Below are 72089 nucleotides of genomic sequence, written 5' to 3'. Positions count from 1 at the left end.
ATAAAAGAGGAAGAGGGGGATATGGGAAGCTTGATTAGATGTGCATCTCCAGGTGTTTTCCCTCCTTAAATGGGTTTCCTTATATATATATGACTAAAAGGACTTTATAGGGATGGTGGGGAGGAAAGACAGAGATACACAGTATCTGTGCCCCTGCAACTTAAATTAGTTCATCAGTAATTGACTCTAACCTAAGTTCCTTTATCCTTTGATCTGACTTAAAGTAAAAAGACCTCAAAACTGGCTATGAAAATTTGCAGAATTCCAGACTTACAGGCAAAGAAAATTACATGAAAGCAACCTCCTCCACTCCCACCCTGGCTCTGGCCCAGTTCTAAGACCCACCTTGTGCATGGCTGGCCCCATCTCCTCACCAGTCAATCCCTCAGAAACTTAGCCTCAGCCAACTGTGGCTTCAGCCACTCCATGTTTGTTTTTTCTAAGAGAGGTGTTTGGGAAAGGCAAATTACCCACCTCCAAAGCCAGAATACAGTGCTGTAGGCCACCCTCTTCTAATAACCATTTGATGATGTTCACCTAATGGCAAGAGTTTTTGCAAAGTCTTCTCTACTTATGTTTCTTCCTAGAAATAAAATAAGTGTGTAAATGCTATTGCTGTGCTCTTACAAAGCTACAATTTGTGGCCTTCCTTCTCTATTGTTGTCAATTCAATCTGTCAAGAACCCTGTGCCTAAAATGTTTCCTACCTGGTCAAGGAGATAACCCAATAGGAATAAAACCATCTTAGGGGAGTGCGTGTAAGGCCGTAGGATCCCAGTGCGAAGGCCATCCATGTGGGCTGAAATAACCAGTGGGTGCTTCATAATGGGGATAATATGGGATTTGTAGCATGAAAGGTGAAATGTGGCTGAGAGTATTTTCATCAGAAAAAAATTACATATACAGGTAGGGAAGTATTTGTGGCATGTGCGGGGGTAAGGAGACTGACCTCCCTGGATGCCCGAGTTTTGCTTTGAAGGAAACCCAGGTAGTATTTCTGGAACCCCCACCCAAGGATCTCTATGCCTCACAGAGAACTTTCCTTGTGGAGAAAATAACTCATGTGGCCCTCTGCCCATCACTGCCATCATCATAAAGCAATCAAAGACAGAAACTAGGAGAAAACAGCTCGTTTCCTTGTCCTTTGCAGAAAGCACGAGTTTTCCAAGGGCAATTTTGTAAATTAAGAATTTTCCTGTGTTAAGGGGTAGGCAAGTTTCTTTAATAAACAAAAGGCCTCCAAGTTGAAGGAAATAATCACAAAGTCATGCACTTAAAGAGGTCATATCCAATTCCACAGTGTTCCGTGGCATCCTTCATGGATCAGAATGGAAAAGCAGAGTTCTTCTAACGGCCACAGCCGCATGTTACCTGTCTCCAGTGAAAAACTGCCAAGAACTTAAGCCAAGACAGACCATAAATGGTACATTTCTCTTTCAAGGTGACGCAGTATGTACAAAGCTGTTCTGTCTGAGATTTGTGAAGCTGCTTGTGCACGAGGTGGATTGTGAATTTGACTGGCAGCCAATTGTAAGCCAGCAGTGCTGAAAACCAATTCTGTATGTCCATGCCAACATGTACGCATGGCATCATTGTGGACAAAGCTGGTAATCAAGAGCATGCTGTGTGAGGACAACTGCATATGGGATACCCAGCTCCAATACCACCTCCATCCAAGACTTTTCCAAAGAAAGTTCTCAACATACATTATCATGAGCATGAGACAGTGCTCTATTTGTGCAGCCTGAAGTTTTCTCTTCCCCATAGGTACAAGGAAGTCTTCTATGGTTAAATATAGTGAATTCCAAGGTTCTCGAAGCCTTAGATTCATTTTTCCTTCATGCAGTAAGAAAGAAGAGCAAACAAAAGGGACAAATCTCCAGGGGCTCTTCCGATCTAGCCCCACCCTACAAAAGAAGGGACAGTATATGCCTGTCACTGTTCCTGTGTCTCAAAAATAAAAAAATTCCCTTTTATCTCCTTCTAAACCTCTATCTCACTACTTCCCAAAGCACATCCTCCTCGGCAAACTAGTCAAATCACACTTCCCAAGATGTGCTAGAGCATTCTGGCCTCTGCACCTTTATGCCTAGCATTCTTTCTGCCCTGGAGTTTCCTTTCCTATTCTCTTTGGTAATCTAAATCAAATTTATCTCAAATGGCTCTTCCATAGAAACTTCCCCAGTCACTGCAGTGTAATTGAAAGGTTCCTGTCCCTTAGCTGCCATAGCTTCATTGAGCAGCATTTAAGTAGTACCTTTCAGCACCGTGTGTGACATGCCACCTTCTGCGGTCATGAATCTGAGTCAACTCCCTAACTAACCCAAAGCTTATAGAGAGCATGGATCATTTCTAGTTCATTTTTTAAACCCTAAAATCCAAATGTGTGTTTAATCTTTAGATACATACCTACTGGGTCTCCCAGTCAATGTAGATACAATTTAAGGGGCAAGTTATTTGCTGTTTGGAGGATTCATTAATGAAATAAAGTATAATGACAATAAGACTGCCCCAGACAGCAAGAAAACTAAACTTTATGCATGCAATATTTTTCTATTTCTTACAAGGTATGTTTAGTTGGTGACTCAGAGGCAGTGCACTGAACACCTGAAGCCTCAAAGGATTCTGCCAATGGCTGACGTGGTAGTAGATGCACACTGGGAAAGAGCAGAAGGAAACATATTCCCAGCTGGGGTGAGGGATGAGGACATCACAGGCTAATGTGGGAGTGGCTGGCCTGGACATTGATCCAGCTTCTGTCCAGTTCTAGCCTCACACCACTGAGATGTCTTTGGTCATCACGAGGAAGAGAGGAGCTACCATCTGCTTCAATCTAAACTTCTTTTCTTGCAGCCTCTGCTAATCCTCCTCTAGGTAACTCTTGCTGTTCAGTCATGCCATCTACACTGGATCTGATCCCTTCCTCGTTTGGGTTTTTGTTTTTTTGTTTTTTTTTTTTTTGAGACAGAGTCTCACTCTGTCGCCCAGGCTGTAGTGCTGTGGTGCGATCTTGACTCACTGCAAGCTCCACCTCCCAGGTTCACGCCATTCTCCTGCCTCAGCCTCCCAAGTAGCTGGGACTACAGGCACCTGCCACCATGACCGGCTAATTTTTTGTATTTTTAGTAGAGACGGGGTTTCACCGTGTTAGCCAGGATGGTCTCAATCTCCTGACCTCGTGATCCACCTGCCTTGGCCTCCCAAAGTGCTGGGATTACAGGCATGAGCCACTGCGCCTGGCCTGTTTGGAGGTCTTTACATGGTAGCAACTTAAAATTACTTTTTATATTGAGATATAATTCACATGGCATGAAATTCATCCTTTTCAAAAGGTAGGAGTTGGTAGCTTCTAGTATGTCCATGAAGTTGTGGGACAATTACCATTATTTCCAGAATATTTTCATCACCCCAAAAAGAAATGCCAGATCCCTAAGTGGTCATACCCTATCATCCCCTTCCCCCAATTCCTGAAAATCACTAATCTACTTTGTCTCTACTGATTTGCCTGATCTGGAAGTTTCATTTAAATGAAATCATACAATATGTGGCCTTTTGTGTCGTCTGCTTCTTTCACCTAGCATCATCTTCTAAGGTATGTCTACCTAGTGACATTTCCTTTTATGGATGATTGATATTCCATTGTATGAATAGACCACCTTTTGTTTATCCATTCGCCAGTTGATGGACATTCAGGTTGTGTCACTTTCTGGCTACTATGAGTAATGGTGCTATGAAAATTCAGGTATAAGTTTTAGGGTACATATGTTCTAAATTCTCTTGGGTATACACTAGAAGTGGAATTGCTGGGTCATATAGAAACCAGGCAGCAAAGCCAGGAAGACTGCACCCCTGCCCACAACTCTGGAGGGAGAATCTGAGCTTCTCATTTCACACAGAACCTCCAGCAAGGATATTTCACTAGCACAGAATCATCTGTGAAAACAGGTCATCAGCAGAGGGCCTCTCAGGTCATTACAAAGACTGATCATTAATAAATACATTAACCATTCATGCATGCGTATGTTCATTGCAGCACTATTCACAATAGCAAAGATATGGAATGAACCTAAATGCCCATCAGCAGTAGACTGGATAAAGGAAATGTACGTATATACCATGGAATACTATGGAGCCATAAAAAAGCATGAGATCACGTCCTTTGCAGGAACATGGATGGAGCTGGAGGCTGTTATCTTTAGGACACTAACACAGGAACAGAAAACCAAGCACTATGTTCTCATTTATAAGTGGGAGCAAATGACGAGAACACATGGACACATAAAGGGGAACAAGATACACTGGGGCCTGCTGGAGAATCGAGGGTGGGAGGAGGGAGAGGATCAGAGAAAATAACTAGGGTTACCAGGCTTAACACCTAGGAAATGAAATATTCTGTACAACAAACCCCCGTGACGCAAGTTTACCTATATAACAAACCTGCACATGTACCTCTGAACTTAAATACATAACCAAAGAGAATAAAGCAGTCTAAAACACTAAGAGAACACCTTACATATCCATATCATAAGCTGCCTTTTGTCAGAGTGACTCATGACTCAAACTGCACCAAAGCAGCTCCTGTTCTGAACATACTAGTACACAAGGCATCAAACCATTCCTCTGCTATATTATTAAAAGTCAATTATGTATCAGGCACTGTGCTATGTAGTGGTAAAAAGTGTTACAATGTCAGTAACATTTCAGTGGGGGAAGACAATGAAGAAACAAAGATAAATATCACAGGTAACTCTGGGTGTCCGTCTCAAACATCACAGGTGTTATGTCAAGAATTAGTCAAGATGGTGAAGACTGGCACCCAAAGTTACATCTTTGTTGAAGAAAAAATAAACACATGTAAATCTGTCAAGGGCCATAGAGCCTTTAATCACGGGAGTAGAAACACTGAGAAGTAAATTAATTGAGGAAAAATTAAATGGCAGGTGGAGCAGCCTGCAGGTGGAGCTGAATTCAACCAGGCCCTTGTGCACCTTTATGCCCTTCACAATCCCAGTTTCCACCCATTCTCATCTTGCTCCTGACCATACCTCGGTTCAAATAGCTGCCAGTCCCCAGAGTGAAACCATGGAGACTTCTTAGCTCCCATACTCTTCCCAGCCAACCACCCATCCAGGAGCCCAGATAGCTTAGCTCTACTCATTCCTCTTTTGACCGGTCCTGGGTGTGGACTCTGACAGTACAGGGGTGATTTCATGGACAATGGGCCACCTGGGACTAACCCTGTTGGATAGCTCACTTTTTGCCCCATGGAGACCCAAAAGCTTTCTACCAGGTAGGCTATACTAATTGGGACCTATAGAAGCAGAACTGGGCTTTCAGCCATCAGCAGGAGTTGCCTTGACCTTGAACTTTAGACATCCCCACCCAAACAACCAGAGCTAAGAGCTGGTTATGCACACACTCACTAGCAAGCACAAAACTGAGCTTGAGGCTTTCTTTCACTATTCAGCACAATTCTCTTTATCTCTTACTTCACTTCCACATGTTACTGTATTGTCTACCCTTATTCAGACCCCATTGGCTTACTTTTTGTTTCGGGGCCTTTGAAATTGACATCAGGTTTTGGCATCCTGGAGATTAACTTTATCTCTTTCTCTTCCTCCTTCAGACTCAACACAACACAGCTCCAGCCCTTGGGAGCTCATTCTAGGATGGTCTAGCCCCCAGCCATGATCCAGGATGGGCTTCCCAGGTTATCACAAGAGAGTGGGGATGGGAGGCAGGAAGCTGAGAGATTCTATTCCAGTTGTCTTCCTCTGACACTTGAGTCAAGGGCCAGGCCTACCTAGGTCGTGACTTCAAAGTGTGGGCCTTAAAGCCAGGCTTCCCAGAAACAGCATCTCCAGCTGCATCCTCAAGCTCCTCATCAGTAATTAGATCTAGGAGCTCTTTAGCCCCATTAGTCCAGGTGAGGTCACCCATGGGGAGATCAAATAGCTTAGGTCAACTCCAAACTCCACACAGCAGCTCTGCTGCCTCTTGCTCTCCATCACCACATCGCAGACCACCCAGGCCCCAGCCCACTCCCCACAACCCCATTCTGCATGCCAAGTCCTGAGTTGTTAACAAGCTCCTCAGGTGGTCGTCATCTACTACACCCTATAGAGAACTACTGTGATTAAAGGAAGATAGATCTGAAAACAACCCCAAAGAATTACACGGTTTTCTGTTGCAGTGAGAAGCTGTCCATCAGTTACATGGCTTACATATCCTATTTCAGCTTATATTTTTTAAATGATTCCTCTTGATAATCAATTTTGAGGATAAAACAAGTTCCTGGGAATCCACACTGCTATTCTTGTACCTTAAATGATTTTGGTCAGAGTTATAAGACGTTGATTTCGGGCCTAGCTTTTCAAATTGAAAAGCTGCTCAAAACAAGATAGTGAATGTTTAGGGAAACTAGGCCTGTGACAGGGGTCTTTGACTCCACTATAATAAGGAAAGGAGTGGAGGGCTCTGTTTTTCTTCACAATTCCTCAAGCTGAAGGAATCATCAACACAAAGCACTTCATGGGGTCTCATGTAGGACTTTCCAAAACAGAGCAATTTCCAGAGTGAGAAACATGTGAGTTGTTTTGGAAAATGGGAATCTCTGGTCATCATCAGTTTGTAATTGTTAAAATTTTACAAGTGAGGTTTAAAGGAAGGTTTTTGGTAACAAATTTCTCAAATCAAAACAATGACAAAATTATTCCAAATTTGTTACTCTGTATGACATAAATAGGAAATGTTTGTTCTTTGACAGAAATTGTTTTTCATGCTCTTCTTCCAAAGAAAAGTCTGGATGCTCTTTGATACATTTTGTTTTTTAAAGAAAAGAATATGGTCTGGAAGGCTAACTCCAAAGCAGATGCCTGGTGGTTGGAATGTTACCTGTTTATCCCAACAGGCATCTCACAGTGCCAGCAAGACATGCACCTCATCCCAGCCAATCCCCTGGGATATCAGAATGCGCCGTGCAAGTATTAGGTGCAGAGAAAGATGGAGCAGGCCCCGTGATGAGGTCACTTCACACCTATGAGTAAGCCTCCTGTAAGGACCACCCATCTTCCATGCCCACTCCCTCCCTGCCCGCCCACCCACCTAAACTGTCAGAATGCAGCAACCATTTTACAGCACTTTTCTATTCTTAATGTACTTCAAAATTTTCCTGCCCAATGAATATCTGGTTTGTGGATTATTTTGCCCCAGACATATCCATTTGCATTTTTCCATGATGATTCGCATTTTGTCCCCGCCTTTCCCATTTTTCTAATTCCTTTAGGTTACTCTTTTGCTTCTGCTGGTGTTTGCCACATTTCTCCATTCAGAATCATCTGTGAATTTCATCTTCAAGCCCTTTCTCCCTCTCTAAGGTCTTTAATGAAGATAGGTCTGAGTGAGTTGCTACGACAGGCCAGCTTCCCTACCCACCCTGAGACCACCCTCCTGAACCAGCCCAGTGTTCTGAAGTCTGTTTACTTTCACCCAGAAGATTTTTCCATCCACATGATGAAACGGGCAGCCAAGATGATCTGCCTTCATTTATGCCACGTTTCAGGACACTTTGTTAACTGCCAAACTTCAGAATTCATGGATGGAACATTTGTTCCTGTTTTTACGCTGGCATTACAAACAAAAGGGTTTGCTTTTGTCGCAAGGGCTGTACAGGACATTTTTGTCAATTTAATATGTGCAACATGGACATACAATCCTCCCTCCCCCCATCCTGTGGGCTACTGCATTTCTTTCTATGCCCCCAAATTGTTCAGAAGGCTCTCTCTGCTCTTTCCATTGTGGTACAGGACAAGCAATCTTCCCTTCAAGATACTCCCCAGGGAACCAAAGCCAAATCCTTACAAAATGATTTGGAAACGGATCTGCAATGAGAATTCAGGGTCTCAGTGGCAAACAGATTTTTAAATACTATTTGAGTCTAAGAGCAATACTAGAAGGGTTCCTTTGGCTTCTGACACTATCTCTGTGGGCTTGGCCAGCTGTTTAACCCGCTGAGCCAATTTTCTCAGTCATGAGAAAGATTTGAAGTAGACATTATCTAAGGCCACTTCCAGCTATAGATGTATGATTCTATCTGAAGAATGGCACAGAATACAGAAAAGAGTGTTTCCCTCCCAACAGATGTTCTCACTGCAGAGGAAATGACCATAGGGCTGAGACCTGGGGCCCTTTCAGAATTGAAGAGCTCTCTTTAACATCTCCAAGAGCTGTTTGATTCATTTTACTATAGCTTTTTTTTTAAATAGCACTGTGAAGATAGGCTCAAAAATCAGCCCCGCCAAAAACTGTGAAGTCTACCGTCTGTCTCTGTTCTTTGTACATCAGCTTTTAAAAGGGCTTGCTCACCTTGTTCCAACACTTCTCCTCCTTGGGGTTCTATCCTATCACCTGTTTTAAGCACTTCATTCAGGTGCTCGTAAGTGACACAAAATGTCATTCCCAAAGGTACTTTTATTAATCCGATGACTCAGAGAAGGACTCCTTTAAGGTGAAAGGTTATCCATTCATTCTTAAAATATTGAGCACCTACTAAATGCACATTGATAAAAACTGGGTACACAAAGTCAAAGGGACATAGTCCCCACCCTCAAAGAGTTTGCAGTTTCACAGGGGAGTCAGACAAGTGAACAGACAACTCAACATATTTACAAGAGTGGCTTGTACAAGTTCAAAATGGGATGACCACATGATTTATAGTACAAAGCAGGACATTTTTAGAGTAAACAAGTACAATATTAACCAACATGCCCAAAGAAAATGCATAAGCCACGTCCATCATAGGAAACCAACATATATGGTCATCCTCGCTGAAGAGAAAATCTAACTATTAGGCCTCCTTATGTCCCCATTGCGACTAGGCCACACATTACTCAGGTAAGACCTAACCCCAGAGAATTAAGATGCCTGACACAAAAGTAGCAGCAGTTTGCATTCCTTTTTCAAATGACTGGTGCTGATTTTTTGATAAACCATGTTACTTATCTGTTTCTTTCTCGCTTTCTTTACAAATAGCTCCCCAGTAGAGGTAGTCATTAGCAGAATCCTAATATAACAAAAGCACCAGCATTCTAGGTGTCTACGAGGGAATAACTTGCTTGGTCCCTTATGAGGCTCCTGCTCCTGGGAATCTGTTGGTTTGGTCTCACTTCTGGTATCTTCAGTGCCCTTCACTGTGAAGCACTGCCCATGGAGTTAATCCCAGGAGCCTGGATTATGGGTGTTAATTGTCCCTTTTTCTAGGTCTTCCATGGTAGCTGCAACATTACGCTGAATTCAATACTTTCTCTCATAATTGTATAAGTTTTCAGTGCAAAAAAAAATTGTTTTTCTGCACCATTAGCCCCAGCCCAAGGTTTTTCTACCAGGAAGTCAGGTTCAGGAATTTAAGAAAAAAAGAAAACCTATAGGCTAAATATATTTATTTGTAATCAGGATGCTCCCCACACTCTATTGCTAAAGATGCTGAATCTCTCACAAGAGTTTATTCCTTTATCACTCAACATTGTATTATAAAAATTAGCATACTCTAGCACTCCCTGAACATTTCTCCCCAAAGTAACTGCAGCCTAGAGACTTGGGTGGGCCCAAGGAGGCCAAGTCGTCTACCAGGCAGAGCTCTCCACACAAGGGTCAGATTCATCTTCCATCTAAAGGAATAGCCAGACCTGCAGAACAAAACAGAGCACTGTGGCCCATGACCTACATTCCTCCGCAGTTACATCACCCAGGAAATTCACAGTGGGGGCCTCATCTTGGCTATTCGGTATCGCAAAATCACAAACATAAGAACCTCATCAACATAGCGCTTTGCTGGCAGATAACTCCACAACTTAATCAAATACGTGCCTGATTAGAACTCATCCTCCACCATGAATAACTGGTAAGAAAGACTCAAACTTAAAAAAAGCCAACAAATACATGAAAACATCAAGAAAATATTATTTCATACACATCAAATTGGAAAAAAATTAAAAGTCTTCCAACATACAAGCTGGCAAGAAATGTAGGAAAACAAGATGTCATATAGTAATAATGATAGTATAAATACCTACCAGCAGTTTGGAAAGCAGTTTCACATTATCTGGAAAAGTTGAAAATAAGTATATTCTTCCACTGAATAATTTTGCTTCCAGGTAAATTACCCTAGAGAAACACTCACACACGTGCCCAAGTAGACTTCTGCACAGTTGGTTGTTGCAATGTTATTTACAATAGCAAAATCTTGTAAGTTATCTAAATGCCATCAATTGAGAATGGATAGACTGGCATAAGTTCGTGTAATGGAATACTAGGTCACTGTTAAAGCGAATAAATGAAGAATTACATAGGTGGTAATGTGGATGAATCTGAAAAATATAAAGTTGAGCAAAATAAGAAAACTTATAGTATGTTCATTTTTAAAACTCAATACTGGCCGGGCACAATGGCTCACGCCTGTAATCCCAGCACTTTGGGAGGCCGAGGCAGGCAGATCACTTGAGGTTGGGAGTCTGAGACCAGCCTGGCCAACCTGGCGAAACCCCATCTCTACTAAAAATACAAAAGTTAGCTGGGAGTGGTGATGCACACCTGTAATCCCAGCTACTCGGAGGCTGAGGCAGGAGAACTGCTTGAACCTGGGAGGCGGAGGTTGCAGTGAGCAGAGATCACACCACTGCACTCTAGCCTGGGCGACAGAGGAAGACTGTCTAAAAATAAAAAATAAAAAAATAAGAAAAACTCAGTGCTATAGAGAGAACACATCCATGTCTAAGTATAAAAATTTATGTAAAAAGAATACTAAAGATAGTGGTTATTGCTAGGGAGGGAAGAAATGAATTATCTATCATATTTTTTAAGATAAAGGTCATATATAATGAAATATTAATATCTGTTAAACCTGGATGGTAGATACATACTTATTTTTGTTTTTGTGAGCAATTAACATTTTCATAACTTAAGCAAAACTTATTTCTTAAAAAAACTATCAAATATTAACTAAACAGATAATTCTATAGGTGAATAAATCACTAAATGATTGAGCACCCTGAATACTGAGGCCTGTTGTACAAACAATAGAACACATTACAGCTTCAAGCACCATTAGCAAGTATCAAAATCTTATGCTACATTTGACATGTGGAAACTAAGACACCAAGATATTAAGTGACTTCACATAAATAGCCACAGCCAGAACCCAGACCTCCTAACTTGCAGTCAGGACTCTTCTACCATGCCTCGGGTATATATCATTGCCACCTTCATTAGAAATCGATACAAAGGATTGTATGCATTAGAAGTGGTACGGAGAACCAAGAGTTAGGACTGTCCCAATAAATTGAGATTCATTCCCAGAAGGTTCTCTCAATGTAAAAATAATATGTATAAACTTTCTGAGAAAACTATATAGCAGCTTATACCATAGCTTCACCCCAAACCCAGAAGAACTTCTTCCAGTTGTCAATTATGGGCAAACACCATGAAAGAAAAATAGATATCCCAAGGAATCGTTGACTAGAGCCCTGCTTGTGACCTGGTTGGCAGAAGATTCCCCTACTCATCCTTCTGCAGTTGAGGCTTCCTCAGGACCCTAGTAGGTCAATACCACCCAATACCTCTTAAATTCTCATGCATCCTGATCCCTTGGGCAACCTCCAGATGCCCTGATGCAGATAATTCACTGGCAGAATCTGAAGAGAGTGAGCTTTCCCATTTATTTCTGTCATCTTCTCCCTATCCATCTTAGCCATGGTTTATAAAGTATGTATTATCTGAACTGAATACATGGTTATATTCAGTTTATGGTTATAAAGTATGTATTATCTGAACTGAAGACTGGGTTTTCCAAGTCCTTTCTAGCCCCTGGGCTTTAGTGTAATTAACAATAGCTAATTTTATTGAATGCTCGATAGACATTATTCTATATACTTTTTGATTATTAACTCATTTAATCCCCACAAAACCCCTGTGAGGTAGAGAATATAATCATCATTTTAAAGACAAGAAATGACAAGCAGAGACAGACTTAAAAATATTTCCCAGGGTCATGCTGCTAATAAAGTGGTAGAAGAGGATTGAAACCTAGGTTATTTGGTTCCCAACCCTCAACCATCACACACTACACCAAACGCTATGCTTTGAGTACTTACTCATTTTTGGAAAACAATTAGAAAAATGGAGACATGTTATTAGTTCATTACCTTTGATTCAGCCACTGCAGAAGTCACAATGGTGGGGAGAGAGAGAGGCAAGAAAAGCAACATGGTCCAGGCTCCAGAGCCTATGCCCACAGATGCAGCATCAAAGGGACCGCCTGTCCTTCTTTATGGTGACTTTATAATTGTGAGGGGCAGGGACCTGGGTCTGTCTTGCTCACCAGATTTCCTCACTACTTAATGAAGGATCAGGCACATGTTTAATAAATATTTGTCAAGTGAATCAAAAATGACAAAATAATGTTCTATACAAGAAAGGAACATGCTGATGCGTCCGGAGTTCGTTCCTTCCAGTGGGTTCGTGGTCTTGCTGACCTCAAGAATGAAGCCTCACCTTCACAGTGTTACAGCTCTTAAAGGTGGCAAGGACCCTAAGAATGAGCAGCAGCAAGATTTATTGCTAAGAGCCAGAGCCAAAGAACAACGCTTCCACAGCATGGAAGGAGACCCGAGCGGGTTGCTGCTGCTAGCTGCAGGGGCTTGCTTTTATTCCCTTATTTGTCCCCTCCCATATTCCATTTCCGTCCTGTCAGACGGCCCTTTTTTCAATCTTCCTTGCGATTGGCTACTTTTAGACTCGTGCTGACTGGTGCATTTTACAATCCTCTTACTAGCTGCAGAGTGCTGATTGGTGCATTTTACAATCCTCTTGTAAGACAGAAAAGTTTTCCAAGTCCCCACTCAACCCAGGAAGTCCAGCTGGCTTTACCTCTCACTGATACTACAGAAAATTAAGGAATGGGGTAGCCCCCCAAAGTCTTTCCAGGTTCTCAAGGGTATACTTGAGATGAGGCTGAGAGTGACCTGTTTCATCCCAAAAAAAGATCCCATGTGTCCATTCCTGAGAGTTCCTCTGATGGAACTTAAACCTAACATCTGCTAGGAAAGGTCAGTTAAGTCGCTATTCAGAAAATCTACTGTTTAACCATTGTTCTGTGCCATAAGATCTTGAGGATCCTCGTGAATCCCATAGGTCTTTGCCTTTCAACATCAAAGAGAACTAAAGGCCGTGCTTGGTAGCTCATGCCTGTAATCCCAGCACTTTGGGAGGCCAAGAGGGGATGATCACCTGAGGTCAGGAGTTCGAGACCAGTCTGGCCAACATGGAGAAACCCCATCTTTACTAAAACTACAAAGTTAGCGGGGCATGGAGGTGCATGCCTGTAATCCCAGCTACTCCGGAGGCTGAGGCAGGACAATCACTTGAACCTGGGAGGCAGAGGTTACGGTGAGCTGAGATTGCACCATTGCACTCCAGCCTGGGCAACAAGAACGAAACTCTGTCAAACACACTCAAACACACACACACACACACACACACACACACACACACAACCAATAACCAGGAGTGGTGGTGCATGCCTGTGGTCCCAGCTACTCAGGAGACTGAGGCAGGAGAATCTGAGTCCAGGAACTTAAGGCTGCAGTGAGCCAAGATCGTGCCACCACACTCCAGCCTGGGTGAGAGAGATTTGTTTAAAAAAAAAAAAAGAGAGAACTAAAAATGGCAGTCGATATCTATCCCATTAGTTGTGTGAGCCTGTATCAATAAATATATATTACAAAGCTGGCCTTTAGCAGAGACAAGGACGGCTGCATACATCTCTCTGCCTTGATTGAGATTTAGGTCTTCTCTGCCACATTCTAGAACTTTTATAGTTTGTGTATTTGTGTTTTATAAAGGAATTTGTGGCTGAAGAACTTCCAAAAATTTCCTGTGACCCACTTCTACACAACTGTCTTTGTCTCTCACAGAAGGCATAGGTCCCTGATGCTGGTTAGTGATCTCAGCAGCCAGGTCTCTAAGGAAATTCCAGGTTACCCACAAGCATTTCAAGAGTCTTGGAAATTCTCTAATGAACTAACCCAAACATGCAGGGGCACAGTTTTAACAGGGCCAGATAGGCCCCCAGGGCATGGAGGTATTTATTTCACTGGGCCCCTGTATTTGCAGGGGGTCTGCAACAGTAACCTCATGAAGCTTGGGGGCCCTTCTTTGGTGTCCAGCAGCTTTCTCTGAAGGAGAACTGTGTTTGCTTGGTGCCCTCCCATCCTTCCAGGCCTCCAGAAAGCCTTTTTGATTGCTGTTTCAGAGCACACTTCAGGCAGCAAAAGCCAGCAAAAAATCTCTTGGATCTTCTGGCCACAAGTCCTGTACTCCCCGTCCCCAGCCTGAATGCAGAGCTGAGAGGAGGGGGTCTGCAGGGGAGGAGAGCAGAGCTAGGAACGAGCTTCCTTTGCTGTTGGCTTCATCTCCAACCACATGAAAATTTTCCACTGTTTCCATTATTGCTGGCAGGCAGCCACACTGTAGGAAGACAGACTCTCTGTTGAGAGAGGAGCGATGGAATATGGTGAGTAAGTCAGTGAAGCACGCAGGCAGGAAAGGAGAGCAAGCAGGAAAGCAAGGAGAGAGAAGCAAAGATGGCAGAGAGAGGAGAAGGCACTGCCCATTCGTGGGCAGGGCCAAAATGGCTGGGCAGGTCTCTGTGTTGGATGGAGTTAGATCCATATATTTAATCATGAATCATGTTGAGCCAATACACGTTGCCTTAACTACACTATAAAAGAAATTTCCTTTTAATTTTATGTCATTCAAAGTAAGCTCAATATTCATGAGGGAGAAGGGCTGGGGGACCTCTTGGCTTCTGGATTTATTATTCCAAAAAAACTGAGTTTTTTCTGTATTTTCCATGATGCAGTTGCTACCTCCCACCGTGAAAAATAATAAAGACATGTAAATACACTGCCTCGTAGGTACCCAGATTGACTGTGGGTCATGTCCATTTTGATTTAATGATGCAACGTCACAGCTTTCTCTTCTACTTCAGAAAGCGTTGGAATATTAAGGAATGAGTATTATTGGTGATGGAGATAACTTGCAATCCTCTGATTTTTCAAGAATTAACATTCACATGCATTGGTACTAAGATAACGTTAATCATAGGAAATTATTTGCAGTGCACCTCAGAAAAGATCGGGACACACTGCCACCACTTACGATCTGCTGAACCTGGAGATGACCTTATCAGACGTTCCTGGCAGAAATATCGTTGTCTAGACGCGGAGGACATACAGACAATTTCCCCTATTCCAACATGAACGTCCATAAAGTAATGCCATCCGGAGAGTTAAGCTTTAAAATATAATCATAATGGATCACAGCAGATATAAAAATTCTGGGACCCTTTGTGTTCCTGGAAAGAAAAATGAGAGGCAGGATAGACAAATGTCCAGGTAATAAAGGGAGGAGGAAATGCCAGGGAAGCAAGCATAGCCACAGACAAGGGAAAGATAGCACACACATCCAATCACATGGGAAGGAGAAGAATGGGAAGTTAGCAGAGCAAATCAGGGCATCGCAAATAGCTCCTTCCTGCCCTGAAGGAGTGTTAAAATTTCTCCAGAGGTAGAGTCAGTCTTTCGAAGGGTGAACATCTGTGGGTCTTCTCAATGCAATCCCACCCTAGAAGACATTTCTGGAAAAGACTTTAGAACTTTGGTCATTAAGACAATTTCTCTTTGCTTTGGTATAGATTCACTTTTGGTAATTTATCTCATACCTATTAAGATCTACCTTGTGATCGTTTGCGAGTTTTCTAAAATGTTTTAACAAAATAAATCATTATCATATAATAAAGTGCTTAACAAGGCTTGAAAATGTAAATCAATGCTAATTTTAGCATTATTGCCATTTAGTAAGATTTTTCCTTAACCTGGACAACTATTTGTGCTATTTCATCAGGAGACTAGGCCGGGAGTGGTGGCATACTTTGGGAGACCGAGGTGGGAGAATCACTTGAGCCCAGGAGTTCAAGACCAACCTGAGCAAAATAGTGGGACCTGTCACTACAAAAAAACTAAAAAATTAGCAGGGCATGGTGGTGCATGCCAATAGTCCCAGCTACTAGGGAGGCAGAGGTAGGAGGATCACTTGAGCCCAGGAGGTCAAAGCTGTAGTAAAACGTGGTTATGCCACTGCATATCGACAAAGTGAGACCCAGTCTCTAAATGAATAATCATCATCAGGAGACTTTGTCTTATGTCTTTTAGGCATCTCATTCATCAAAATTTCCTAATCTCCCCAAAGCCCAGTCCAAGTTTGGGTTAAAGCTCAGGTGAATAAAAGAGAGGGAGAAAGGGTTTAGCACTTAATATCACCTAGTAGAGCTAGGGAATAGCTTGAAGAATCCTGGTAAATTAAACAAAAGGTGCCAGTGCCCCCTCAGTGGGCCAGGAGAATTTTTAAAGTATCATTAGAGCCTGTCATCTTTTATCTTGGGTTGGTGGACATATTTGCACCATTGACAGCCTGTTTAATCATCTATTCTATTCACTTGTCAGAATTCTCGGCAGGGATGAGCTCAAACAATGGATTTAAATATAAAGAAATGGAAGAATGGTTTAAAAATTCTTAGGACAGTTTGTCTAAAACACATAACCTGTTCATAAATGATAGCATCTTTCTGCAACGACTGGGGGTCCACAGGCTCTTCCTTCAGCCCTCTGCAGGGCACTGTCTACTTGCTGTCTGTGAGAGGTCACTGCCAACCATGGCACAGCCATTGCTCCAGGTGTGCCTCTCATGGAAGGCCTTATTTCCCCATCAGGACACACCAGAATGAAAGCTCTAGGAGGTTATGGTCCAAGCACATCTGGCTTTTTTACCAGTATATCCCCAGCACCTCGCACAATAGTTTATAGTTTGCATTCAATAAATATCCACTGAATAAATGAATGGCTATTTCCAGTTGTCTATCACCAAGTCAGTTTTCAAACATTTCGATTCAAGCTTAGAATTTCACCTCCTTCCCTGCCCACCCCCCTCCCCCAACAATAATATTCTGCAAGAACGCAAAATTTGAAACTTGCAATGAACTATTTTCCTCTTCTCTGGGCTCTATATTGGGTCCTATCAGCTTCTTCCTCAATGTATCTTCAATGATGATCTCCTTTGTCTCCCTGCCAATAGCCAAGGCCACAGTATGTACCCCATTTTGTATGTATATATCCTTTTAATAATATAGTTTTATTTGTATGTATATATCCTTTTAATAATAATAGTTTCTCTATTTTCTCCTTATTCAATACGTCCAGCAAACTGGTACCATACCTATTATACTGAGTTCTAGCAGAGCTTCTTTACTTCCTACTACAACGATTTCATGTTTGTGCTCAGATAAGCACAGAGACTGCAGGGTACAAAAGAGCAAGTGATGACTGACCCTCCTGCCATTGATAGTGAGAAAGTTGCCTCCCCATCCTGAATCTCTGCTGTCTCATCTGTACAATGTGAGGCTTGGAACACTTGGTTTCCAAAGATACATCCATACTAAGATACTGCTCTTAGTGTCCTGCCAACTCCACAACATCCTCTGTTAATTCACATTCCTCATCCATCCAAACTATGCACTCACTTCCGTGCCATACAGGCAAGTTACCTTCTACTCAAGTCAGGCCTCTTATTCTATACCCAATAGGCTCAATTTTGCAATTAATCTTGGCTCATCCTACTTTTTTCTCCACATAATGCACCCAGCTCTGCACATTTATCCATCCAAATTCTGTGTTTCCTTCAAGATCAGGATCTAACTCAAGTCTGGCTTCTATGACTCTTTCCCTAACTCACTTGTCTATAATGGGATCTACTTTATCCAAGTCATTGTAGCAAAGTGTTACATGGTCTCTCTCAAAAGAGACACTTTTAGAAAGGAAGGTCTCTGCAGGGAAAAAACAATCAACCTCCAAAGGAAGGGAGTAGTACTAGGTTCTCAATCTTTAAAATCATGTGCCTGGGCCGGGCATGGTGGCTCATGCCTCCCAGCACTTCGGGAGGCCGAGGCAGGCAGATCGCTTGAGCTCAGCAGTTCAAGATGAGCCCGGGCAACATGGTGAAACCCCCTCTCTAACAAAGATATAAAAAATTAGCCGGATGTGGTAGTGTGCACCTGTGGTCCCAGCTACTCAGGAGGCGAAGGCGGGAGGATCATTTGAGCCCAGAAGACAGAAGTTGCAGTGAGCCATGATCATACCATTGCATTCCAGCTTAGGCAACAGAGCCAGACCCCATTTCAAAAAAAAAAAAAAAAAAAGAAAAAAAAATCAAAAAATAATTTGCCTGCCCAAGTTAAACATTAATAAAACCAATTTTCACTTATCTACATTTTAAGTTTACATATACAAGTGATATGAAGAAAAATTTATCTTCTTGGTAATTAACATGGAAGAAGTTTCCTTTGCAAGAATAGTGTGTTGCTACAGAAAATAAAGAGGATACTTTGAATGGATGAAACCCCAGAGAATATGCTCAACAGTAGATAGATCCATAAATGCCCTTTAAGGAGGGTACTTCCTATTAACCATAGAACTTTCATTTGAGCACTCAGATGAATGAAGTATTCTACTGTAATAGGATGTTGAATGAGACTTTGCTGCCTGGAATTTTTGACACTGTCCCAGGCTGAGAGCAATCAAGGAAAGGTAGCCTCACATTCCAAGGAGATGTTAAATATACATGCACATGACTTACTAAAAAACTATACTAGCCCCATGATTCTTAGCCCCCCTTGTATCTGCAGGCTATTGAAGAGCTTAGGGGCATATTTGAACACAGAAATTTGGATCTACTTCCCACTTACAGAATCACACATATGTAATCCTGTTTGAAAAAAAAAAAGAATTAGATTGAAATTAGATTGTCTCCAAAAAGCTACAGGCTGAATAGAATAGCATACTATTTAAGAACACATTCTTGGAACTGGATTTAAGTCATGCCTCTGCCATGTACCAGCCTGGGAATCTCACCAAAGTTACTCCATCTCTGTGAGTCTGTTTCCTCATCCTTAAAAATGCAGATAATGGCCAGGTGCAGTGGCTCATGCCTGTAATCCCAACACTTTGGGAGGCTGAGAAGGGTGGGTCACCTGAGGTTGAGAGTTCGAGACCAGCCTGGCCAACATGGTGAAACTGTCTCTAATAAAAATACAAAAATTAGCCAGGCGTCATGGCATATACCTGTAGTCCCAGCTACTTGGGAGGCTGAGGCAGGAGAATTGCTTGAACCCAGGAGGTGCAGGTTGCAGTGAGCCGAGATTGTGCCACTGGACTCTAGCCTGGGTGTGACAGAATGAGACTGTCGGTAAAAAAAAAAAAAAAAAAAAAAAAAGAAACCCCAACAAAAAACAAAGCAGATAATAACAGTACCTATTTCACAAGGTTTCATGAAAATCAAAAGAAGTAATACTTGCACCACACTTAGCACAGAGCCTGTCCCTTAGTCAATGAATGTGAACTATTGTGATGTACCAGACATTCAGCCAGCCAGCCCCAGAAACTGGGCTCAGAAAGGCATTTGCTTCTCCATCTAGAACACAAATATTTATTCTTTATATGAAAGATCCTTTTCCTGTTTCATGGGAGATTTTGCTTCCCAAGTAAACAACGATAAATCTCAAGTACACATCTGGATTGCAGCGGCTAACAGGGAATACCAATAGAAAGCATGCATGGATGGTGAAAAACCTGTTTTCCACAGTTCCTAAAATTTTGCAACTGGTAGAGGCTCCCCAGTGGGAGAATCACCACTGAATTTTACACCTTTCCCTGATTACGTCAATAAACAAAGGTATCTTTCCATTTCTTCATAATTGTCATGGGAAAAAAGAAGCAAAACAAAAGAGAAAAATCTTAAAAGACACAAGCTGTAAAGAGTCACATAAATAAAACTGAGTCAGGAACCATGAGTTCACACAACTTTATTCTTAGGAAGGTCTCTGTAAACATAAATGGCTCTGTCGTTGAGGATGACATCATTGAGTGCCTTCTCTGTTAAACACTGAGGGATACTGCTGAGCCACGCAATTTTTCCACGTTACCAATAACTTTCCATGTTACCAGTAACATACTTTGCCTGTGTTACGGCACATTCCTCTTGGTGCCTGGAGTACATAGGCTTTCTCTCTTCTAACTTTACTGATCTTGCCACAGATGGTTACTGTGACCTTGGATGTCTTAGGCCCATAATCAAACCAACTGGGTTAATTGACTTAGACACTCTTAGGAATGATGCAGGGGCCCCCACCTCTGGGATACCACCACTGTATTTCTAAAACTGCTTGTGGGAAATTTACAGGGTCATGGTCGTGTTATTTACGTGCAAATAGGAAAGAAAATCCATTCCAGCAGGCCACATTCTAACTACAAACACAAGAGGTTATAAATACACAAGAGGAAAACCCAACAGTCTGTTAGCATTATCTCCGAATGCCTAGGAAAGGGAGCCAACTGCTCAGCCATCACAAAAGACTTGGGCAAAATCCTGTGACCCTCGGCATCAGATATTCTCCTTATGCTAACTTTGTAGATAGCAACTTTTGCCCAACATTTTCATGATTAAGCCAAGGACGGTATGAAATATATGCATTTCTTAGAATTCCATTTATATTGTAATCACTTCTCTGTGCTGCTCTTAGGGTGGCAGGAAGCCTCAGACTGCTCTCCAATCTTCCTCAAGGCTTTCTCTGACCTCTTTACTAAGAGCAGAAAGTTGCCAGTAAATATTCAACAAACTACACCTCCTCCAAGTTCAAGCTCTGTGTCAAGTTCAGATCTGATGGCTTTAGAGCAATGTGCAAGGTCAGTTCATCAACCTTTATCCCTAAAGTTAAATTTTTTATTTCAAATATTTTACTTAGTTTGCAAATGTGAGCAGTTTATTAGCCTGTATCTCATCATCTTGGGTTCTCTGAAAACCACCTGCACTGCTCAATGTGGGAGAAAAGTTGATCCACAGCACCATCTCCTGGTCATTCTTGGGTGTTACACTGAGCGTCAAAAGCTGAGCACTTGCTAACAGTGACTTTCAGGCCATTAAAGTACACCAAGCCATCGCTGGTGTCAATCAACTATACCTAAAATATAAAAGTGTGCATGTGGCCTTCCTAGCAACCCCCAGGATGTTGATTTGTACCAAGTATTAGATTCCACCAGTGCGGCGTAAACCCAGGTACACTAAAAGCTAGCAAGAACATGCAGATTTCAAAGGGAAATTGAAAAAATCCTTTGTAAAAATGCAAAAATACTTCTTGAATACTAAAATAAAAGTATAAATTATGGTTATAGACTATAAAAAAAGATGGACATAAACATTAGAACAATAAATACTGTGGATTACTAGAGAGGGAGGGAGAGACGTGGGCTGAAAAACTACCTACTAGGGACTCTAGTCACAACCTGGGTGCAATATACTCATGTAACAAATCTGCACATGTGACTCTTGTATCCAAAAAGTTGAAAAAATATTTTAAAAAACAAAAAGGGAACATGGAAAAGTGACAAGAGGGAGGTAGAAAAATGGCAACCAAGATGGTTTTTTTCTAATATCACTTAATACTACATATTTTGGGTAACAATAAATGGGGACAGCTAGGCAATCAATAAGTTGTTGCTTGCAGGAAGTTGTACTAGATATGCAAAAAGGATTTATGCCAATTCCCCAAATCTCACCTTAACAATAATGTGTCATAAGCACAGAAAATATTCTCCCATGTAGAACCAACCAAGTGTTCCTAATCGACTTTGGGATCACTACTCGGTTCTGCCCATCAAGCTATCCTTTTTCTCCCTACATGAGCAGTGAGTAACTTGAGTGAGCACAGCCTTGAAACTGAGGTCATGTAAGAGCTTAATCCAGTATCACTAATGACCAGATCTTTACCTGTCAATCATATAGTCCCTGCAACAATTGTTTCCAAAGTTGGTTCATGCAGAATCCCTTGGGGAGCTTTTTGAAAATAGATTTCCAGGCTCTTCTAGTTCTGCCACAGAATCTCTACGGCTGGAAACCAAAAAACTTCAGGGTCAGAATTCTCCCCCAGGTGATTCTAATTGCAATCAGTCTGTGGGCTCAATTGGAAGCCGCTGGAAGATCACAGCTGTACCTTATTGAAAGAGGAAAACAATCAAATCCTTGCCAGTCTCTCACGGCTTACAAGAGGTGTGGCTTCAGTTCCAGGTCATCAAAGGTAAGCATTTTTTACTACAAAAGTTTGTTTACAGTTAAAATGTTCTCTTTTGGGTACATCATTGCCAAATGAAGAAATAGCCCAATTTATATAGTCAGTCCTCCATATCCATGGGTTTCACATCTGAGGATTCAGCCAACAGCAGATCAAAAATATTCCAAAAAAATGATTAGGAAAAACAATACAATATTAAAATTAAAAAATCAATATAGTGTTAACTGTTCACATCGTATTTACGTTGTATTAGGTATTATAAGTAATCTAGAGATGATTTAAAATATATGGGAGGATTGTGTAGCTTAGATGAAAATATGTCATTTTCTATTAGGGACTTGTACATCCTCAAATTTTTGTAACCTTGGGGCAGGTGGTATGCTGAAACCCACCCTCTAGAATACAAAGATTGCCGTATAATCCATGATTGCTTTCTTTCCAAAACCTTTCTGTATGAACTATGAAAGTCTGGATCATTTTAATGTTAACCAAACTCTGAACCCAGGAAGAAATTTGTCTTGGATAATGGGGAATGGGGTGCATACCGTTACACAAAGGAGGAACCCCTTGCAGGCTCAAGAACTCTCTGGATGACTTGGGAACGTAAATTGTGGCAGTAGGCTAGCAAGTTTCTAGTGGAGAAAGACTGGAGGCTGGAAGCTTAATTAGATGCATTTGCAGCAAATTTGGATGTGAATTAATAATGCCAAAGCTAAGACGGGACTTGAAAGCATGTTTTCTTCAGGGTGACTCATTAATCTCATTTCCAGGAAAAGGATCCCTGTATAGTCCCTTAGTCGAAATTAGTCTGTCCCCACCCTTTGTCTTTTTCTCGCTCTCACATCCCTCATCAGAGTCCACATATGACATGTTAAAGCTGACTGTGTGATGCATGTCCCGACTCCCAGTGCCCCCCATGCACTGGGGAACAAGTCTGCACACTCAACCTCCCAAGCCCTGAAACACCTGGAATTGGATTTTGTCCACAATGGAAGCTCATAAACGTTAGCTGAATTCTTGAAAGAAGTTGCTGACCCGTTTGGTTAAGGAGCAAGAATGTGTTGCTACTTGGATTAAAACCAGCACTTTGTTTTAAATAACAGAAACTACCATCCCTAATGACAGATTATACAGAGCTAGAGAGCAGCTGTTGTCACCAGTGCCTTCAAGAATCCTTTGGGCTGTGATTCCTCAGCCATGACTGAGGGAGGACTGTGAGCCGGGTTGGTCTCCCCAGAAATACAGTCTCACCTGGTCAGGGATTACAGGATGCACGATAGCCTCTAGATTTCCCACCATCTGCCTGAAATCTTCACCACTTCACCTTCTGACTACAACAAAAGGCAGGGATGTGCATCGTTGGCAGTTCTGTGAGGGTCCCAGAAGGAAAGAAACCGATTCTAAGATAGAAAATGGAAACCATGGCCTCCTGAAAGCTAAAATGCCCTGACAGTCCAAGCAGCTCATCTGATAGGTGATCTATTGAAACTTTGTGACTTTTACTCATGCTGGTAGGAAGGATGAGAGGAGGAGGACCACCACTACACTGAGGGAATACAGAAGGGGGCATAACAGATAAAGAATTTTCATTACGAGAATTTTTAGAACCAAATATACAATGTTTTGTTTGCCTGTCAATAAGAATGTTTTCATTGTAATTTACATATGTACTGCCAGTCAATTTAACTAATTATTTTCATTGTATTCCTTTTACTCCAGAATCTCTGCTAAACTGGAAGCATTTTACTTCAGTCCCGTTAATCAATCAATAAGCACCTACTAATTATCATTCATGCTGGGTACCACAGCTTAAAAGAAAAAAAAAAGCAGGTAAGCTGATTCGATTCCAAAGGGCCTTCACCTGTAACTGAGACACGGACTTATGAAATTAACAGTGAGTCAAACACACCACACAAACTTCCTGTGTGATGCAGTCAAAACAGGACAGTATAAATAGACGTTTCAGGTACTTACATTAAGAGATAATTTTAAGTCATTCATTTCAAAATAATCTCATTATAAGTTCATACTTAGGAATGCCCTATCCGACAACAAGCCTGATGGATCTAAAAATTTGATTTATGTCAGCTATAAATTAGGGAGAGGTAGCTCTGCTTGTAAAATAATTTTTTCCTTCTAAAAGAGGATTTCTCACAGCTCCTTTGGAATTGACAACTCGTGGTATGAATTGAGAGCAAGTTTTGGTGATAAGAGCACAGACTCCGAGCCAGCCAGCCAGGCTCCATACGAGCTCTGCTAGGTTCTCGCTGTGCGACTTTAGGCAAGTGATTCAACATCTCTGCGCTTCAGGGTCCTCATTTGTAAAAAGAGGATGACAGTGCCTCCCTATAGAGGGGTTACAAAGATTAGATGAGTTCCTGTAATTAAAGTCCTTGGCACCATTCCTGGCCCTCATCTGCTGTGGAAAGTGGGGCATGGCACTGCCAGGCCCAGGTGCATAGGAAACACCTGGGCAGGGAACAAATCTGGTACTAGATAGAACTCTTTTTTTCCCCCAGAGAACTCGTACAGGTTTGCCTGTCTTTCTGAAAAGCAACTAGAAGTTATTCCTTTGGGATATGGAGGAAGACATCACAAATGCTATTATTTAGCTATGTATTTTCCCATTTTTATCTCAATTCTTAAAACAGAACGACTTTCTCTTTGACATCAAATTGATAACAGGCTCTTCCCACCCACTTCAGAGTCAATTCTAGCCAGCTAGAAAAAGGAATCCACAGCAAAGAAATCACAGTTCTGATTAGATGCCAGCTTCTTCCCATCAGGTATGAGATAATGATTGATTGACTGGATGGATGGATAAGTTGCTCCTGGATTGATGCTGAATGATAGTTATATCTAATCTCTGTGCATAGAAAAGCCAAGCCAGCCAGGCAAAGTGGCTCACGCCTGTAATTCTAGCACTTTGGGAGGCCAAGGCGGGTGGATCACCTGAGGTCAGGAGTTCAAAACCAGCCTGGCCAACATGGTGAAATCCTGTCTCTACTAAAAATACAAAAATTAGCCAGGTGTGGTGGTGGCGCCTGTAATCCCAGCTACTGGGGAGGCTGAGGCACGAGAATCACTTGAACCCAGGAGGCGGAGATTGCAGTGAGCTGAGATTGTGCCATTGCACTCCAGCCTGGGCGACAGAGGGAGACTCCATTAAAAAAAAAGAAAAGAAAAGCCTACTGACATTAGCAGTATTATATGGTTGAAAAATAGCCATCATAATAATTTACGTTGGTCTCATTTGTATTGAAATGAGGCCAATGCAAAGCCACATGTAAAGATGAATTCAGCAAAAACCCGAACCGAATGAAATACTGGTTCAGAGAATATTCTTATGTTGTGATTGTGTCATGCCTAACATAATTTAAAAATAATGGTCTAAGTAATTCTAAGTGGTTTCACATAAATAATTGTGGATAGAGTCCAAAATAGGTATTTTCATAGATTTTCTGAATATTCGTTCAAGTTCAATTTATTCTGGATTTTGATTTCAGTCTCTGGTGCTTGTAACTTTTATTTTATACATCTTATCCCAGTAAGTTGTCCTTGAAAAAAATAGTAGGAGCCTCGTCACCTACCCTTTAAAATGTTTTCAAATATAAAAATATGGAAAATTGTACAGGTCATAAACATACAAGTCAATTTTCACAAACTGAGTACAACTGTGTAATTAGCACCCAGGTTAAGAAACAGAACTCAGCAGCACCTCAGAACCCACTTCATGCCTCATCTCCCAAAAGCAACCTCTATCCTGACCCTTAACTACATAGTTCAGTGCATCGGTTGGCTCTTGCTGCATAACAAACAATCACAAAAGTTCAATATTTTATCATTCACTCACGGGGGTGGTTGTGTAGGCAAGTTGGTTCATCTTGGCTGGGCTCTTGCCAGGTCTGTCCCACAGGCCTTGGCCAGTGGATGAAATGAGTGCTCAGACACAAGTATGCAGTATAAAAGCAGCTAGGTGACTGGCTGACTCTAACGGCCAGACAGCAGCCTGGAGAAGCTGGAGCTGCTTGCTTTTATTCAGCGCAGGCACAATGCCAAAAACCTGGAGCCAACACAACCTGTAGGTAATTAACATTTATCGTTCTCCTTCCAGAGAACGTCAGGTGCGTGGATGATCAAAGGTCAGTTCCTGGTCAACATAAGTAAACAAGCCTGTTTAAGATAAATTCCCCTACACTCCTTTGTACTTACTCCTTGCCCTCTGCCTCAGGGTTATAGAACAGCTGCTTTCAGCTATTCTCTCCTGGGGCTCTGCAGGAGCTTCCAACCTTTCAGAAGGTTTGCATCCTTTCCCTATAATTTTTCCCACCACTGTGACTGATCCCCCACAGGCTTTCTCTTGCACCTTGGGGGTTGGGGGACAGCTCGCCTCCAGCAGGCTAGCCAGGGCATGGCCATGGTGATAGCAGAGAATAAGAGAACAAACAGAAAGATGCAGGCATCCTCTTTATTCAAGATAGGATCTGACAGAGCCAGGATTAGAGTGAGGCTAGTAGAGTGAGGCTAGTAAATTGAGTTATGCAAGTGCAGGGTCAGCTCCTGTCTTTATTGAAATTTTGTTCACAATGGATTTTCTTGCATTAATTTTGATTTTTCAAAAACATTGCATTCAATATTATTTTTCTTGATTACTGAGGATTTTGGTGCCTCCTTAATTTTAAGGCTGGGGCAGTTGCCTTCATTGTCTCACCATAGTCCTGACCCTGCTGGGGAAATACACTCCACATCTTCAGTGAAAGGAGCTGCAGTCATACGGCAAAGGGCATGGATTTTAAGAGATGAAGAGTTAGAGCTGCTAGTACAATCAATCTACCACAGTTAATTTTGGCCATTTTTTACACTGGGCGCAGTGACTGATGTCTGTAATCCCAGCACTTTGGGAGGCTGAGGCAGGAGGATCACTTGAGTGCAGGAGTTTGAGACCAGCCTGGGCTATACAGGGAGATCCCATCTGTACAAAAAGTTTTTTTAAAATATTAGGTGGGTGTGATAGCATGCTCCTATAGTCCCAGCTACTCAGAAGGCTGAGGTAAGAAGATCCTTCAGCCTGGGAATTTGAGGCTGCAGTGAGCTGTGATTATGCCACCGTACTCCACCCTGGGTGACAGAGCAAGACCTTGTTTGGGGCCATTTTTGTATTTTATATAAGAGGAATTGGACAATGTGTATTCTCTTGAGTCCGGCATCTTTTTCTTAATGTAATATTTGTGAAATACATCCAGAGTGTTGTGTGTAACTGTAAATCATTCATTTTCATTGCTATACAGAATCCTGTTGTACAAAGACACCACAGGGTTGAAAGGCATTCGGACAGTCACCATTTACCGCTATGAATACCATTGTGTTGAACAATCTAGTATAAATCTCTATTAAATATATATGCATTTTTGTTGGACATGTACATAGGAATGGAATTGCTGGGTCCGAGGGTGTGTGTACATTCAGTTTTAATTGTTGCCAGTTTCCCAACAATTCGTTTAGCTTTATTAAAGTTCTTGGTATGTAGTAGTATCAGTCTTCCAGTTTTGTTCTTTTTTAAGATAGTCTGGCTATTTTGGGCTCCACATTTCTAAATAAATTTTAGAAATAGCTTGTCAATTTCCACAAAAGAAAAAACCTGCTGGGATCTTTACTGTGCTAGTTTTGAATTTGTAGACTAATTTGGGAAGAACTGACATCTTTTCGATATACCTCCATGTCATCTTAAATTTTTCTCCATGTCTCATACCTTTGTATATCTACTTTGAATAAAACAGGTAGCCAATAAATATATAAAATAGGTGGTTAATTAACGCATTACAAGGCTTTAGACTTAATGATATTTTTTCAGCCATACTACACACCTGCTATGGTTCAAATGTCCTTACCAAAACTGTTGTTGAAATTTAATTGCCGTTGTTACAGTTTTGGGAGATGGGGCCTGTAAGAGGTGATGAGGTCCTGAGGGCTCTGCCTTTGTGAATAGACTCATGCTGTCATCACAGAAGTGAGTGAGCTATCTTGGGAGTCTGGCCCCCTTTTCCTCCCTCCCTCCCTCTCTGTCTCTGTCTCTCTTTCTCACACTCCCTGTCTTGCCCTTCTGCCTCCCTGCCATGGAATGACCCTTCCTGGAGGACAGCACCATGCTCTTGGACTTCCCAGCCTCCAAAACCATACACTAAATAAATTTCTCTTCATTATAAATTACTCACTCTGTAGTATTCCGTTACAGCAACAGGAAACCTACTAAGACAACCTCTTCCAGACACCTGAACTCATTCTTCTCTTCCATTCCCCTAGGCCTTGCACATGCTCTTCCTTAGTCAGGTAGAATTCCCTCCCTGCCCTCTCTCCCTCCTGCCTGACTAAATCTAGTCTTCCTTGACAAGTCTATTCAAATGTCACTGCTCTGCAGAGTTACCAAATCCTCTTTGTTTTCTCCCACTGCATTTCTTCACCTGATTTTAAGTTGCCATGTTGTATTATAATGAGCTGCTCGGGTATCCACTAAACACTTGGTTGCCTACCGGAACCAGCCCAGCACTAAGTAGATTTGTGTTGGATAAATGAAAATGACCATTCCGCTTTTTGCTGGGCTGTTTGGTTTAGGCGTTTTTGTTGGGCTGTTTGTTAGTTGATTTGTTTTGTCTTTGTAGGACTTCATTTGAACTGAAATTTAGTCAAAGAAAGAAAAATTGTGTTCCAGTTTGGCAAAGGAGTACATGTCTATCTGATTTTTGCTTCATTATTTATTTTGATTTGAAAATATGTCTTTATATTAAACCTCTTTACAATATGGATTTGAAGCAGATAAATTGTTTGGTCTGATTCACATCACAGCTTCTGAGTTAGCTTAGAAGAAAACCATCAACTGATGTTTCCGGTAACCAGCAGCAAGAGAGCTCATGAAAAGGCAGGCACACCTCCAGTGACCACTAGGTGGCAGTTTCACTCTCAATATGACCAGATTGACAATGTCCATCCAAGAAGTCTGGGGCAGATAAGTTGGAGCACAAGACGAAAGCTTAACTAGGCCTGTGGGTGGAAAAATGAAGACCCAAACTCAGCCCTGAAGAAAATGGAGTTATGGAAAAAACAGCACATGGAAAATGTAAAGGAATGCCACTAGACATTATTTCACTGAAAGGTTAGCTAAGTTAACCACAGCCACAAAATCAGTAGAGAAAAGACGTGCCTGACCCGAGACAGGCCAGACAGTGTTGAAAGGCAAAGGAGTCTCCAGTCCACCCTCCATGGCTGGAGCCCAGACCCCTGGGGAAAGGCAGGATGGTTGTAGGCTGGTCATTGCTGAGCCCCCGGTAATGTGCCGAGTGACCAACCTCAGGTGTCTCTCCGCCAAGACTGCTTGGTTCTCCTCTTCTGAGTGACCCCAGAAGGAACCCCTGAGAGACCCTGCTTAGTCTTTCTAGTTCCCATTCCAAAGTTGGATAAGGGACTTTTCAAGCTTAAAGTGGGAACGAGGGGCAGGGCTTATCTCCACAGAAAGCCAAGGTGGCTCCTATCACAGCAAATCAAGATACTTCATGGGTCCACCCACAACAGGCCAGCCAGGGCCCCTGAGGAAATTATGTGGACTATTAACCTTAAGGAGGCTGCAGGCCAAAAGCATCAACCGACTTTTATCAGGAGTGTATTTTTTTTTTTTTATGATGCAGAATAGGGAATAGGGAAACTATCCTGGAATAGGGAAACTGAGGCCCAGAGCAAGCCAGGGATGAAACAATTCCATCCCCCGTGACTGAGAAGAGAGCCTTCAGGTAGGCTTGAGGAGACAAAAGCCCTGAGGAAGCTGTCTTGGCAATGTCCAGGTTATTACACTATAACATCCACTCATACGTTTGTGGTAGGGCTTCAATTTTTACACACGAATAACCTGAGTGATCGAATTACCTGTTCTCTTCTCTTTCTCCGCTACCAACCCCAGAAAGACTGCAAAGAATAGACATTTGAGTCTAAACCAAACTGCTAGGCTCAAAGAACACTGCACCAGCTATGAGGTAATAACCACCACGGGTTACAGGATCTGTGAATGGGATGAGCTCCTTTACTTCCCCCCGGCTGGAGTGTGAGTTATAAAACAGACTAACAAGGAGAGGCAGAGACAAGTTTTCAGGAAGAGCTAGTAAGAAGGCACCTGCAGCTTCTCCCCAACATCTTCCACACCACACTGACATCAACCTCCTAGTTTGACGTCCCTGTAACTAGGCCTTGACATCAAGGCCTAGTTTGGGTGGGGAAAGTAACCCTCAGAGGATCTGAGAGGAGAGATTGGCATGCTCTCCTCCTGGTGGACTTTCCCAAGTAGCAGCCCCCACAGACACATCTGTCACTGGATCGCAGGAAGACAGGAAGGGGTGAACGGCGGGACACAGTTAGGTAGGAGGGGCTGGAAGCCACTTCTGGGCCTCTCTTGGAGTCAAACTTTGTAATGCAGGAGATCCATGCATTTCCTTGGACCCAGCATTGTCTGAAGACATGATCTGGAGCTTGTATCAACTTGCCAGCCCCAAAAGGACTCTTGGAGAAGAGAAGGGAAGCATATTCTCCTAGGTTCCAATCCCTGAGCTCTTGTTGGTGGCCCTGGGTTAGATGTTCACTCGCTCTGAGCCTCAGCTTTCCTCCCTGTAAAATGGGGATAACATTACCTAATTCATATACTTGTTAGAATTAAATGAAATAAAATTCATCAAGTTTCTTGTACAGAATAGATGATTAATGAATGGGATGGGTCTGGAGCACCTGCCTGGGATGGAGCCACTGACTGACTATGAAGCTGCAGAGAGTTCTATGTGCTTCCTAAAAACGCCAGCTTCTAGCAACACCTATGCCAGGGGACATCAGCAAAAAAGTAAACCCAGGGGTGCCAAGAAGCACTTGAGACCAGAGGAAGGATGCCCTCCCCGTCACTGGCACACAGCTAACCATGGAAAAGGACTTCTCTACGACTGCCAGCCACCAAGGAAATTAGGGACACCAGAGGCAAGAAAATTATATTCAATTACAAAATACATTCCATTTTATAGCCATTTCTATTATCGGTTGCTACTATAATAAATTACCAAAACTTTAGCAGCTTAAAACACACACTATCATTTAGTTCTATGGGCCAGAAGTCCTATGGGTCTCATCGGACTAAAATCAACGTCTCGGCAGGACAGCGTTCCTTGGTGGCAGCTCTGGGGGTGCATCATTATCTTTGCTCATTCTGGTCTTCACAGTTCCGTGGGATTGTAAGACTGAGGTCCTTGCTGGTTGCTAACTGGGGCCACCCTGGACTCCTAGAAGACATTTGCTCTGTCCTTACATAGAGTCCCTATGTCTCAGAACCAGCCACAGGGCATGGAATCCTTCTCTCATGGCCCTCTCTTTGACTCCACTTCCCCTAGATGCATTTCTGTCTCTGACTGCACCCAGGGAAGCCTGTCTGCTTTTTAGGATTAGATTAGGCCCATTCGGATAATCCAGGATAATCTCTTTATCTCAAGATCCTTAATGTTAACCGCACTTGCAAAATCCTGTTTGCTATTAAGATAACATATTTACAGTGTCTGGGAATGAGAATGTAACATCTTTGGGTTGGGGGAGTGGGCATCTTTCTGTCTATCAAACTATTATACATTCACCAGGCATTTATTTACTATCTTAATGGCCAAGTACAGTGCTATGTGCTGATTTGATGTTGGTATAAGGGGCATGGGGCAGGGGAGAAAGTCTAGGATGGGTGATGCCCCCCACTGGGATATCTGACTTAGAGCTTTGCAGTACTCCAGGGGATGCTGTTGACATAAAATACAATGTGGATTGTAACTCTCACCTCCCACTCCCTTAACCCTCTTGACTCCCCAGTCCTTGCCCCTGACTTATACAGGCTGGAGGTGTCTGAATAAGGTCATTCCAGTTCTCTGGGAGGCAGGAGCTAAGCTCACCAGGGGACTGAGATGGTGACCCTGCTAGATCCAGGTTCAGCCATAGCAGAAAAAAACAGAGCAAGGTGGGACTTACAGCCATCCAAACAGATGCCTGGAGACAGATGCTGCTCCTGCCCTTAGCCTTGCTTCCTGGCCTGGTTTCATGGTTCCTCCGGGGACTAGAGAGGGAAATGCCCAGGTCCTCTTGGGCCCCTTGTAGCTCCATATCAGAATAGAAAACCTGTCACTAACTGAAGTCCCTTCCGGCTGAGGTTTCCCAGCCTATATTTTGCAGCTCCAGGGCTCATCAGAGCCACCAATTTGCTGATGGGTTCTCAACCACAAGGATGGTGAGTCAGCACAGTGGTTGACTCTCAGCAGAGAGGATGCAGCCTTCAGCAGAGCTCCTGGTGGGGCAGCCTCCTGATCAGCCTGTGCTGTGGTCCTGCCCCTGCATTTCTTCCAGTCCTGGACGTCCCTGGCCTGGCTGGCACCCTAGTCGCACACCCAAGAAGCAGTTCAGCTTGCTGAGCACAGTGTTTCCCAAAACCATGGCATACGAGGTGAAGGATAGACCAGGGAGGAAGTCTTCAGCCCAGTCTGACAAGCACAGGCCAACGTTTGGCCAACAGCAACTCAGGCTCTTTGCTCTAGGCCAAACTTGAAACATTAGTGTGCTCGTAGGTGTTCTGCCTTCCCTCCCTCTGCTCTAGAATTCAGATCTGGAAGCCAGGTCCTGACAGCTGGGATCCAGACGCAGTCCCCGTCACACCATCACATTCTGGCCAACCAGGCTTCCAGTGGCAGGAGCTGCCACCAGGAATGGGCACCAGTACTCTCTCAGTTAAAAAGCCTTTGCTTCACACCACAAAACCCAAAGTGCCAGCTGTGGTGACAACCACTGCTCCTACCACTTAAAATCTGCTGGCAAGGGAGACTTTTAGAGAATGATTCCCCCACAAATATAGCATTCCTTTTTTTAATCTTTCCTGTACCCCTCTTAGGGCTAAGTTACTGATGATAGCCCTGCATGATACAGAGCAAGCTGGCAGCAAGGAGGAAAATTGTCAGCAGTGACAAGCTCCAGATGACAGTTATGTGGCTTGGAAGGCAAGTCTTACTCTAAAGAGATCCTGCCCCCATCCCAGCTCTGGATTACTTGGTCTGATAGGTTTTACAGGGTATGACCCCAGTTTTCTGTTTAAGGACATTGACTGGCCTCCAGATATGACTAGGAGGGAGTTTTCCTCTAATATCTTTCCGCAAAGATCACCATGACAATGACCAGAATAATAAATATCTATAATCACATGCAATCTTTAGCTTTAGTAATAGAGTGTGACAGAGAACTCTGCTGCTGCTGCTCCAGCTGCTGATGCTGCTGCTGCTGCTGCTGCTGCTGATAGTGATGGTGATGATAAGGAAGACACAAGATAATCTGACCTTCCTCAGCCTCTGATGGCTGATTAGAGGTAGATGTGGCTTCTGAAGCAAAGTTATATAATTCACCTCTTGTTCCTGATCCACTTTTAGCAAAACTTCCATGGAAAGGACCTTGTACCTTCTTGAAATATCCAACATGCAGTCATCTTTATGTTTTCCTACCAAGTTCCCACATTTCTGCCTCAGTGGGTTCTACAGTCTGAACCCCAGAAACAATTTCATAGTTCAAACATCTGGCAAGCTATTACATCAAAGGGATTGCAGATTCCCAACCCGGAATGGAAGAATCCTTGACTCCCCGCACCCGCCCCCCAATTCTGCTCCACCTCAAAACTGCCTACATCATCTCAACCACCCAAGTTTTGGGAAACGGGTGAATTCCCTCTTCCTTGTCATTGAGACTAGCCCAGGTCATAGACCCAATCTCTTTATGGGGACTTAGGCTAATAATTTTGAGCACACAAAATCAATAGCAAAAATAAAGTCCCATGTTGCAGAACATCCTCAACTGAGGAGAGAGCTCATTGGTTGAGAGTGTTTGTAGTATCATGCACTGCCCAGGAATGCAGAGAACACGTAGCTCTGTTAGCTCTTATTGATTGAGAGTGGAAGACAGCTCTTGGAATGTAGGGAAAAACTTCTATGGCTGTCATGGAAATAAAGATTTATGTTTTTTAAATAATGGAATCACAATGAATCAGACCAGAGTGACATTGAACTGGATGTCCCTGTCCTTAAAGTTGAAGGCGAGATCCTTTCAGGCAAGCAGGCAATGCTGTCACTGAGAGAGTCTCATGAGTTCTGGGAAGACAAGGCTCCCAGCATAGAACATCTGGTAACTTCCCAACTGTTACACTATCTTTTAGGAACCATTAACATAAGTGTCCAGTCATGTCCTGGAATTGGCCTAAGTTCCATGTGTGCTCTTAAAATGAACTTGGACCCTACTCTACTCCAGCCCACCAGCCTTTTCACTGTTCTTCCAACACCCCAAGTTTGTTTCTACCTTGGAGGCCTTACCCACTGTTGCCTCTGTCTGAAACATTCCTCCTTCAGCTTCTTTGTGGCTGAGCCCCTCTCACTGTTCAGGCCTCAGTTCAAATGTCTCCCCTCAGAGGTGCTGATGCCTGATGTCCCCTCTGAGGTAGCCCACCCACCCCAACGGTTCACTATCCCACTTTCCCCTCTTATTTTCTTACCGTTGTCTGACATGATCTTAGGTCTGGTTTGCTTATTGTCTACTGTCTTCTGTCACCCTACACAAGTGTGAGCTCCGTGGGAGCAGGGCCCTTGCCAGTCTTGTTCACTGCTGTGTTCTCAAGGTTCAGATGGTATCTGGCACATGGTGGGCAGCCAATGGAGTGTGGAAACACATATTCAGTCATACATGTTTGATGGGCTGGGAATCCCCAGAGGAGGTCAAATTGGAGAGAGAAAGAGAGAAACCTGGACTCCAGGGGAAAATCCCAAGGGGACAAGGGCTCTGATGGAGAGGGCAGGACCAGGCAGCCAGGCTCGAGTCTCCGACGTACATGGCTGTGTTACGTCATTCCCTCCCCACCCAGGAAAAAAGAACACTGATGTGTAAAATAACTAGGGCCCTGCAAGCCTGTGATAGAAACTCCTCGAAGAAATCTTATTTTCAGAGAGCCTCCATGAATACCTCTGGGAACCAAGACACGGGGTGCCGGCCCCAACAGTAACTATTAGGGAGTCCAGGACAAGAGGCCCACAAAAGCTGCCTGGTTTTCCTCCCCTTGCTGGATAGTGAGATATAAAGCCAGCTGGAGATGAAGGGGATCAAACTTTATTATATATTTACTCACTTATTTGGACATGTCAGTGTTTGTTTGTTTATTGTATATATTTAATAATGCACAACGTGATGTTTTGATATACATAGTGAAATAATTACTAGAGTCAAGCCAATTAACATATCATCATCTCACAGAGTTACCTTTTTTAGGGTGTGTGGTAAGAACACCTAAAATCTGCTCTCTAAGCGAATTTCCAGTACAGATGGTCCTTGACTTAATGATGGTTTGACTTAAGATGTTTCAGCATTATGACAATGTGGAAGAGATACACATTCAGCATGCTTCTTGACTTACAATAAGGTTATGTTAGAGAAGCATCTGTATATAATATAATATTATATCGTCCTTGTGCTGTGCATTAGATTTCAAGACTTATTCATCCTATGTAACTGCAGTTTTGTACCCTTTGACCTACATCTCCCCCTGGTCCCTTTGGTAACTGCCAGTCTACTCTCTGTTTTGATTATTTTTAGATTCCTCATATAAAAGAGATCATATGATATTTGTTGTTCTGTGTCTGGTACATTTCACTTAACGTAATGTCCTCCAGGTGAATCCATGTTGTCACAACTGGCAGGATTTCTTCCTTTTTAAGGCTAAATAATATTCCATTGTGTGTGTCACACACACACACACACACACACACACGCAGGCCACATTTTCTTTATCCGGTCATCTGTCAATGGACACATTGTTTTCATATCTCAACTACTGTGAATAATGCTGCTTTGGAAGCACAGTAAGAAGTCACCTGGAACCTTCTCCCTGCCACCACCAAACCCCAAGGCCTTGTCCTGAGTCAGGAAGAGGGAAGCCTGAGAAGAGAAAAAAAAAAAAAAGGGAAAGACAAAATGGTATCTCTGTGAGCTTTGGCGATTGAGAAACAGCTAAGATTGGAATTCTCCGTGACCCATTCCAGAGTTTTCTGAGCTGCAACCCGGGCAGGCATGCCTTGCAAGTCACATATTATAATTCCTATTTTCCAGGCAAAAGATTAAAGACTCAAAGTACAGTTGACTGGTTATAGAAATGTGCTTGTCTGACTGCCGGATTACCATCCCTCTGGACCTCCTGCCAGTATTAGAACCCTAATTTTTAAAGGCACCAGTTGGGCCATGCTCAGGGGAGGCTGAGCTGCTCGCTGCCAATGTAAGGGAATCATGATTAAACTACGCCAGTGGTCTGAGCACTGGCTGCCCATTAGAACCATCTCAGTCTAGTTAAACCAGCTTATCTGGAGTGAGTCTAGGCCTCAGTCGTTTTATAAAGCTCCCCAGTGATTCAAAAGTGCAGCCAGGACTGGGATGGGCCAACCTAAACTACTCATGATAATTTCCATTCTCATTAGCATGGAGGGAGAGTGTTCTGAAGGGTTCTGGGAAAGCAAAATTCCTTTCTTTGAAACACAAACATATTGTGTTGATGAAACAGGCTGTGCGGCACCCTGAGGTGATGCCTAGAACTGTGGACACCATCTGGAGAACAAAAGCCAGCACACTAAAGTCGGCAGGGGAAAAAGAAGGGGAAAGCCCGGCTACTTAAGATATTATTGGACCGAGCTCACGCCTGTAATCCCAGCACTTTTGGAGGCTAAGGCAGGCAGATCACCTGAGGTCAGGAACTCAGGATCAGCCTAGCCAACATGGTGAAACCCCATCTCTACTAAAAAAAAAATACAAAAATTAGCCATGCATGGTAGCAGGCACCTGTAATCCCAGCTAGCCAGGAGGCTGAGGCAGGAGAATCGCTTGAACCTGGGAGGCAGAGGTTGCAGTGAGCTGAGCTGAGATCATGCCACTGCACTCCAGCCTGGGCGACAGAGCAAGACTCCATCTCAAAAAAACACAAAAAAAAGAGATATTATTGAACAGATGAATTACCCAACCCTGAAACTGCTCTCGCCCAGACTTTCTGTGTTAAGTGAGTTAATAGTTTGATGTGGCCAGTTTTTGTTGGATTTTTTATTACTTGAAGCTGAGAACATTCTATGTGATATAATCATACAGAAAGCAGCAGAGCTGAAAGTCAAGCCAAGTTCAACTCTGAGGCAGCCAATAGAAGCTAAGAGTGAGGAGAGACCAACAGATAAGTGGAGTTATTTGAATCAGATCAGCGGGTTTCTAGATGGTTTTTAACTAGTAAAGGTAGTTTGTTAAGGTTACGAAACTTTTTCTCTTGTTTTTTTCCTATTCATCAGAATCCCTACATGAAAACGAAGAACATCATCTAGTAATTAATTGCCAGGTTTAAAAATATAAAATTGGAGAAGAAGGCCAGGTTTGAAATTTGGAAGGTGGTTGAAATTAACAGCTAAATTTAAGAATCAGGATTGTCTTGGGTTTCAGTAAAACATCTAGTAAATGTATTCATTTAGTCAATAACCTCAGTGACTAATGAGTCAAACCAGTTTTTCAGTCCAGTAATTTTTCATTTAGGGCCCCCAAATTAAATGTTAGAAAGGCCTCTTTCTAACATTTAGTCATTATAAAATAATCAAATCAGTGAAAAATCAGCCACCAGAAATAAAACTGCCTCTTGGAAGGTTCTTATACTTACTTGTATCACCATATTCCAACAGGCAGCTTAAGGAAAGGGGTCTGTCTGTGCCTTTCAGTTCACAAGCAACCTTGAGAAGGCTAGAAATTTCCACAACAGTACCAAAGAACTGCCTGAAGGTGGCGCTCAAGGGCGATAGTAACAGTGTGTGATCTGGCAATTTCAGCATTTGCAAGAAGTCAAGCCAGTTTTTCTTTTCTTCCTGATAAAGCTAATTGCCTTGCATTAACGCACAGCATAAGACTTCGCAGCACAAAAAGAATAACGGAATTATAAAAGGTATAATTTAGAGGCTTTGTCAAGAGCTGTGATGAGCATATCCTAATAGGTATAAATGTTCTGAAGTACTAATGCTCTATTAAGAGGGGTTTCTGAAGGAGGAACAATGCCTGCATTAGTGTTCGGGCTCTGGAGAGGAAAAAGCTTTTTGGTCTGCAATTACTGGTCTCCTATTCTTTACTTTAGAACACATCTACTTGATGCTTGCTATTTTTTTCAGGCACACTTCCCCCCTCTTGTTTCACGTGTACATTCACATGAGTAAAATATTGCTTTTTACGCTTTGCTGGGTATTGAAGTTGCTGTCTGATGGAGAGGCTTAGATCCTCACCTTGAAGCGGCTTCCCCTAACACTGGGTCTGTGAAGCTTCAAAGTGCAAAACATGCTCATCTAGACAATACCATAAGGCCACCGACTTTGGATTTTCTGCCCTACTTCCTGAGCCTGCATCTCCGACTATTCTTTCCTTTGAAGCTCTATAAAAGTATGCACTCTTGCCTCCCTGTAGAGTAAGCTGCTCCTAGAATAGGAACTGCTAACACTTTCTCTTTTATTGCCTTGGCAGTAGCAGACCTCCTACCTCCCAATTCCATATCGCCACCGCCCCCCGAGCTCCAGTACTTTCCCACCTTGGGCTAGGACCAGCATGAACACATCTCCCAGGCACTTCCCCTTGCATTTAGAAGGCCCCAGCCCCTGACCTAAGGTTGCCCTGGCTCTTGGCTTTCTCCCTTGAAGATCAGGTTAAATCCTACTGAGAAGAGAGAAAGAAATTAAAGTTTATCTTACCTAAGGAGGAAATTCTTTCTGATCCCTATACCTTCAAAGACCCTCCTCTGCACTGGACTGTGAATGCTGAAAGGCAGCCAGGATTGGAGCTGATAGAAATGGATTGCCAGGTAGCATTGGTTAGTCTTATGTCTTTCGTGGCTTCTAAAGCCTCATCTCCTATTAGCAGGAAGACTTGACCTCCATATTCTCTCCCTTCCCCAGTCTAATAGCCTGGCCTGACTTCCTACCACCTGCCCCTTGAGGTTTCTTTCACCCAGAGTTGCCTCCAGAAGGAAGTAGGCCAAAAAGGGGAAAATCCAAAGTCAGACTTGTGGGGAGGGTGTGAGCCACCAATGGGGACTGAGAATACAAAATTACTTTGGTAGAGGAGTACATTGTCCCTCCCCAGGACAGAGCTTGTCCCCTTCATCCACATGCATGTTTTGAATTAGACAGATGAAAACACAAATCTCCAATATCTCTTTCTTTCTGAGCAGTACATGTTACCCAGACTAATCACAGGTCATCGAAGGGGTTCAATTGAATGCAACGATCACATCTTTATTCTTCTTTGGAATAGCTCACAGTGTCCCATCCACAGGCAACTTCACAGCAAGAGGGAGGGCTGGCACAGCCTCATACCTGCTGCCAGAACACAGGGACATGTAATAGTTTTCCTTACCTTTACATTTGAAATCCTCCTGTTGGGGGTTCATTTTGCCCACTGCCCAGACAGGCTGATTTATCAAGACAGAGGAACTGCAATAGAGAAACAGTTTAATTCATGCAGAGCTGGCTCAATGGGAGACCAGAGTTTTATTATTACTCAAAACAGTCACCCCCAAAATTTAGAGGCTGGGGTTTTTTAAGGATAATTTGGTGGGTAGGCGGCCAAGTAGTAGGGAGAGCTGACTGGTTGGGTCTGAGATGAAATCACAGGGACTCAAAGCTGTCCTCTTGTGCTGAGTCGTTTCCTGGGTGGGGGCCACAAGACCAGATAAGCCAGTGTATTGATCTGAGTAGTGCCAGCTGATCCATCAAGTGCAGGGTCTGAAAACTATCTTGAGCACCAATCTGAGGTTTTACAATAGTGATGTTATCCGTAGGAGCAATTGAGAAGGTTTAGAATCTTGTGGCCTCTAGCTAGCTGCATGACTCCTACACCATAATTTCTAATCTTGTGGCTAATTTGTTAGTCCTACAAAGACATTCTGGTCCCCCTGGCAAGAAGAGGGTTCATTTCAGCAAAGGGCTGTTATCATCTTTGTTTCAAAGTTAAACTATAAACTAGGTTCCTCCCAACGTCAGCTCAGCCTATGCCCAGGAATGAATAAGGGCAGCTTGGAGGTTACATGCAAGATGGAGGCAGGTAAGTCAGATCTCTTTCACTGTCTTAATTTTCTTACTGTTATAATTTTTTGCAAAGGTGGTTTCAGTGTTTTCTCTAAAAGTCTTCCAGTCAAACCCAGGAGGTAAGTAAGGCACAGAAGACCTACAGCTTAGGGCACCCAAACAACTGTGCCCACCTCCCCACAGTGGACACCCCACAGCACTAGCTGCAGTTCTCCTGATCCTCACTAGAGTAGGTCTTGACATATTTGTCCTTCCCAAATGTACTTGGAATTACCTAACAGGCATTAGGCCCAGCTATGCTTATGGTGTTGCTCAGCTCCCTCCCACCAAGCAACTGTAACGGCTGATGCCTTCTGGGTGCTTCCTGTTGAGAGGGCTTTATGCATCATCTCAAGTCATCTTCACGATACCCCCAGACAGCAGTGCTGCTAGCATTCCCATCTCACAGATGAGGACACCGCAGTGCAAAGAGGCTACACAACTTCCCAAGCAAATAAGTGCCATGGTAAGTTATGCATAAAGCACATGGGAACACTGGTAAAAGAGTAAGTTAATAAAAAAAAAAATAGTCATAACTAACGCTTACTGGGCTCTGTGTATCAAGCCCTGCGCCAAGTGCTGCGTGAACTCCCTTTTCTTAAATCCTCGTATCAGCTGGTGTGGCAATTACATCAGAAGCATTGGCAGGCTCTGCTATCAAGGAGAGTGACCACATTAAAAAAGGCACTGTCTTTTGACCTTTTGCTCTATTATCTCTCTCTCTGACTGCTAATGTTTCAAACGGAGATTGAACAGAACCAGCTTTCCCACTGCTTCCTCGAATGTCCTCCCATTCTTCACAACCGTCATGTCTGGGATAACAGGTGGGCTCCCCGTTCTTCCCCTCCCAGAACCTCCAGCTGTGCCACTGGGAATTATTATTATTCCCAACTTAGAAATGAGGGAAGAGAAGCTCAGATAAGCTAAGTAACTTGAGTGAGTTCACTCAGCTTTCAAGGGAACAAGTCATGGTGGGGAAAGGGAGGTATAAACCCAATGTCTGGCTCCAGAGCAAACAGAGAAGATTAGGGCATCTCAGGCAAAGGAAACAGCTCAGACAGAAGTATGAACACATGTGTTTGATTAAGAGCTCTAGATGAATGTGTACGGTGGAGTATAGGGCACTTGGTGAGCAGCAGTTGGGTAGTAAAGGAATTTGTATGTTGTAGGGGAGGAAAAAACTTTTCCTCTCCTCTCTCACGTTCAGCCTGTGGGGTCTGCAAATTAAACTGACAAAAGACAGATAAGCAAGACAAAAAAAAAAAAAAAAGTTTATTTACACCTGCAACGGAGAGATTCAGTGAGGAGTAACTCATCCCAATAGACAGAGATAAAGGGTTTATATACCAAACCTAGCTAGGGGACTGGGGAGGAGTGTCAGGGCTTCAGTGAGAAGGTAGAGAAGGTTCTATCAGCTTTTTGATGTGAATAGAATGGGCAGTCTATCTCCCTGGCAGCTGAATTCACAGGGAAGACCTCAAGGGAGGGCTACTGACAGCTGTATTTTCTGAGAGGTTCTGCTTTACAGCTTTTAGAGAAGTTCAGATAGTAATTTCTTTCTGCATCTTCTTTAGCTTAAATGTTTTGTCTTTAAAATGTTATGTTGGTACAAAAGTCATTGCGGTTTTTGACATTAAAAGTAATGGCAAAAGTAATCTTGATACCAATTACAGGGGTTTTGAGTGGTTTCCCACCATGCCTGGTAAAACACGGCTCTTTATCCTTCAGCCAGAGCTTTTTAAAGCAGTGTTTTGATATGATTTGTTCTACTTATCACTAAAACCTTTGGCCAGGGTATATCAAAATAATTTAATTGATTTAGTTAATTAGCAAAACCCATAAGGAAGGATAACAGCACTATTGTCCCACTTATGTGAAGAAGGAAACCAAGGCAGAGAAGTTAAATGATGTGCAAAGGATTGTGGATTATTAGTCACAAAGCAAAAACCTTGTGACCTGGTCTTCCAAATCCTGGTCCTGAACTCTGTCCAAGAAAGCTGCCAATCGGCGTACACTTGCTCCTGTACTAAAACGCAGGAAGAGCTCCAAGCCCTAGTTACTCCCACCCTTGCCACATTCAGGACCTACTTGAGCTGCATTACTTATGTGCTGTCTCTTCCACAGTTTAGCAGAGAAATGCCCGCCACTCTCAGTGTCTTTTGTGTTTGCAGGTGGAAATATTTATTTACAAAGCAAGAAAGAAAATTCAGAGCCCAGCTGACTTTGCCATCCTATGAGCCTCTGAACTGCCTGTTGTACTCTCCCTCTCTAGGTCAGAGCAAAAAAATAATTAAACTTCAGCAAACTGAGTGACTGCGTTTCAACAAGTTTAAAGCATCTCATTGAAGAAAATACACCTCAATCTGGTTTGAGATCCTCGGCAGACTTTGTCACCCTATCATGTTGGGTAAATCCTTTGAAGAATTCTTAGAACCTCATCACAGGAAAGGGTGGCTTAGGGGCCTCTAGCTGTTCTCTGGGCTCCTTTGAGCTCAGAGTTTTGATGTTAGGTGGGGCCAAGAAAAATTGTTTGCAGGGAGGGAGGAGGATGGAAGGAGTGGCAACCGTGGGCCAGAAGAACCAGTCACATAAAACCTCGGCTAGCCAAGTATATGACTTCTGAGGACAGAGGGCCCCTTCTTCATACACGGCTATGTCCCCAGCCTCCAGCACGGCACAATAAATATATTTTAATATAGTTCAAATATATTGCTGACTAAGCAATGAAGAAAATAGGAAGAGGGGACTCAACCAGGACCCTGGAGACACTGGCCTGGGGAGGAGTCCTGGTCCCAGGCCCCCAGCTACATGACCTTGGGCAAGTTGTAGAACTTCCCTAAGCCCATTTCTCCTCTAAAATGGTGGTCATAGGAACATCTACCTAACAGATATTGGGGCCAAGGGAAGACTTCCCCATCACCTTCTGACGTTTCGCTGGAAATTGCTGACAAAAGCTGATTAGTAGGAGACAAGGCAGACACACGTATTTGATCATAGTTTTACATGACACTGGAACTTTCAGCATGAAGGCCCAAAGATACAGGGGGAACTGTCTATTTTATGCTTATGTTCAACAAAGTATGGACAGAAAGGGTCTGATCTAACACTTACTGACTGGGGAATCCCAGCGCTGTCCATTTCAATTCTTCTGGGTGTCTTGGGGAGTGTTTCTTCCTACTGGGTGTGGGGCAGGACCTTCTCTAGGATGGGGGTCTGATGACCTACAGTCAAACAAGGCAGGTCAGATAATTTCTTCATGGCCAGTTTTTACACAGAAAGACAGTAGGAAAGTTAAAGTAATATTTTTAGGTTATGGCTGGCTTGGAGGAAAAGGGTTCTGGCTTCTATTACCCACTTTGAGGAAAAGGGATTCTAGTTTCTATGGTTAGCCTTGGGAGAGAATGAGAGGTCAGTGACAGGAGGGAAGGAGACAGTCAGAGAGAAACTGTTGCTTTTGAGGCCTTCATTTCGGGGTATTGTTTTCTAAGACCGTACACATAGTACCCATGAGAATTGAAGGAGAAGCCTCACAGAAACACTTAGCCTGGTGTCTGTCACCTACCAAGTGCCCAATACATGTTAGTTATTATTAATTAAAAATTCAAGATTGTCCCCCCGATCCCAAAAAGTCTGTCGTCTCAGTGAACTTCCAAATTTTTTTTCTTTCTTATTCCTAGAAATGGTATTTGCAAGATGGGTGTATTTCTACATCTTTGTTCACCACCAAACAAACCAAAACCATTTCCTCATCCAGTTCATCAGTTCCTCATAAACAAAGCACAACTTCTCAGCCAAAAGTTTGTCATCAAAAGCTTGCTTTCTTCATTGTTTAACTCAGTTGTGTTTTGTTTCTTATTTTCTGGGAAATGTTGTTTTCCTTAGGTTCTCTTCCCCAGAGCCAGCAGTCAGGCACCACTGTTTCCATCTCACTAAGCACATCATGGGCATCCTGGGGAGATAATGGATTCCAGAGAGCAAGGGGCCACTTACATGGAAGAGCCCAGAGTCTCTGGGTAAAGGGTGACAGTGCAGAAACCTCACTAATGCACTCTTTCCATTACCATTCTGCAATTTTTCCTGTCTCCCACTATTACCTTCGATTAAGCTTTACTCTTTAAAACCCTTCATCTGCCCCGGGGTCATTATCTTTCATCTGACACAGCAGTGGGCAGCCAGAGATGGCCCTGGCACTTCTCGGAAATCTCAAGGTTTGGGGCCGGATAATTTTTTAGAAGCCTCCTTAACATGGTTCTTTACCTTGAATGTTTTCAGCTTTAACAAAAGCCATTTGAACACGGGTCTGGAAAAAGTGATATACTTGAAGAAAAAAAAAAGTCACTGGCTTTATTTGTGTTCTGTTCCCTGGAGGTGGGCAGGCCAGAGTGGAGGTAGACCACTGAATTGATTTGTTTTGCAACTCATTTAGCAGCTATGGGTAGATTCTTGAATTTTCTTTGGTGTGTCATTTTAACTCATTTTGTGTCCTGACAACTCTGAAAACCCAGGCTACTCCAGTAGCTCTTTCACCAGCCAAACCTGAGAAGAGAGAAACTGAGGTGGGCCAGAACTGATAGGAAAGCTGTGCTATGACCCCAAGAGAATCTCACTCTGGAGCACTTGTCTACCAAAATGTTGGAAAATCTTTTATTTTCTAACACTCTGTTTCACTTCCCCACACTCCCACTTGCATCTTCCAGAAATAATTGAAATCCTGGTCCTTAGTCTCTACATCATTTAAAAGTGTCTGCTCCTGTAATATGTGTGTGCTGCCACCAGATGGCACCAGAAGTCACAACTCTATTGGTATACTATGTGCCAGACACCTTGCTAGGCATTAAGAATCCAGTAGTGAACAAAAAAGACAGGGTCCCAACCTCTCTCTCTGAGTCAAGCAGGAAGGCAGACCTTAAACAAAATATTATAAATATTTGAATGACAATGCTGAGAGGAAGTGTCCAGAGGCTCATCCTGGGAGCGGGCAGAGACAGCAAGGTTCACACATGTTCTATGGCCCTCCCCGCATTCTCCAGCCACCTTGCAGTTAGGCAAGGCCTTGTAACCATTGAGGCCAATGAGATGTGAGTGAAAATCATATGTGACCCCTTAGAGCCAAGGTAGAGAAAAGTGAGTATAATTTCTCTATGCTTGCCTCTTCCTTTGCTGTGGTAGCTGGTAACATCATGGGTGGCAGAGCCTCTGCTAGCCTGAATCCCTGGGTAAGTATGTGGAGGACAGCCATCATAGAGTCATCACTAACCCCATGCTTCTTGACCCCAATCCTCCACAGCTCATGTTGGATAAGTAGCACAAATTTTTATTGGATTAAGCCATAAAGAGTTGGGGGGTTGTTTCTGCGGGTATGTCAGTCTGCCTAAGGGCTAACTTTCTAGCTGCAGAGATGGAACTAAGAGTGGAGTCTTTCTCCTCTAAGTGAGTAGGCCTTTGCATAAGCAGCACAGAGAGATGAGGGATGGAGGAAACAGAAGCAAGCTGCATTGCCACCACCTATCCTCCTGGGACCAGTGAGAAGGAGGGGACTTCCTAACCAAAGAGGCTAGGAAAGCCTACGGGGTCTTAAGCATTTCAAGCAGCATACTGAGCACATGATAGCAGACAAAAAGGGTATGATTATTTCAGCAGACCCAGGTTCTGGCCAGGGGAGAGCAGAGCTTGACGTAGCTGATCTCAGTAGGGGTAGATTGTAGACTTTTCCCAGGCTGCCCACAGACATGGCCGTGGGGTCTCTCTACTTACAACAGCCATGAACATAATGGAAAAAAAAAATAGGTAGGTAGCCGTGTGGTTAGTGGGGCACCAATTACCCCATAAATCAATTTGCTTGTGTGTGTGGAGTGGGGGGTTGTTGGAGCTTCTTATTTTGATATAATTTCAAACAAGAGAAAAAAATGGAAGAATCATAGAAAGAACTTCCACATACCCTTCACCAAGGTTCACTAGTCCCCTTAAAAGGTTGCTAAAAACCAAGTAATCTCTTTCATACCCAACCTAGCTATAATGCCTAACTCAAACTTCAATATTAAAGTTTCATGAGTCAGCTTTATATGTAAGATTTGCAAAACATGATAGAGTACTGATATGGTTTGGATGTGTCCCCACCCAAATCTCAACTTGAATTGTATCTCCCAGAATTTCCACATGTTGTGGGAGGGACCTAGGGGGAGGTAATTGAATCATGGGGGCTCATCTTTCCCATGATATTCTCATGACAGTTGAATAAGTCTCACGAGATCTGATGGACTTATCAGGGGTTTCTGCTTTTGCTTCTTCCTCATTTTCTCTTGCCGCCACCATGTAAGAAGTATAAGAAGTACCTTTCACCTCCTGCCATGACTCTGAGGCCTCCGCAGCCACATGGAACTGTAAGTCCAATTAAACCTCTTTTCCTTTCCAGTATCGGGTATGTCTTTATTAGCAGTGTGAAAATGGACTAATACAAGTACGCTTAATGTATAGTTATTTTATACTAAAAAAGTAACACTCATTGGAAAAATAGGCAGAGGCCATAAGTAGCCATTTGAAAAAAGAAACAGAATGGACAAAATTATGAAAAGTTCAACCCCTCTAGTAATAAATGTAAATTAAAACCTCATTTTCCACCTAGCAGACTAACAAGTGTTTATACATATGATTATACTTGTGTTGGCAATAGTATGGGAAAATACTATCGCGCTGTTTCTGGAAATTGGTTCAACGAATGATGTAATTGGCTTGTCTGGCAACAAATATAAAAAAAAATTTTTTTTTAATGCACTTGCCTTTTAGCACAGCAATCTTAATTCTAGGAAGGTATCTGAGGGAATAGGCAAACAAATGTCCCTGACCCACCCCAAGAAGAAGTGTATCTATTGGCCGGGCGCGCTGGCTTACACCTGTAATCCCAGCACTTTGGGAGGCCGAGGCAGATGGGTCACGAGGTCAGGAGACGAGATCATCCTGGCTAACACGGTGAAACCCCATCTCTACTAAAAATACAAAAAATTAGCCAGGTGTGGTGGCGGGCGCCCGTAGTCCCAGCTACTCAGGAGACTGAGGCAGGAGAATGGCATGAACCCAGGAGGCGGAGCTTGCAGTGAGCCGAGATGGCACCACTGCACTCCAGCCTGGGTGACAGAGTGAGACTCTGTCTCAAAAAAAAAGAAGAAGAAGAAGAAGAAGAAGAGGAAGAGGAAGAGGAAGAAGGAAGAAGAAGAAGAAGAAGAAGAAGAAGAAGAAGAAGAAGAAGAGGAAGGAGGGGAAGAAGAAGTGAATCCATCACAACACTATCCAAAAAAAAAAGCAACAAAAAAATCAGAATGAAGGGACTTTGGTCAATTAAATGATGGTATTTTGTAGAAAGCGCTAACACCACCTACATAGCACTTATAGAACGCCTGGCTCTGTTCTTAACTCTTTGCATATATTAACTCATCTAAGCCTCCCAACAGATAGGTACTACAATTACTGTCAGCATTTCACAGATGATGGAACTGAGGAACAGAGAGGTTCGCTAACCAGGTCATAAAGCTAGTCAATGCAGAGCTAATATCTGCATCTAGGCGGTCTGGTCTGAGTCAGCTCTCTTAGATTTACATTATACAACCTTTCATAGGATGTGTAAGCCTCTCTCTGCAGCTACTAAAATGACAAAATAGGTTGTATTCACTGTCATGAAAAATGTTCATAATATATGCATGAGAAAAGTCGATTATGAAACATTAAGTACAGTTTGAAACCATTATTTTAAAAGGAATTATATATATGTGCATATAAGAATGTATAAAAAATGGCCAGGCACGGTGGCTCACACCTGTAATCCCACCACTTTGTGAGGCTGAGGCAGGCGGATCATGAGGTCAAGAGTTTGAGACCAGCCTGATCAACATGGTGAATCCCCATCTCTACTAAATATACAAAGATTAGCCAGGCATGGTGGCGCATGCCTGTAATCCCAGCTACTTAGGAGGCTGGAGCAGGAGAATCGCTTGAACCCGGGAGGCAGAGGTTGCAGTGAGCCAAGATCATGCCACTGCACTCCAGCCTGGGTGACAGAGTGAGACTGCGCCTCAAAAAGAAAAAAGAATGCATAAAAAAATTTCCTCAAAAGATTAACAGTGTTGGGATTGTGGGAGAAATTTATTTCCTTTACATCTCTTTATTTGCTAAGTTTTCTGCAATGATCGTATAATTCTTGTAATATAAAATTTTAAATGAATAATTCTACTACTCAATCCTGCTTTCTCCTTTGTCCTTCCACAAATGGTCTCAGGGACACTCCCTAATAAATATCCTGCAGACTGACCTTTATCTCAGAGTCTGCTTCCCAGAGAATTCAGCCTCTGAAGCATCCCAACAGTGCCAAGAGTGGTCCAAGAAAGCAGGCAATGAAGTGATGCTTAGGAGCAGGCTCACTCATCACCTGGCTAGCAATGAAGACCCCATCACTGGAGGCAGAGGAGCACAGACAGCCCCTGTTCCAATGACTAAAACTTCCTCTGTGGTGAATTAGAATGGTGCATAGGGAAAAGGGAATACAATAGCTGGTGCTATGTACTCAGTGTTAGAATAATATAGGGGAAAGAGTAATCTTAGGGAAGTGAGATAGGATGGTGTTGCTATACTCCATTGAAGCTTTACAGAAAGAATTTAGCTCAACAAAAGGCTGAGAGCAATTAATAGGCTATTGAAAGCCAGCGTTAAAGTCAGAGGGTCTTTAGGAAGGTAAAGAGGCTTTCCTCACCTGAAGAGAGAGGGCAGGAAAAGTTGAGGCCCAGGTACAGACCCATGTCTTAGTGGTGATTTTTGCCAGAACTCCAGGGAGGGCTAAAACTCTTAATCAAGGCAGGTCTGTTATGTCAAAGTTAGGAATGTGGTTGGGGAAAAATGAATCCTGACCTGTGAGGCGAAATGGAATATATGGGTTGATTTTCCCTACACTCTTGAGTTCCCAGATTCCTCTAAATCTTTTCCATCTGAAGAAGAAAGTGAACCACCTCTCTCTGTTAAGAGCTAGGACCACTCCCTTACTTGAAGACAATGCACAGGCCTCTATCTCCCCTCTCGGCCACTGGACCTCTAACTGTGTCTTCTAATTAGGAATAAGTTGCAGCTTAACCCTGCTGCAGATGTGCTGGGCCCAGCAAAAGAGAAAAGGGACTACACACCAAGGAGATCCACCTAGCATGTCCACACATGGGACTGGATTCTGAGTTACTTGATCAAAGAGGCTAGAACATAATACTGAATAAGAAAAATGTCGACAAAAATAAGTCAAACTCTGTAAAATATTTGAAGGGATTCATTCTGAGCCAAATACAAGTGATGAAGGTTCAAGGCACAGTCTCACGAGGTCCTGAGAACATATGCCCAAGGTGGTTGGGTTACAGCTTGATTTTATACATTTTAGGGGGACAGAAGTTACAGGCAGACATTAATCAATACATGTAAGGTGTACATTGGCTCAGTCTGGAAAGATGAGACAACTCAAAGTTGGGGGTGAGGGGCTTCCAGGTCATAGGTGGATTCAAAGATTTTCTGACTGGCAGTTGGTTGTAAGAGTTATTAATCTAAAGACTTGGAATCAATAGAAAGCAGTGTCTGGGTTAAGATAAAGTGATGTGGAGACCAAGGTTCTTATTATGTAGATGAAGCCTCTAGGAAGCAGGCTTCAGAGAGAATAGAGGGTAAATGTCTCTTGTCAGACCTAAAAAGGCACTAGATTGGTAATCTCTCCTGGATCAGGAAAAGACCTGGAAAGGGAAAGGGATTCTCTACAAAATGTAGATTTTCCCCTTAAGAGACAGCTTTGCATGGCCATTTCAAAATATGTCAAAGAAATATATTTTGGAGTAAAATATTTTGACTGCTTTCAAGGCCTGCTATCTGTCATGTGATGTTATCCTAGAGTCAAGTTGGAATTTAGTATCTTATTGCTACAAACAGTCTGTTTTGTCAGTCTTAAGATCTCTGTTTCAATCTTAATGCTGGTCAGTTGTGCCTGAACTCCAAAGGGAGAGGAGTGTCTAATGAGGCATGCCCAACTCCCCCTTTCCATCATGGCTTGAAGTAGTTTTTCAGGTTTACTTGGGAGTTCACTTGGCAGAGAGAAGGGATCCATTCAATCAATTGAGTGACTTATAATTTTATTTTTGGCTTATAAAAAGTTTATTGGTTTAGGAGTATGTTTCTGAAAGGCAGATTTGAACATTCTGGCAAGGACCCTAAGCAATGGTATATTCTAGTCTCTAGGCTACTTCTTAGATGCATGGGAAAAGCAATGGCTCCCACTAAGGGAGGGTGAAATGCCAGAATTACTCTAGCAGCTGCTGGAAGAAGGGATTGAAAGATTCACAGAAGTGGGCATGCTGGAGTAGATCTACCACGTGAGGCCAGGATACTCACCAAATGACTACAGTGCACAGGAAAGCCATAAGCAGTACAGATGCAGGCACACCAGCATCACTAAAAAGCACAGTGATGCCTCTTCTTCGTAGGTCATCGGTAACGGTAGAAAAGGTGATCACAGAACACAGAACTAAGCTAACTGATAGCAATAGAGATGATCACAATCACCCTGCTACCCAGTGGGGGTAGGGGGAATAGAGGACAGATGATGCTGTGTAGCTGTCAAAAATCAGATAGATCCAATGATCACAATGAACAGCAAAGTTGGAGCAGTCCAGAGGGCCAGGCCAAGACAGCCATGGAGACAGTTAAGAAAACACAGCATGCCTAGGGGCAAAATAGATGGACAGTTAACAAAGAACTCTTCAATTTACCATCAAAATAAACCAAAAATGAATGATCAAGACACTGAAGGGGCTGGGCAGAGTGACCCATGCCAGTAATCCCAACATTTTGGGAGGCTGAGGTGGGTGGATCACTTGAGGCCAGGAGTTAAAGATGAGCATGGGCAACACAGTAAGACCCTGTCTCTACAAAAAAAAAAAAAAAAAAAAAAAAATACAAACATTAACTGGGCATGGAGGTGCACGCCTGTAGCCCCAGCTACTCGGGTGGCTGAGGCAGGAGGATTGCTTGAGCTCAGTAGGTTGAGGCTGCAGTGATCTGTGTGAGCAGCCTGGGTGAGAGAATGAGACCCTGTGAAAAGAGAGAGAGACAGAGAGAAGGAAGGAAGAAAGAAAAGAAGGAAGGAAGAAAGAAAAGAAGGAAGGAAGGAAGGAAAAAAAAAACAAAACAGAGGGCAGTTGCCCCAATAAAAAATCCATGATTTCTTGCCCAGTTATTGGAACTAACCCAGGTTTTAGACTTGGAACCCAATGATGGAAGGTGAAGCCAAGTTCCCAGAAGGAAGGACTTTGCAAAAGAGAATCTACAAATGGCCAATAAAAACATAAAAAGCTGTTAACATCAGTTGTCATCAGGAAAATACAAATTAAAACCAAGATGAGACACCATTCCCACTAAAGTTACTCATATCAAAAAGACTAGCATTACCAAATGTTGGCCAAAATATGGAACACTTGATTTAGGATCAAAACTCAAACTCATATTCATCAGGTGTGAGTCCTTGCAGAGTCAAAGAATACATCAGAAACTAATACTGCCCCCCCCAAATCCCGAAGAAGTATGCAAAGGGTTCGGGGTAGAAGCACCTGCTGCTGTGGCCTTTTTTTCGTATATTAAAAAAAAATACTTTCATCTCTTTCTGGAAATACGTAACCTCTGAAAAAATTTTGGTGGGTAACCTTCTGGACTTTTTTTAATACTATGCAAACTGTTTAGTACCCTGTTTTTTAGACCTAATTTTAGACTACAAAAATTGAGAAGGTGGCACAGAGAGTTCTCATGCCCGTCTCACCCAGTTTCCCCTATTATTAACATCTTACATTAGAATATTAAATATATTTGTTATAATTAATGAAGTAATATTAATACATTATTATTCATGAAAGATCATGGTTTTTTTTTTTCCTTCCAATTGCCTCAGTTTTTCCCTAATGTCCTTTTTGTGTTTCAGAATTCCACCCAGGGTACATAGGACATTTAGTCCTTATGTCTGCTTAGGCTCCTCTTAACTGTGGCAGTTTCTTAGACTTACCTTGTTTTTGATGACCTTGACAGTTCTGAGGAGTACCGGTCAGGTGTATCAAAGGATGCGCCTATAATGGAATTGGTCTGTTGTTTTCTTGTGGTAAGACTGGGGTTATGGGGCTCCACTGGCTTTTTTCTTTAATCAAGGATTTGGATCACTTGGGGGCTAAACTTTGAAAATGGTCCCAATTACTGACTGAAGAGAGAGTTCTTTCTGGTCTCTGGAAAATGTGTCTCTTGCCGCTTTAGTGGGCTGAGCTAACCTTCAAATTCTGAGTCAAAAATAATAGAAAAGAAAGTCTTTGAAAATTTGCTTTTTAAAAAGACCTCCTCTTTGTACTGCAGAACCTATAAAGAAACCTCTATCACCATGTGCTTTTATTTAATTAACATTTGTTTAAAAAGTACTGCTTCCCTGTATTCCATGGGCATATAGGTCATCTTTCAGTTCAGCAAAGAGATTTTTCTAATCACTTTATAATCGTTGTGTTTTAATGAAATTCCGAGGAGCAATTAGTTTTTATGAAGGTAATTGGCATTCAAATATCACTTGTGATTGAGATTTTGTTTTACTTTTCTTTCAGCACAAAAGTGGAAGTGCATGATATAGAAGAAAAATCAGTGCACGCTTAATTGGCTTTCAATAGAAAAGCAGGCAGCTGCTCTTCTTGATATATACACTTGTGGCACTTTTTTATCTTGTAAATATCAAGCTAAATAAATGAAAAGAAATTTTGAGGAAACAACAGTTTGCTGTATGAAAAATATGAGCTTTCTTTAAAGTACAACTTACATACAGTAAAATATACAAATTAGACATCAATTTGATGAATTCTGAGAACTGTAAACCCATGTGTCTTCTATCCCAAACTAAATAAGGAACATTTCTGTCATTGCAGAAAATTCCCTTGTACCCCTTTCCAATGAATTTACCCTTATTCCTCCCCAGAGAAATAACTTTCTGATTTTCATCACCAAGGGTTTGTTTGGCTTATTTCTGATTTCATATAAATGGAATCAGACTGTAAGCTTTTGTGTCTAGTTCTTTCAGTTACTATAAGATATTGAGACTAACCAGCCACAATAGCATCAATGCCCAGCTCAAAAGACATAGCTCCACTGGCCTCTATGCCCAGCAGGCCCATCTGTAATATTTTTTTTTAACTTTACTTTTTTTTTATTTGAGAGACAGAGTCTCTCTCTGTCAGCCAGGCTGGAGTGCAGAGGCATAATCATGGTTCACTGAAGCCCCCACCTCCCAGGTTCAAGCAATCCTCCCACCTCAGTCTCCCAAATAGCTGGTACTATAGGCACATGCCACCACACCTGGCTAATTTTTGTTGTTGTTGTTGTTTTGTAGAGACAAGTCTCACTGTTTTGCCAGGGCTGGTCTTGAATTCCTGGGCTCAAGTAATCCTCCTGCCTCGGCCTCCCAAAATGCTGGGATTACAGGCATGAGCCACCAGATCCAATCCATCTGTAATCTTCTGTTCATCCCTGATAACTTTCTTTAGCTGGGATACTGAAATGTAGGGCATCTCTAGAAGAAGGATCTGGGAGACATTTAAGACTGAGAAGCAATTGAGAGAATTCAGGCCTAGAAACAGACTTAGGAGAAGGAAGAGAGAAGAAAAAGCGGGACAAATAATGGTCATACAATATTAGGTCTGTCATCTGAAAGGGGAAATAGACTTTCCATGTATAGTTCCAGAATTAGAACTCGTGGGTGGCAATTACTGGGAGGCAGTTTTCAGCTCTATATAAAGAGGAACATCTTTCAACAACAGGTCACTGGGGTACCTTGAATGGTAGTTAAGCTTCTCATCACAGGAATTGTTCACAAAAAGGCTAATATCCATTTGTCATAGATGCTGTTAAAGGAAATCCCCCATTAGGTAGGCGAGAACATCTTCCTATGTCTTGTGGCTTTCAGTTTAGACAAAGGTAGGCTTTACCTCCACTTTATACTAGCGGGTCAGTGCTGGGTTTTTTATTTTGTATATTTTATACTGGCAAGAAGGTCATATGATTTTCACCCCATGTACCTTAGAACCAGATGCTGCCATGAAAACTTATTAAGCCTAAGTATTCAGAACTCAGGGTGAATTCTGCATTTTCATTTTCTCTCTCTCTTTTTATTTTTTGAGACAGAGTCTTGCTCTGTTGCCCAGGCTGCAGTGCAATGGCGCCATCTCGGCTCACTGCAACCTCCGCCTCCCGGGTTCAAGTGATTCTCCTGCTTCAGCCTCCTGAGTAGCTGTGATTACAGACGCGCACCACCACGCCTGGCTAATTTTTGTATTTTTAGTAGAGACGGGGTTTCAAACCATGTTGGTCAGTCTGGCCTCGAACTCCTCACCTTGTGATCTGCCTGCCTTGGCCTCACAAAGTGGTGGGATTACAGGTGTGAGCCACCACGCCCAGCCTGTGTTCTCATTTTCAGAGCATTCACTATAAGAAAGAGTCCTTCCTCTGTCTCGCTCCCCAGTGACCCTGCTGGATAGCCACAGGCAGCGTGAAGTCGTCATCCCCCACAAACATGAACAAAGCACCCACAAGGGCAAGTGCTATGGAAGGGTTTGCTCTGCCCTCCTTCAAGATCCAGCTTGCCATTGAAATTAAAACACAGAGCTCGGCAACTCTTTTGCAAGTCATCCTCAGTGAGTTGGATAAATGTAGAAGAGAAAGTAATGAGAAGAGAGGAAATGTTTATAAGAGAAGCGGCTGTCCCGCAGGTAGCCGAACAGTCTCCTTAATCTGTCTACGACATCTGCACCCACCTTTCCTTCTCCAATCTCCAGCCCATGGTCGTTAGCCTAGATCTAGCCCCCGCTTTAGATATCTCAGTATAAACTCCACCCAAAGCAGCTGTCCTCAGAAGAAAAGAAAGCAGAGGAAATAAGTTGGTTATTCAGCAGATCCCAAGTTGACCTCTCTGACCTACAAATCTCAATTTATTTAAAATTATTATTATTAGTTTTTTGAAACAGGGTCTCACTCTGTCACTCAGGCTGGAGTGCAGTGGCGTAATCTCAGCTCACCGCAACCTTTGCCTCCCAGGTTCAGGCAATTCTCCTGCCTCAGCCTCCCAAATAGCTGAGATTACAGGCACCTGCCACCACATCCAGCCAACTTTTGTATTTTTAGTAGAGACGGGGTTTTGCCATGTTGGTCAGTCTGGTCTCGAACTCCTGACCTAGGTGATCTGCCCGTCTTGGCCTCTTAAAGTGCTGGGGTAATAGGCATGAGCCACCGTGCCAAGCCCAAATCCCAATTTTAACAAGTATCTTCATTGTCTTCATAGTTTGTCCTTTGCATTTTTCCTCCTCCACCTGCTTTTTAGCTTTAATCTATCATAAAAATGTTTCAAACAGCTATATCATGCCTAGAACTTCCCTTCCCTTTCTCAAAGCCACCATCCCTGAGAAGCCGGTCCATGAACCTCACCCGCTTGCTTCACTCTCTGACTCCACCTCTCACAGTCTGTAAACAGCCAGGGCATGCCAGTGTGACCTCATTTACACATTGCCTTACACAAATAGCAAAATTGTTTTTAGGAATACATGTTATGTTTCATAATACCTCAAAGCAACAGAAATCTCATTTATTTTTTAATCTACATGCATTCAGCAACGTGATTTTTACGGTGAAAGCAGAAAGGCCTCCCACATTGCAGCCCCAGGTGATTCATGGAGAGAAACCACTCCCAGTGGCTGCCCCCTGGGAGGCCTGGTCAAGGCGGCTCTCCCGGTCAAGAAAGATCTCATGAGGCTCTCCTTCCACCCAAATATTTACATGAGGCTCTGCCCAGCCACACCCCTTCAGGAGACCAGATGGGCATGACTGAGCTAAAAGAGCACATGGATGAGCATGCAAAAGAGCTAACGCAACCTTGACTTTTCAGAGCTGATTCTGCTTTCAGAGACCATCTAGTCAGCCCATTCACCCAGAGAGAGGAAATGGCATTCACCCAGCACCTACCTGTTAGTAAGGGGGCAGAGCTAGGGCAGGAACTCACGTTTCCCTATTTGTGATTAACTCATCTTATACGATGAGCTAAACATGGATGAACAAATGTTATTGTATCAATGGGAACTGGTGTAACACACAAACTGCGATTGACTTGGTCAATCACTACTGTCTGACATTGACTCCCTAAACCCCAGTTTCCTCTTCTGTGAAATGGGATATTCACACCTACCTTATGGCGTTTGTAAAGACAAAAAGGGCAGAAGGCATGGAGATGGCCTGCTGCCTATTGACATTCACTATTAAAAGATTCCCTGCTCTTTTGTTGCAACTCAGCCAGCCTCTAGCATTCATTTCAGGTCTGGTGTCTCCCTAAAACATACCAAAAATTGTCTCAAACATTTGAAATATGATTAACTTTATGGGCAACATTAAAATCCTCCTCTTTAAGGTGAATATTTTTCACATTGTCTTTCTGCATCGTCTGGGCTAGTCAAAGTTAGAGGACATTTTTGAAAGTGTTTTGTGACTCAGCTGCTGTTTGAAACATCTGGGGCTTATTTTTCACCTTTGAAGAACACAGTGCCTCTCACTTCTACCTCTTGTAGAGCATCAAATACACTGGCACATTGGCTAAGGCAACACACATGCAAAAAAAAATTGAGTGAATGATGCCTGGATGGAAACTTCTCCCCGAGAATCTCTTACTTTAGTTTCCAAACATACTTATAGAGGATAAAGGCCCTGCCAGCACTGGGAGGGAACAATAGAGAGGGAGGGAGAGAGTACTCTTCCTTTGTAGGAGGTGGGGAACAATGAGACTCAGAGAGATACAGAGTAATCATGCCTTGCGTTGGGTAAATGGGCCCAGAGCATAGCCTGAGCTTCACGACATTGCCATATGTTCCCTGGCTGAGAGGTGACTCAGAGGCAGGAGTTGCGGAGGAGGTGAGGCCATCCACTATTGACCTAATCTGCTATCAGGCAAGGCCAAGTAAGTGGGCCTGCTGTTCTGCACACCCCCAGTCCCCAACAAGCATACAACACATACTCACACCCCGAAGCTGCAGCCTGTTCTCTCAGGACTTCCCCTTCAAAGCTGCCTTAGTGCTCTTCGTAACCTGATTTCACTTCTAAAACACATGCTGTAGGGGAGGAAACACCCAGAGAAATCTGTCCCAGCTCTGTATCACCACCCCTCTCACTCCAGATGGTTCTAGTTGCAAAAGTTTGCATTCTGAGCTTTCAGATACGACTGTGCTCCACATCCCCTCCACCCATAGACCTTTGGAAATACCCCACTGTCTGATCAGGGGAACCTCCCATTTGTGTACTTATGTATTCTCAAATTAGGACTATTTACTTTGTCTTGGTATCCTGCACACATTATCACTTTTTAATTCTGACCCTAAGAAGCATGTACTGTTATCCTGGTTCAACGGAGGGAAGATGGAGACTTTAGGGAGATTACTCTCTCAGTAGGAAAACAGAATTCTAACCAGGTCTGTCTCTATAATGTTGCTCGTTCTACAATTAATTTCTCCCTAAACTGAATTCTCAAAAGGAATTTTTATTTTTTCTCTTAGGAAAATGAATCAATGCCCCGGAAATATTTTTAAAGCAATACAATGACATTCTTGGTTGCATATACAAAATCGATTGCCTTCTTTTTTTTTTTTTACCAGTATAATGCCTACTTTGATTTTTATTTCCTACAGCCCATGTCTCAAAGATGCTGATCCCACCCTCGGATCCAGAATGGGACAAACTAGCATATATATGAATATCACTTTCCTCTTGGCAGTGATTGGTTCAGAAATGGCCATGTGAGCCAATTCTGTTCAATAAGACTAGAGAATAGATTTGATAATGTCTTCTGGAAGCTTCTTTTTCAGTTTTAAGAAAGAACCACAAATAGTAGTCGCTCTCTCACTGAATGTGAATAAGAAAGAAAGCAGCCACAATGACTACTGATAGCCATCCCACCGTAAGAAGAGCCAGACTTAGGATGAAGCCAACCAGCCAACCCTGGGAATGTCACAGAAGAGAATGAGAGTAATGAGACATCACTTAATGACATCACTAAGACATTGGCTCAACCAACCCTGAGGAACACCCCCCACCTCTGGACTTCCTGCCTTATAAGCAAATAAATGTCATATGACGTTAACTGATTTGAATTAGGTTTTCTGTTTTTCACAGCTGAAAGCATCTTTAACTGATGCTGGGATTCACCACATTTCCTGCATCTGCAGAAATATGCAATCATCATTCACATCTTAAATAATGGTCTGGAGGTACCACACACTCCTTAATCAACAAACAAAATGCAGATTTTGCAGGCAGTGAGTTCCGTGTGGTGCCATAAAGATGGCCACACATTCTCTGTCATTGGGAGGCCATTGAGAGTTGACATAAATTTCCCCTTCTCTTGAATCTGGGCTGGCCTTGTAGTTATTTTGACCAATAGAATGTAGTAGAAGTGACACTTAGTAATTTCCAAGGCTGACCCTTAAGAGATTTTTCAGCTTTTCTATGTGACTTGCAACACTTTCTTGAAACACAGCCACCATGCAAGACATCTACCTACCCTGTGGCCACCAGTCTGTGAAGACCCCACGCTAGCCGTGATAAGAGAGACAGAAAGAGGGTCGGGGTGGAATAGCACTGAGGTACCAGATGTGGTAACACCTTTTGAAATGTAGCCAAGTGAAACCAGCAGAAGCAATATAGAACTGAATGACTGCCTAGTAGAGCCCTCTCCAAATTTATGACTCACAAATAAAATGGTGGTTGTTTTAAGCCACTAAATTGTGTGGTAGTTTGTTATATAACAATAGATAACTGGAACTGGAAGAAAACATAGAAACTTCTTTTTCAAAAGCTTCAATAGCAGTAGGAAAGCAAAAGCTTTCTGTGAACGCTTGTCTAAATACAAACTTCATTAGCCAGCACACTCTCCTTCAAGTGCCTCAGTTAATCCCAGTTTTAAGGATGTGTGGCCGTGTTATAAGCTGCATATACACTGCACACGAGTGTCTATAAAGATGATGCTGCTTTATCCCATTCCTTTCTGCTTTTCCCTACCACAATTAGATCTCAGGTTCTTATCAAAGTTTTTAAAAGGCCAAACACAGTGGCTCATGCCTGTAATCCCAGCGCTTTGGGAGGCCAAGACAGGCATATCGCTTGAGCTCAGAAGGTCAAGACCACCCTGGGCAATGTGGTGAAACCCATCTCTACAAACAAATACAAAAATTAGCCAGTGTGGTGCACGCCTGTAGTCCCAGCTACTTAGGAGGCTGAGGTGGGAGGATGGCTTGAGCCCAGGAGGTAGAGGTTGCAGTGAGCCGAGATCACACCACTGCACTCCAATCTAGACAGCAGAATGAGACTCTGTCTCAAAAAAAAAAAAAAAAGGAAAAGAAAAGGAAAAAAATGTATGTGAGAGGGTGATTGATGATCAAAGGGAGCCTACTTTCTTGGTCTCATGAACATTCTCCGTCAACACACACACATATACAACCCCTAAGTGCCAGTTCTGATTAGACGGGTCTTACTATGCTTGGCTTGGCAGGATTGCACTATTGTTCAAACATTTGTCCCATAAAAAATCAGCAGAATTTGAATTAACCACTAGTTTCTTTTAAGCTGAGCTGATATTTTGAGCTACATTTATTTTAACTAGGGATTTATGACAGGAAAGGAATAGTTCTAATTAAATAAGTATTAGCCTCACTGTGAATAATGACCCCTTGGAAGTTTCCCAGTCCCCTAATAGCTAATTAACAGCTCACAACTGGGCTCTCTTTGTATCCCAAGGCAAGTGTGAAAAGGAAGACTTGACTGATTAATGAGATGGGCTCAAACCGGATTAAAAATGAAAATTGGCTTTACGGACTCCAGACCTGCAAATCTACTCTGTGTGAAAAGGAGAGATTATTTTTAAGGCATCCTGGGCGATCGCTGTGGGAACAGGGAGCACACAGCCAAAGGCATTGATCTGTTAACACCTTCCCTGTGACCCCTTTCACAGTGGCTGACAGAGGACCAGACAGCCAGCAGTGAGAGAGCTGGCCTCTCCATTGTCATGACGCCTATAGGGTTGGGGCGGAAAGCCAAATAGCCTTCATAAAGACTTGCTCTTCCTTTGTCATGTTTGTATTTCAGACAAATATTAAGGCAGACAGATGGCAAATTAGAAGTCAATAAATACCACTTTCCATCTCTGCCATTCCATTTTAGAACGTGTTAGAAGCCCTCCTCTTCTCCCTCAGTCAGAGGCTGGAGACTAGTTCTTCAATATTAAAGGAGATTGTGCTCAGCTTGCCTGAGGCAATCGCAAGCTGGTACCTTGCCACCTCCCACATAACACTTTCTCTGGCACTTACCAGAAAGTGTTTTTGAATGGGCAGTTGTGGACTCTGGAAAAATGCTGCATGTATTTTCAGAGGCCCCTGTCTGCTGGAGATAGCTCCATCCCTTTCATGTAGCTTTTAGTTGCAGCCTCACTTGCTAAGCGCTCGGCAGGCCCCTACTTTTTTTCTCTGCTCGCGTACCCTGCCCCAAGAAACTTTAAAATACTACATAGAGCCAGTATTTATTTGGCCAATAGAATTCCATTCGGTGCAAGGGAACTGCTTTCAGTCATCATGGGGAAGAGACAGGGGAGTACCCCAGATTACCATGAAATTTAAGTTCCTTCTCAGAGTAGCCAGCCCACTCCTACCCCGCTTTGGAACTGAGACTAGGTTCTAAGGTTGAGCCAGAGCAGGGCCACATTATAGGGGTGCTGATTTGGGGTCACCACAGAGCAGTTGTGGGTCTTTATCAAATAACTGGCCCCAAAACAGCAGATTAAATGGTGAGCGTGGAGGAAGAACAACTTCCTTTCTGAGCTTGTAAGTAAGATTTATGATCTGCCATTGCCAGGAAATGGAATGTTAACCAACTAGATTGCCACTGAAGTTCAAAAACTTAGACCTATGTTGAATTTAACCTAATCTTTATTTGATGATTTTAAAAAGACATTTGAGACTCTAGGTGTTCTCAATTCTTCATAACAAATCTTTTGACAAAAGTGAGTAAGAGCTAATTAACAGCTCAAAAGATCAGGAAGTCAGAAGATCAGAAACTTTACCAGCCTGTGTGCGCTATGCCTACCCTGCACCCTGGAAGGTTCCTAACCTTCCAATGGCTTTAGTTGCCTCTTTACCATCTGACTGAGCAAGGACAGGACCACAGCAAGGTAAAAGCATTTTCCCTCTCTCCCAAGAATATACCCTCCAATCTGTGCTCCTTGCTTTCTTCTACTGGTACCCCAAAATGGATCAGATATCAAGAACCATCAAACCTTATACTACATAGCACAAAAACAAAATTAATACACTGCCCCCCACCCAAATAAAAAAGTGTATAAAAAACACCTGGCCCTTATCTAATCTTTGCAAGGCTTAATGCCAAGAAAGGTGTTAACTCTCCAGGGAGGATGGAGACACACTAGATATCAGTTAATTAACACTCCCAGTAGGTGAACAGAAGTGCTCTCCTAGGCTGGAAAGAATCTCATTTTCTTCTAAAACTGTGACTTCGGACTGACACTTCAAAATTGTCAACAGTAACTTAAGGGATGAGAACGTGTCTCTTTAGTTATTTTAATCAGCAGCATGTACGGAGCGCACTTTGGTGCACATCTGTTTGTGGGAAGATAAAGAAATAACTACCATGTCTGTCCTGAAGAAGTTGATCAGGTTAAGTAGGACGTTAAGACCAACACAGATTACTCTGTAAAAGATACTGATAAACATGTAAAAATTAACATTACACTGGTGTTGTGTGTATCTGGTATAAGAATGATCAAAAGTATGGACGTCTTTTAAATGTCAGCTGACATCTTCAAGGATGAGGACATTTTGAAACAGTGTATTGGAGGAAGTGGTAGAGTCAGACTAACAGCAGAGGGTGTGGAGCAAGGAAATCCTGTGCAGGGATGGCCAGAAAATCTGATGGAATCAGACAGTTAAGAGGTCTAAGGCTTCACAGAAGAAGAGATGGAGATAAAATTATAGCATTTGCAGTTACTAGAGTAATGAAGAGGAAAACAAAAATCAATAGCACTACTATCAAAAATTGGAAAGGGCATGGAGTAAAAGAAGACAGAATGATCTGAATTTTCACCTTTCACAGCAAGTAGACAATGAATGTTATTGAAAGTGAAGAAATCAAGAGACAAAACCATCAGCAAATTATTTACTGAGGTGACCACCGAAATGGCTAAAATTATAAATCATTAAAGAAAGGAAGTAGGGGAAGGGAGGACTCAAAATTGTCATTTTGAATTTTCCTGTACTGACTGATGTTTTACCACGTTTATGCATTACCTTGATAATTTTTAATAGACAGTGGCAGCCTCTGATCTTCCAAGTGCTTTCAAAATATCAGTGCATATTTTATCATATTTATGATAATCTCCAAAATATGCTAGGTATGGCTGGAAAAAACAAAATATAACTCCTCCAAAATCCAGTACTTTGTAAGAAAAAAGAAGCTTCAGGTGTTCTTTGTAAATTATTCATGCTAACCAAGTCTCAGTATAGGTTGCCTAATGACTGATAACATATTTTGATACCTTCACTCTTCTTATTTCATTTTCAAGGGCTACTGGTTGTAGCCAGATACTAAAACTGGGCACTTTCAGTTACAGAAAAATTATCAGCACTTACAGGGGACTTGGAAATATCGTTGTTCTAAAATCCTTTATTCTCATTGTTAAATCACTAAGTCTAAAGTGAATCAGAGTTTTTCATTTTCCCAAGGTCCACAAAAAGTTGATCTAATATTTGGTTTCTCATCATTGTCTTATCTTCCAATTGTATTACATTCCCAGATGACCAAATCCTAGGATGTAAGAGTCTATTTTAGGGCTCATCTGGTTCAGTTTCCTCATTGTAAAGTTGAGCAAACTAGGACTCTTAGGGCTTGGTGACTTGCCCATGGTCATGAACAAATTGATAAACCTACCAGCTGTCCTCTCTCTGGCCCTAGTTTTAAAATGTTATGATATATGGTTTAATAACAACCTTGGCCAGGACTTTTGATTCCTATAATTCTCTTCCCCTGACTTTCCCCTACCCCAGTGAAATCTTAGGTAGAAACTTCTTAAGAACAGTAAAAAATTACCTTTACCACAATAAAGACGTGAGTCATGTACCAAAATTTCTCTCCCACCCATCACTTCTTAGGCGCTTAGTCTTAAAGCATCATTTTTATTCTTTGAAGGCAAAACAGCCTTTAAGGGTTGGATATTCTTAATTCAGTCAATGTGGGAAGGGGGAGGTGAAAAAGGAACTCTCTGAGGATAATCACAATGAGAACAAAAGCTTATCCAAATTATGCAATGCATTATAATTATGCTATAAAATTGCTCTTCAGCCGGGGTGTCAATGGAGAGCATTACAATTTTTAAATAGTTCTGTTCTTGATGGGAATTCTTGATCATTTGAGGTGTTCACGTGTGTGCATGCACATTTAGACAAACCATGGAGCTAAAAGCATCCAGAATTTTGCTATCCTTTCCCCCACAATTAAAAAAAATTAAGAAAAGGCAAAAGCAACAACAATAACCCTATATGTACATGTAGGCATTGTCTTTATGGTGGGATCCTTGAGAAGGAAGAACTGTGGCTCTAAAATCAGCACATCTGAAGATGTCCAAGGCTGCTGGGAGCTGTTGGTTTTGAGTGTATTTGCCCAAAGCTGTCAGTCCTCTTGCAGATGAAGCTCACTGTGCAGAACAAGCAGTTGAGTGTGTTCCAAAAGTGAATAGGAGAGAATGCTAGAAACAAAGGGATCAAAGTAGAAGAAGGTGTAAAGCATTGATGTTTTCTAAGTAGCTGTCTCTCTCAGAACAGCACTATGCTGGGCATTTTTGAAAGCACAAGAAAGCAAAGACTTTTCTTATTTATAGAATTGAGGAAACCAATGGTTTTAGCTACTGGCTCTTGGCATGCCTATAATAAGAGAGTCATGATTTACAAAGATACTATTTTTAAGAGTTGTTCTGAGTTTTAAATTCCTACTTTAAGATCTCTCATTTTTCTCTTCCTTACCTTAAACGTTAACTGAATTGGCTATTTTTTTTTTTTTGATGTTCATGTTTTTGTTCTTGTACATAAATGGTTCCCAACCTGGCTTCACATTAGAATCCCCTGGGGATCTGTAAAAAAGTAATGCCTTCCCCCAAGACCAATTATATAAGAATCTTTCAGTCTGAGCATCAGTATTTAGAAAAGCTCCCTAAATGTTTCCAAAGGGCACTCCTGAGTGAGAACTCCCGCTATCGACAGTATAACAAGATCATTCTGTAGAAACTTTAGTGAAAATCAGTTTTGCCTATTAATTTAGTCAAAAGTTCTGAGTATGTGAACAGGCCCCATGTGGGACATAAAACCAACTGTACCTATTTCAAGACCTGTAGATGCCAGTGGATGATTTCAGAGAGTCTGTAGAAAATTCCAGAATTTAGTCACTTCAAGTCTGGGACCCATTTTATTTATTTATTTTTTTTTTGAAACAGACAATGCATTCTGGATTGTCTGTGGTAAGCATTACATTTGTGCCTCACAATGTAGTTTTCCAAGAGTTTCTTTTGTCAAAATCTTTTCCCAGAGACTGACCAAAACTTCCACCCACTCACAATGGCCCCGGAACTCCTTTTGCAAAATAGGTATGTTCTAGCTGGGCCTATCTGGTAACAGATATAATGCATACTTGACCAGAGTCTAAAATTTAGAACTAGATTGGCAGTGTTTGCTATCAAAAAGAGGGACATAAGCTCATGTGCTATCAGTCACTGCCTTCAGTGACATTTCTTTCCCTACCTTGACTCTGAAAACTGAGTCCACACTGAGTGCAGGATGGCTAATGCTGAGATTAGATGAGGGCAGAGGGCCAGGAGGACAGCGTGGAGGACCAAGGTCAGCAGCATGAAATGGTAACTCATGGTGGCATTCTCTGTGTGAGTGACCATGAACACCTGAACTTTAAATGTGTGTATTAGAATCTTTCTTTGGAATTTAATTTCTTGACATATATTTTGTCTATATATACATATATATAATTTGTTGAGAATATATGCCAGGAAAAACACTCAATGGAAACTAATGCTGTCTAACTTGAAAAGTAAAGGCCGGGTGTGGTGGCTCACAGCTGTAATCCCAGCACTTTGGGAGGCTGATGTGGGTGGATCACCTGAAGTCAGGAGTTCAAGACCAGCCTGGCCAACATGGTGAAACTCCGTCTCTACTAAAAACACAAAAAATTAGCCAAGCGTAGTGGCAGGTGCCTGTAATCCCAGCTACTCAGGAGACTGAGGCAAGAGAATTGCTTGAATCCAGAAGGCAGAGGTTGCAGTGAGCCAAGATCACGCCATTGCACTCCAGTCCGGGCAACCAGAGTGAAACTCCATCTCAAAAAAAAAAAAAAAAAAAAAAGAAAAGAAAAGAGAAAAAAAGAAGAGAGAGAGAGAAAGAAAAATAAACTTTTGGAAAGCCCATCAGTACATTAGAGAATTGACAGAAAGCTAAAAGCCCCAGGCTCAGAAAACACAAGCAAGGCGTGTTATGTGTGATGCCTTGCTGGCATCATCACTTCTAGACATTTGCTGTCACCATTTCTGGCCCCAGTGCCACTGGATACTCACCATTACTATTTGCCCCTGGACTCTGAATTCCATCACAACTGTGAATAACCCCAACAGTGCCATCAAAAGTAGTGTGTTTGCTAAATGGAAGTTAGAACTGGGACCATCCGTGAAAACACGAACCATAGATTATAAGTTCCTTGAGTTCAAGGAACAGGCCATGTCCACCTCTCCACCATTAAAACACTGCCTTGCCTAAAATGGTGTTCTGTAAATATTTGTGAATAAACCAAAGAAAAAGAAATGAATTGACATGACATCATATGACATGGAGTGACAGCATGAAATGCAGACAACAAATGATGAGAAGCAAAACATTTTCACAGAGTAATTTCTGTGCTGAAAATTTTAGACCTAACAACTTAGGAGTTTCAGACAATGGGTAATCATTTTCTTCATCCAGCCTTCAATTTCTCTATGGTAAAATAAGCATGAGAACTGCCCTGTCCCTGTTATGGGGTTGGTTGTTTCAAGACTAGAATAAGTACTTTGAAAACGGAAGTGCAATGTTTTATAGGATAGAGCTCTAAGGGTTTTAAATAAACTCCTAGTAAGAGATACCAATCAGAGACCCCAAAGCAACCCCACTCCCAACACTCGAATGTCAGAGTCCCAACTTGGAGAGAGGTTGCCTGTCATAGGTAGTCTACAAGCTGGTTGCTTCCTATCTTTGTGTTGCAATGGGGATTTCTTAAGGAAGTTCTCAGCTAGACTGGTGTGAACACAATGAAAGGAGAAGAGTAAGAACTGGGCAATTTATATGCAAGAGGTTTTATTTCCCATGGTGTCTGAACAAAGTTAACTCCTTCATACATCCTACAACTCAGAGCTGAACTGAGATATTCAGCCCAAAACCTTGACTTTTACAGGCGGTCAGCAATTAGAGGTAAACAATTTGGTATATGTATTCAATATTAAAGGGCTACAAAAGTCATAAGCTTTTTGAGGACAGGGAATATTTTTCTTTTTTTTCTTTCTTTTTTTTTTTTTTTTTTTTTTTTTTTTTGAGCCAGGGTCTCGCTCTGTCACCCAAGCTGGAGTGCAGTGGTGCAATCTCAGTTCACTGCAACCTCGACCTCCAGGCTCAAGCGATCCTCCCACATCAGGCTCCCAAGTAGCTGGGACTACAGGCATGTACCACCACACCCAGCTAATTTTTGTATCTTTTTTGTAGAGACTGAGTTTCATCATGTTACCCCAGCCAAGCTGGTCTCTAACTCCTGGACTCAAGGGATTCACCCGCCTTGGCCTCCCAGAGTGCTGGGATTACAGGCATAAGCCCCTGCACCCAGTCGGGAATATTTCTTATATGTGTGTATTTTTTTTCTTCCAGCACTTTAAATAAGTCCTAACATATAAGTTTTTAATAAGTGTTGCTGAATTAACATGAATAAATAGATATGTGGATATATATGGTCTGATATAGAATCATTTCCTTAACCAGAGCTGCCAATATGCAGCATGAGTGGGCACACATAGACTATTAAAAAGGGAGCTAAGAGATGGTGGACAAATAAGAAAACAAAGATTAAGAGAACTCCATCCTCAAACTATTGAAAATGCCCCTCTGGGTTACCACTGATATTCCTATGCGTCGAATCACCCTCTGATCACTGGTTTAAAAAGAAATAATTTCCCTAGGCATCACACCTCGTCCTGGTGAAAAACTTAAGTACTACCTATTGCGAGGGTTATAGAGCAAAAGAATGAAAAAGATTTTCAGAAGACAGGTACTTCAGTATGACATCCTGCATTTGTATTTTACCTTTTACTTTTTCAAAGTGTGTTCACTGTACCATTTCCCAACAATCCTCAACACAAGCTGATGAAGTGGATAAGATTTTTATCTACATTGAAATACACAAACCAGCCGGGCGTGGTGGCTCATGCCTGTAATCCTAACACTTTGGGATGCTGAGGCAGGCAGATCACTTGAAGTCAGGAGTTCAAGACCAGCCTGGCTAACATGGTGAAACCCTGTCTCTACTAAAAATACAAAAATTAGCCAGGCATGGTGGCATGCACCTGTAATCCCAGCTACTCGGGAGGCTGAGGCACAAGAATCGCCTGAACCCAGGAGGTGGAGGTTGTAGTGAGCCAAGATCACTCCAGTCTGGGTGACAGAGCGAGACCTGTGAAAGAAAGAAAGGAAAAAAGAAGGAAGGAAGGAAGGGAGGGAGGGAGGGAGGGAGGGAAGGAGGGAGGGAAAAAGGAAGGGAGGGAGGTAAGGAGGGAGGGCAGGGGAGGGGAGGGGAGGGGAGGGAGAGGAGGGGAGGGGAGGGGAGGGAGAGGAGGGGAGGGGAAGGATGAAGTGACTCATCCACAGTTACACATCATTATGAATAGAAAGAACCAGGACAAGATGGGCCTTGTGTCACCACAGTGAAGACTCTGAACTCCTGTCAGTCATCCTGTGTGACTTTTCCTCTACCCCTAAAGGTTCAAGTGAGTTGCCCGCAGTGGGCACAGCTGATCTGACAGCTCTTAGCTGGGGCTGATGCTGAGACTCTGGCTGAGAAATGTTACTTTCAAGCAGACTGAACAGAAAGTGCTATTTCTGAATTGCTATCTTAGGGAGGGGATGTCAAATGAAATGTAATTTCCGAGGTTCTGGGTTTTGTTTTGTTTTTGTCAACTCAGGCAGGAGAGATGTTCTGTACCACAGAAGGAGCAGGGAAAGAGGAAGGGAGGCTGGCAGCATGAGAATAGACCATTCCAATTAAATTCTACAAAGTGAGAACTGTGCAGAGCTGCCAGAGGTGAGTAAACTTTCTTGAAAAGAGATGCAAATTGGAAAATTTAGAGAGAAACAACAATAGATGTTGGTGTAGGGACTCTACTCAACCCATGTGGTTTGTTCACACTGACCACAGGTAGGAATGCTGGCCACTCAAATAAACTTTGGACCCTAGATTCCCCTTTACTTAAACTTCATGGAAAAGGTGACATGAATAAAGGAGGGAAGAGCTAACGTATATTACCAACTGATCAGCAGAGACAAACGTCACAGCCATCTCAACTGTCAAAGGGTTTATTAACAGATTTGGGAAAATAAAGAGAAGCACATATGAAACAGAACAATTCAAGCCAATGAGTAAAGTAAGTGCTTTGGGCTATAGACAGGACCAAAGTTCTCGATATACCGTAAAGGGAGGGGTGACGCTGGGATCTTCACCTAGATCATGTCACACAGTCATGTCCTGAGAGAAGAGTGGAATTTTCACAGAGGAGAAGTTGTTAATGGCTGCACTAATTTCCCAGGAATCATGACAAACTGGTTTACTTTTCCCCAAACAGATTTTTCAATTAGTAAAAACTAAATAATACGGCTCCCCCAAAATGGACAAATGACATGAACATTTTTTTATAAATTATCCAGTGATTGAAAATAATATCAGCAACTTAAGTACAAATTAACAATAAGAAAATGGCAGGGGCTGGGCACAGTGGCTCACGCCTGTAATACCAGCACATTGGGAGGTCAAGGAAACAGGATCGCTTGAGCCCAGTTCAAGACCAGCCTGGGCAACACAGTGAAACCCTGTCTCCACAAAAAATACAAAAATTAGTCAGGCATGGTTGCATGTGCCTGTGGTCCCAGCTATTAGAGAGACCGAGATGGGAGGATTGCTTGAGCCCAGGAGTTTGAGGCTGCAGTAAGCTGAGATCACCTCACTGCAGCTGCAGTGAGCCAAGATCACACCACTGCATTCTAGCCTGGGTGACAGAGTAAGACACTGTCTCAAAAAAAAAAAAAAAAAAGGCAGGGCTGACATTTCTCCTTTCATAGTACAAGCTCTTCATCAGCTTCAATAGGAGGTAAGCAGAAGGATGACTTTTTCAGATATGATAAGGTATCAACAAAGTTTTGAAATTATTGAAAATGAAATAACATTTGAGATATAAATTTATATCTATTATTAACAATGAACCATGTCCTTAAGTGAATACTTTTCCTTGAGACCTGAGCTAGTAAAAATACTAAGACATCACAATCAGCATATTTTAAAAGACTGTTTATTTTATTTTTTATCTCACCTTTTACAATTTCTTTTAGCTGGGCACCATGGCTCAAGCCTATATAATCCCAGCACTTTGAGAGGCTGAGGCAGGAGGATTGCCTGAGGCCAGGAGTTCAAGACAGGCCTGGGCAACATAGCAAGACTCCATCTCTCAAAAAATAAAGATAAAAAATAAATTAGCCAGGTGTGGTGGTACATGCCTGTAGTCCCAGCTACTCTGGAGGCTGAAGCAGGAGGATTGCTTGAGCCCAGGAGTTTGAGGCCGCAGTGAGCTATGATCACGCCACTGCATTCCAGCCTGGGCAACAGACGGACTCTTTCTCTAAAAAAAAAAAAAAAAAAATGAATAAACAAAAGTTAGTAATAAAAAAATAAAATTTATCTCATTTCTACATGATGTTTTAGAGCAGTTGTAGGTATATATTTTAGAAAATGAATAAACACATATATTAGGAGATGTGCTGAAAAATGCTCCTCTGACAGAGGTAAGGAATCAGAAAAGCAGAGATCATTGGTTTCATAGTGAAGCAGCAGAAATTCAGAAGGCAATCAGTCAGTTGAAGTCGGTGCTAGAGTTTCATAGAATTTGGATTTGAGGTGCATAGAGATGGTGAGTCCAAGTGAAAGAAAAAGTGTCAGCAAAGGCACAAAGAAAAGAACGTTAGAGACAGATCTGACTAATCTGGGGCTGGCGCTGGGAGGAATAAAGGTGTAATAGTTCACTTTGGGACATACTTGCCTCCTAAAAACCGGAAGTCTCCTAGGCTTTCATCATCTCCTGGTCTCACCCTCAATTTTGTCTGTCCCTAGCCTCAGCTATCGCCTCTGAGATGAGCCCCACAGACATATCTTTATATCTAGGCTGTCTTTTCCAGGTGCCAGCTGGATAGCTCCTCACATCTCCCTGACTCCTCACATTCCACAAGTTCAAAACATTTCATCAGCCTGAACCACCCCTTCACCAGTCTCCATCCTCTGACATCCTCTCCCTTTGCATTACAACCATGTAAAGGGATCTGTTGGAAAAGTGTCTGTTTATTGTCCCTAAAGCTACTTTTTATACATTTTTCATGAGGTAAAGCTATTATTATAAAACAAATATTTATTGAATATCTACCATGTGCCAGGCACTGATAAAGATATCCTGACTACATCAGTGGGGAAAACACACAATGATCCCTGATAAAGAAAAACAAGAACATCTAAGTTTAAAATAATAAACCTACAGGTAAAATGAAATGCCAAGTCCACCAATTACCTGATCTACAAGAAGGATTTATGTGAGACACTCGGCAACAACATCTGTTATTTTACAGGAGTAATAGCCTGATGTTTGGAGTCAAACAGGTCTGGGTTCAAATCCCAGCTCAGTCACTAAGTTTAGCCTCTTAGGCAAGTTACCTGCAGCCTGCTTCCTCATCTGCAAAATAGGCCTAAAAATACAAAATTCGGTTGTTGTAGGTTTGTATGAAATAATACATGTAAGTACTTTACATATAGTTGGTGCTCAATGTTAGTTTTTCTTTAATAAATATGCTCATGTTGGTTTCACTGAGAAATGGTGCGTGTGTGTGTGTGTGTGAGACATACAAATAAATCAAGTTGAAGAGATAACGTGGCACGGGGGAGTTGAAGGACGAGGTCCTACCCAACCACTGCTGCCTCCTCTATGGAAGCTTCTCAACTTCCTGGTCAGACTTCACTTTTCCTGGGCCCAGGAATTATTTCTAGACCACAGTGATTTTTACTGCGGTGATGTCTATATCTTCATTGCTACAATTCTTGAAGGCAGTGTCTTACATTTCATGTCCCCTTCAGCACCCAATACTGTACCAACCACAAATATTAGCCTTGTGGAATTCAGGTAGCTAATCATGTCCTAGCAAGACATTTTATAAAACTAGATGAAAGAATAATGGCGTAGGTCCTGT

The 72089-nt window shown here is 42.5% G+C and overlaps 1 protein-coding gene across 1 annotated transcript; it reads right to left on the bottom strand.

Moving 5' to 3' along the window:
- Positions 1 to 28967: 28967 nt before the first annotated feature.
- LOC115930771 (putative uncharacterized protein encoded by LINC02694) lies at positions 28968 to 32393 on the bottom strand. The gene is made up of 2 exons (XM_031002080.3): positions 32252 to 32393; positions 28968 to 30871 (listed from the first exon to the last, which is right to left on the bottom strand). Exons 1-2 carry the CDS (start codon positions 32381 to 32383, stop codon positions 30464 to 30466), a joined length of 540 nt encoding a protein of 179 aa, XP_030857940.3. The 5' UTR covers positions 32384 to 32393; the 3' UTR covers positions 28968 to 30463.
- Between the last annotated feature and the right edge of the window lie 39696 nt (positions 32394 to 72089).

This window comes from Gorilla gorilla, chromosome 16 (assembly GCF_029281585.2).
Source record: "Gorilla gorilla gorilla isolate KB3781 chromosome 16, NHGRI_mGorGor1-v2.1_pri, whole genome shotgun sequence".
NCBI lineage: Eukaryota > Metazoa > Chordata > Mammalia > Primates > Hominidae > Gorilla > Gorilla gorilla.
This window is presented reverse-complemented; position numbering and strand designations above follow the sequence as displayed.

What these genes read in the sequence shown, in the direction of transcription:
- LOC115930771 (XM_031002080.3), bottom strand. Translation starts at nt 32,383, where the DNA reads ATGGAGCTACAAGGGGCCCAAGAGGACCTGGGCATTTCCCTCTCTAGT. An exon ending in AGGCATCTGTTTGGATGGCT is followed by an intron (nt 30,872 to 32,251) that starts GTAAGTCCCACC and finishes CCCATTTTACAG; the next exon opens with GGAGGAAAGCTGAGGCTCAG.